Raw genomic sequence first — 71,039 nt, 5'->3', positions numbered from 1 at the left:
CATCGAGATATACCCTGGACCAAAGAAATTGAGGAAAAGGCTATTGGATTTTGCAAGAGACCACTATTTAAGAATAATTTTAATACTTCTTATTTTAATTTTTGTTATGACGATATTATTCTTTGGTGCCTTATATTACGCTTTGCACCCTAGTGTGTCAAGCAAATCCACTGAAAGCACGGTCTTGACTTCGATACAATCCAGATTCGAAGAAGGGATGATAACTTCAACCCAGAAAGTGGACGTACCAACATGTCCAACACCGTGTCCCACAAAAGCCTGCAATGTCCAAGTGGTGACCTACAGCGCTATCGTTGACTACAGCTGCTGCAAATGTGTAACATCCTCAGATTTGAAGGTCATTTATATCGAGACAACATTTGATGGAATTTACCTTTTGATGTCGAAACCAAATATCGAGGATCTATCCATTCTCGATTTGCAAGCCATGCCACAATTACCATGTTTGATGGGCAGTTGGGAGAAAATAAGATTAGATGCGACACCATTCTTGCGCTATGGCGCTCTTTCTTCTAGTTGTCGCCCTCCCGATCCTGACGACTAACACAGTTCGTCCGTGCCCTTAGTAGAGTGATTGACTATCTTTGGAATACTGCAGTCTGAGAGTATAATTGTTGGGAAGTGTACACTCGCACCAACGCTGCTAAGAAGCATTTATGCTTAGTAAATTTTCTTCTTCTTTTACTCATTTTTGATTGGATTTCCGTCTTCTTTGAGTTTTGAAGATGTTTTCATTCGGTTTTGAAGCCTGATTTGGGATACTGATAGACCCAGGCTTAGACCTTTCGGACAGACCCTTTACGATCCGCTTCTAATCTGAATGAAATTCTTTCTTTTCATGTCATTCACTCCTCTTCCGTGGCCAGTTGAGTCCCAGTTTGCATTTTCTGCAACTGGGGAGATTCCTTGGTGAGTCATTAAGGAAGAGGGCGCAACTGTGCTACGGTGCTACATCGGCTCCGTTAAAAACATTCATATAAATTACTCAAAAGTTTATAAAAATCAAGATAGAGTGATATAGTGGAGAGAATCTTGTTAGTTTTCGTGATGTAAATGAAGACACCATCAACGAGGGTCACAATCCGAAGAAAGTGAAGTGACAAATAAACACTAGTGTCTGCGATTTTTTCTGCGTCTTTTTCTTNAATACTGGAGCCTAAAAGAAATTTTTAAAAGCAATATGCCGCTAGACATTAAAACAAAAGTAATGAACTCAAGTCTCTTACCATCTCTGACGTATGGGTGCCAGACATGGAAGTTCACCTCTAAAGCCATAAACAAAATCATTACCTGTCAAAGGGGGATAGAGAGAAGTATGCTCAACATAAGGAAGATAGATAAAGTAAGACATACTAAAATAAGAAAAACCACTAAAGCGACCGACGCTCTAACATATGCACTAAAACTAAAATGGAATTGGGCTGGCCATGTCGTGAGATGTACAGACCAGAGATGGACCGCGAGAGTGACATTGTGGAATGGCCCAACGGGCAAGAGACCCCGAGGGAGACCACTAACCAGATGGGAAGACGACCTCAGGCAGACAGCCGGCCCTAACTGGACAGTAGTAGCGCGAGATAGAGAAGCATGGGCATCTTTGGAGGAGGCCTTTACCCAATCCGGGGTTCTTGCCGACTAAAACTATTTATAAAAAGAATACCATTTTTTTATTTTTTTATATTTTTTTATTTTTAACAATCAATTGAAAGTAAAACTAACAAACCTAACTTTTCAGTTACTATAAATCTAACTACCTAACTATTAAAACACACATGTTTAATTTTCCTTTCTTAAGTATAGATACAACAATGTACTCAAACTATGTTAAGCAAGAAATAAAAGGCTTATTTATTTATTTATTTATTTATATATTAAATATTAACGGTGGGGGATGATAAAGAATTCCAAAAATTTAGAAATCTATATCAACAATATACATTCAATTTAAAGGACGTTGAAGGAGAAACTTTCCAAATGGTGAAAGATGGTACCTAGGGAAGACAGGCTAATGACAAGTGATCCAAGAGAAACAGACAAAATCGTGATCCAGCAACCGCAGACGTCGACAAGTGTAAAACGAAAACTTAATCAAGTCCCTTCAGCATTTGGAAAAAAATTAACAACGAAGGAAAATGTAATAAAAAGAAAACATTGATAATCTTAGAAGATAGGATGATTAAACCAAGTTCAACGATTGTACAGCAGCCTCAATCGTCACCAAAGGAAATAGTAGAAGTGTATGATGATGACGAATTTGATTTTGACAGTCCAAAATATTCATTTCAAGAATTGTAATTTACTCATGATTGAATAATAAAAACATATTGATTACATACCTGGAAAAGTCAGGGAATTTATTTTTGAAAAGTCTGTGATCACCATTGTCATCTATATGTGGATATATATATAGACCAATAATGTACGTTGAAAACTAAATAAAGTCATTTGCGGTAATTCCATTTACGTTTATAGAACAGGGTTAGTCCGGTTTATTTTTGAACCCACTGTGTAACTCACATAAATAAGATATGCCGTCAACATCAAGAGTCTACTTAAATAAGTCAAGATTCTTTTGATGTGTCACCTGTACCGAAAATGTTCTCAACCTCAAGTAGCACTAGAAAAAGAATGTTTTAAAAATCCGAGATTTTATCTCAATTCCAATTAAACAACAGCGGCTTGAATAGTTCAACTTAAAAGCTGAAAAATAAAAACAACAAATAGTCACCAAATCCTTCATTATGGAAGCGACAATAATAAAAAAGAAAACAGTAAGCAATCATTAAATATTTGATAAATTATGAGCTACACGTAAGTAGTCATTCTGGCAAAGACTGTGACTGAGAACGCACGTCATTACCCTCCAGCGTACGCAATTGTCCTTTTGTATACAACATCGTACCGCTGTATCTTCTTTTCAGACATCAAATAAAAGGAAATGAACTACAGATAAATGTAATGGTCAGAAGCATCCGTGAGCGAAAATTGCCTCAAGCAGATACATCAAAAGGGATGACACAAAATTGAACCTTTTAATCGTAAGTCGGTAGAATAGATGCCACGACGATTGGAAGCAGTAATTAAGCAGCGAAGATTTCCCACAAAATATTAGTTTTTTGCATTTTTGTACATTATCCAAATACATTTGTCCTTATTATTGTTTTCATTTGATAGGGATCTTGAACTACCTAAAGAATCTGCAGAGGTATTCGATTTTGATTAAAAGAAAAGAACTTGTTGGCATCAAGTACAAAAGTGACGTTCTATCGCACAAGAGACATTCGGAAAATATAGTTTTATTATTGTTACAGCTAAATGAACAGTCTATTTATAGCCAGCTCCAAAACGACAATTATTACACATCTCCCTAATTAATCTATTACTTGGCTAAAATAAGTATAAATGCTTTAGCCACCGTGAACAGGGGTCGTTTAAGAAAGAGTTCGAAAATGCCAACTCAAAAAGAACTGACGGCAGATAAAAGGTCACGCGGTTATTCTGAGGGGTGAGTTGCCACTGTTGATGCAGTCTTGTGGCTAGACAACAAACGTGTTGTTCTAGCATCTTATTTTATAGGAGAACAACCCACATATAAAATTTCAGTAAAAAACGTAAACAGTACATAGAAATGGATACCCCAAACATAGTTCAATTAATTTGGAGCTAAACAATAGATTTAAGGCTTCGACAAAAGTTAGGCCTACTGATGGATTATTTTAATGAATATCCGGCTTTAAACTGTCAAAAGGACTGATAATATTTCTTTTGCTACTAACATGTATATTTGTACTTTTCAACTACCTCCAAATGCGAATCATTTTCTTTCAAGCTTTGCGAGACCTCTCCTTTATTTTTAGTATTTTGCTTGCATTTCAGTTGGTGTTTTATTTATTTCATGTGTTGTTTATCTAATAGCATGGTTATTTTGTTTTTTTTGTTAATTTCGTGCAGACTGATCAATAAATTAGAGAAAGCATTAAAGTTAATCGTCTATTATCTTTTGCTTTTTGCTAGACTTTGTTATTTCCAGTTTTTCCAACTTTTCAATTAGGACGATTTTGAAGTTATGGCGGAGTATAGGCCACAATATTTTTTATTGATATAACAGATTCATCATTACATTAACATATTATGAATGTTATTTTACTAGATGCAGCATTGCCCAGTTAATCAATGGACGAGCGAAAACATTATTTATTTTGATACCCTGAAAAAAACAAGTGTCTGCAATTTTGCAATGGTACAGATATTCTTCAATCGACTTGTTTTTATCCCCTAACAATATTGTGGCCAGCACGACCGTGTTTGTGTGCGATCGGGCACACGTGTGCGTGAACGGCTTATCGATTCGCCGACTAGCCGCGGGCGGCTTTCTACATTTGCGCCGTATTCGTAAATGTGTGTGTAGTACCTGCGTTCTGGGAAACCAGTTAAATAGTTCAAAGAAAAATTAAACGATCGGGATGTTTCTACAGGGTTCCAGAAAGGAAACAAAAGAGTATTTAAAGGAAGAGACGATTGCCGAGAGAGGAAGAAATAAATTGACAGTGACAACAGTGAAATAAATAGCGCAGTGAAGAGTGATATATCAACAGTAGTGTAAATAAATAGAATAATTCATAACCTAAGTTTAGTAATAATTTAATAGTACTTTTAAGTTCGTCAATAATTAGTGTAAAAAAATTGTTTTTGTCGTTAGCAGTATTAGAAGTTTATTTTGTTAAACCCACGAACATTACAATATTTTACTAAGATTAGGGTAGTTTTGCTTGAAGTAGATTTTGAGATAGAATGATAGTCTTTTTTATGGTATATACATTTAATAACGTATTTACACTATATACAAACTGACTTAAATTTAATTGAGATGGTGAACTATATTATTGCTGTTATCGATAATTGAAAAAATGAAACTGGAGATTGATAAAAGTTCGACTGATAAAGATAACTCGAAGATGGTTTGAACGATATTGATGCTGATTCGATACTGATATTACCAGTTATAATTTCTTATCCTAGTTAAAATTCAGAAAGTATTTCGATCGGTTTCAAAGAAAAAGAATGTGGAGGGTGTGAGCTACTAATAATACAGAAAGTCACATAGTCTAAAGGGACAAATAGACCGACGTAACAGAAACCGTAGGGGTTCCACTATTAGTACCTAGATATTATAACGTGTTTAGAAGTACATTAAAAAGGGTAATTAAGTGATAAACCTAAGTTCTTCGACAATTCAACAAAGGAAAGTGCACTACAATAGATTTTATGATGAACTACAACGACAAAGAAAATTTTGGAGATATATAATCAAACTGTAAAGCTAAACACAAAAGAAATATTGAAATGTATCAGAATGTATACACTTAAATTTCTAAATAACCATTGAATTCAATCGAAAAATGAAATACCCCTTGCTTTTGACACTTGCAAACTTTAAAACGCTATATTCTGCACTGAGAATATATTAATATTAATTAAAAATTTCTGATTATTAATCCATTAGCAACCTATCTGTTTCAGATCAACAGTGAAGAAGAAAAAGAAGACCCTGCAGTTAGAATAATAATAATAAATAATAATATATTTAACCAGATAGATACATGTTATTACATAGTAAATGTTTCTTTATTTTTTTTATTAGTTTTTATTTAGCATGTTTTGCTTACTGCTCATTCTTCCTAATTTGCTTCGCATTTCTACATGATGCAATGTTTCGTTATCATGTTCTCTTCTCTTCTTAGCCTTGTGGGAGNAATACACTTTTTGTAAATGCAATGCATCGAAATCGATTTGAACTGATAAAACGGTACATGTCAATAACGACAATTAACCAAAAGATGACAAATTTGGAAATGTATGGCCGCTTATATAAATGAAAATTAAGAGATTTTTATACTTTGCAGAAATCCAAGAACAACTTAGTATTGATGAAGGCATGGAGCCATATTTTGGTCACCATGAGGTTAAACAGTTTCTGAAGGGAATATCAATACGTTTGGTTACAAAATATGGTGCATATGTGGACCTCTTGGTTATGCAAGGAGTATTGAGTAAAACCAAAGAGGTCTGAAAAAGAAGATTAAAGTTTCTATTGGTGTAGATGGGTCAGTGGGTGTTGGATTTTGTCGCTTAATTATCTCCTACTATTCCTTTTAAAATCAAGTAATCGCTTCTTTTCATCGATAAAACTGGTACACAAACCAAAGCAGAACGGTGTTGATTATACAGGTACCATAAAGTGAATTCGAACTGAAAAGTGCCCGATTTCCAGTGTGAAATCAATTGAGAAAAAAGCTCAAGGGTACTAAGAATTTTGCAGTAACGTAAAAAACGATTTAACAGTAATAGTGTGGCATGTCAATTAAATTGTTTTGGCAGTTAATAACTGCGAGAGTTCATACCACGAAAAAAAGTAGATAGGTGGATATATTCTCCAAAGGAGAAAGTAGTAGCCGTAAGTCAGCCACTGGTAGTTTCCCTTTATAATAAATTTATGCATGGTGTAGATTGGATGGATAAAAACATTGCAACCATCGAGTTGGTATTAGATCGAAAAAATGATGATAGCCCATATTTGCTCTTGTTTATTTATAACGGATGGCTACTCCATAGAAAAGGAACTGGAAAAAAAGCTGATTAATTACTTTTGTTTTTTTAAGGTAGATTGTTCAGACCTGTTTTCGGAAATATAGCAAATTACCTACCAAAAAGAGGTGAATGGTGAATCAAACCGTGGAGGGCTTCGAGAAGCCTCGAAAAACAAGGAAAATCTCAAGCCAATAAATTTACCAGTGTAATACAGACTTTTAACCACTTTGGTATTCTACAAGCAGCTCCCACGAGCGAACCAAGTCCTCCACCAGTTGTTGTGCACTATGGAGAAGATTGAATATATATGTGTCAAGTCCTCCACCACAACAGTATAAAATTCAATAAAGCAACTGACACCATAAATGGAGTCAAGGCATATCCCGAAACTCAAGATGATTACAACAGGATGATTGAACTTTTCAACAACACCGGTACGATGTACTACACCTTTAGTAATCCAGCAAACCAACCTGCAAAGTACGTGATCAAGGGAACCCAACGGAGCTGTTAATCGAAGACGTCGCCGCTTATTTAGCCGAAACAAAGCTAAAAGTACATGCGATAAACAACATGAATTAAAGTAGAAAGCTACAGGAAGCAAACCTGACAGATCCAGTGTCAGCGACACCAACGCATCGGACAAGTACAAAAAAATTGCCGAGTAATGATTACAGGTGTGAAAACCTACAGACGTACAATCCACTTGCAGGAACTGCAGCGAGCCTTATCCCGCCAGCCATCGGGGCTGCCTTGAATTCCTCAAGATGACCACTTCAAGGCTTCAACCTACACCAACAATCAACGAACCCTCCAAACCAATAACCGGAAGTTCGATCGGACAAGGCGTATCATACGCAAAAGCTACTGCACCGAAAAGAAACAATGAAGGACTCAAATCCCACCACGACCACAAACATCTTCGACAAACTAGACCTACACGAAATCAATACTGCGATAATAGTCCTGGCGGAACAACGGAAACTAGCCGAAACACCATTCGACATCTCATAATAACATATGGCTCAAGAGGGCCTTCTACAAACGTACTCCAACCGGCGTGATAACGACAACGAACAGTTTCAAAGCGCTGCGAAGAAAGTCGACGACTGCAATCAACACACCGCCCGTCGTTACACAATACGAAGAAAACTGATTAGACACGTGCAAATTACTCACAATTTGTACATATTTCACTTTTTAAAAATGATATTCGTTGTATTTAATTTATTTGCTTTATCTACTGTTACAAGTTTTATCAATTTTTTCTGTTTTATTGTAATAAACACTAGAATAATATTTTTATTTAATCCTTCATTATAAATAGCAATGGATATGCTCCACTGCCAACCGCAGCTAAATATTTACCACCTCATTACCTTCATCTAATTGTAAATCTTTTCAAAAATCCTTTCTGGCCTATCCAAGATACGACACCATTGACACATCGTCATGATAAGCACTATTACGCACGACACCCACATGACCTTCCCTTTGATCTATTCGTGAAAGTTTGTTGATGCGAAAGCAACCAATCAAAGGTTGAGAAGCATTAAACCGAACCATATATGGGCACTCATAAAACACAAGAAGAGAAAACAGATACTACGTCTTCTACGTCGGCCATGAGAAAAACAGTCTATGGGTCACAAACAAATTTTACAATTTTTTTAATTCTGTATTGCAGAAGCAGTAAGAGCAGGCGTTGAATAATCTGATACATATACAGCAACGTTTTAGTATTTTGCTTGCATTTCAGTTGGTGTTTTATTTATTTCATGTGTTGTTTATCTAATAGCATGGTTATTTTGTTTTTTTTGTTAATTTCGTGCAGACTGATCAATAAATTAGAGAAGGAATCGAAGTTAATCGTCTATTATCTTTTGCTCTTTGCTAGACTTTGTTATTTCCGGTTAACTTATGTTAAGTTATGGTGGAGTATAGGCCATAATATTTTTTATTGATATAAATAGATAAAAGGATTCATCATTATATTAACATGTTATGAATGTTATTTTACTAATTATAAATGTAACATTGCCAAGTTAATCAACGGACGAATGAGAGCACCTAAAAATTTATTTATTTTGATCCTCACTAAGAGACGTAGTTTGTGACTAAAGTATATGCAATAGTTGATTTTTTAAATTCTTGCTTTTTGTATTCCAGGTTATCCTGATTGGATTTGTCGTTCTTGTGCAAGAGTTTAGGAAATAGCTAGTAATGGAGGCCTTTAACATCACCTTACCACCAATAAACGGCACTCTAGAGGCAGACATAGCTGTAGGGGTAGATGCAAGCTTGCCAGACACGGACAAGCTCAAGATTATCACATCCACTGCCGTAACGAGAGCGGCTGATTATGCTGGAGCATGGGCTTTCCATCGATTATCGGCCGTGAGCGAAGAAGCACGGTCTATTTATGTAACAGGTGTAATTGCCTGCGTTGCTACCGGTCTCTGCAGTAGGGTTGGGCCAACCTTGGACGGTGATTGGGAGAATATCAGAACAGCAGATCCGGCCATCACTACTACTCCAAGTGGACAATACTTCACCAGGGAAGCACAGCAGCGGGCAGTTACTCCAATTATTGCAACAAAGGCCAACTTCTGGGCAACCAACCACCATACCGGCCAAGGCGCTGCCCAAGGTTACACCCTTGAAGTAATGAATGTCCTGATTCGTCCCGGGGCATGCAGCGATCAATCCCTAGTTACTGCCGTTCACACCATCGGTCATTGGGCTAGCAGTGAACATTCTAAGAATGACCGAAATTGTTGAGATCAGGAATGTCGCTGATGCATCCCCAACACCCTCAATAACATTAGGCTTGTCACAGGACGCCAAGCTCAGATTTACGGCTTTGCCCGTTGGCACGCATCGCCTGGGTGTCGGATACGAAGCAGCCATGAGACTAGTTAGATCTGCGCTTTTGAGGGCATGGCCAGCACCCGAAGACATCCACTCACTGGTTGAGATGAGGAGGCAGGTCATTGCAAACCCGGTTGCATTCCACATAGGTGCTTCCTATTTGTCGGGCACAGCAAGAGCAGTTTATAACGACTCAGACAATGAAAGTGTTCTGGGCAGGCTTGGGACGTATATATGCAAGATGTTCCTCAAGTCCACTTTAGCGCAGTCCCCGCATCTGGCCCCCTCCAAGGTGGAGTCTTACCCTGACTACTCTCCTGAGTTCGCAGCTGCACTTGACAACTACAGAATACAATCTGCAACCATGTCGTCAAGAGTGGTCACAGAAATGTTTGCGGCAAGCGCAACTGTTTCCCAGGAGTCCATCGAGGGCGGGTTTTCACTAGGAGGGCACGGAGACGAAGACGATCGGAGAGGACCAGCTGGCGGAGGAGGTGGGGGCCCACATGGGGGAGAAGGTGGAGGAGGTAGTGGCAGCAGCGCACCACCGCTGTTGTTTTGACAAGGCAGTATTCTCACTGTGGTATCCATTAGCATTAAGAGTTTTCGTTTAACTCACATTGACAATGTTCTCATTACAGTTAATTTTGTATGCATTAGAATAAGTGTTTTGTATGTTTGTATTTTGAAATATAAAAAACCTGCTGAACACGCAGGAAATAAAAAATCTGTGTTCTGCAATAAGTGCAAGTCTGCAATGGTACAGATATTTTTCAATCGACTTACTTTTCACATTTGCAAACTTTAAAACGCTATATTCTGCACTGAGAATACATTAAAGTTAATTAAAAATTTGTGGTTATTAATCCATTACCAACCTATCTGTTTCAAATTAACAGTGAAGAAGAAAAAGAAGACACTGCAATTAGAATGTTTCTTTGTTTTTTTTTATTAGTTTTTATTTAACATGCTTCTTGCTTACATCATTGCTTTGCTTATTGCTCATTCTTTCAAATTTGCTTCGCATATCTACATGATGCAATTTTTCGTTATCATGTTCTCTTCTCAGCCTTGTGGGAAGAGGAAGGGCAGCCCTGAACAAATCCCCTTGGCCTTAGCTTTTTAGTAGTTCTTTGAAAGTGTCTTATACACTTTTCGCGAGTCTACTCTAGCATCACTTCCTTACAGGGGACAAGGTACAGTGGGTTATTTGAAATAGAAGTAATAAGCGACTGTCCAGCTTGCCTTAGCGAAATCTGTCCGACCTTCGCTACCAAATCGGTTAGTGTTTGCCGTTAGTCCTGTAACAGGACTCCTGTTAATTCCACTATTTGCTTTCAAATTCCCTAAGAAGAATGAAGACATCGTATTTTTTGTTTTTATTGTGTTTCTTGTTTTCTTGTCTTTCTCTTACAGGTATTTTGTTTTTTAGGCTGTATTTAAAGCCATTCTAAATTGATTTTTATCACAAATGTTGGCACTAGATTGAAGTTTATTCGTAATTTTAATAATATTTTCAGCAACATATCTACACAGTGCGTGTATTCGATATATTATCTGCTGTTAATAATGTTATTGATGTGTACAATAAAAAAAAGTTGATTGTTGGTAAGTTGACACAGCGTGAAAAGCCAAGCTGCAGACATAAAGAATGAAGAATACTAGATGAAAATGTGTAAATATCATCGAAAAGAGAAGCATTTCAACAACCCACAACTTTTCGGAACTTTCTAAACGACTGTACAACGCTACCTTAGCGTCGAAGGATGTGAATGCAGATGATCCACTTTCTTTCTGAAACTAAAAATACACTTTTTGTAAATGCAATGCATCGAAATCGATTTGAACTGATAAAACGGTACATGTCAATAACGACAATTAACCAAAAGATGACAAATTTGGAAATGTATGGCCGCTTATATAAATGAAAATTAAGAGATTTTTATACTTTGCAGAAATCCAAGAACAACTTAGTATTGATGAAGGCATGGAGCCATATTTTGGTCACCATGAGGTTAAACAGTTTCTGAAGGGAATATCAATACGTTTGGTTACAAAATATGGTGCATATGTGGACCTCTTGGTTATGCAAGGAGTATTGAGTAAAACCAAAGAGGTCTGAAAAAGAAGATTAAAGTTTCTATTGGTGTAGATGGGTCAGTGGGTGTTGGATTTTGTCGCTTAATTATCTCCTACTATTCCTTTTAAAATCAAGTAATCGCTTCTTTTCATCGATAAAACTGGTACACAAACCAAAGCAGAACGGTGTTGATTATACAGGTACCATAAAGTGAATTCGAACTGAAAAGTGCCCGATTTCCAGTGTGAAATCAATTGAGAAAAAAGCTCAAGGGTACTAAGAATTTTGCAGTAACGTAAAAAACGATTTAACATTAATAGTGTGGCATGTCAATTAAATTGTTTTGGCAGTTAATAACTGCGAGAGTTCATACCACGAAAAAAAGTAGATAGGTGGATATATTCTCCAAAGGAGAAAGTAGTAGCCGTAAGTCAGCCACTGGTAGTTTCCCTTTATAATAAATTTATGCATGGTGTAGATTGGATGGATAAAAACATTGCAACCATCGAGTTGGTATTAGATCGAAAAAATGATGATAGCCCATATTTGCTCTTGTTTATTTATAACGGATGGCTACTCCATAGAAAAGGAACTGGAAAAAAAGCTGATTAATTACTTTTGTTTTTTTAAGGTAGATTGTTCAGACCTGTTTTCGGAAATATAGCAAATTACCTACCAAAAAGAGGTGAATGGTGAATCAAACCGTGGAGGGCTTCGAGAAGCCTCGAAAAACAAGGAAAATCTCAAGCCAATAAATTTACCAGTGTAATACAGACTTTTAACCACTTTGGTATTCTACAAGCAGCTCCCACGAGCGAACCAAGTCCTCCACCAGTTGTTGTGCACTATGGAGAAGATTGAATATATATGTGTCAAGTCCTCCACCACAACAGTATAAAATTCAATAAAGCAACTGACACCATAAATGGAGTCAAGGCATATCCCGAAACTCAAGATGATTACAACAGGATGATTGAACTTTTCAACAACACCGGTACGATGTACTACACCTTTAGTAATCCAGCAAACCAACCTGCAAAGTACGTGATCAAGGGAACCCAACGGAGCTGTTAATCGAAGACGTCGCCGCTTATTTAGCCGAAACAAAGCTAAAAGTACATGCGATAAACAACATGAATTAAAGTAGAAAGCTACAGGAAGCAAACCTGACAGATCCAGTGTCAGCGACACCAACGCATCGGACAAGTACAAAAAAATTGCCGAGTAATGATTACAGGTGTGAAAACCTACAGACGTACAATCCACTTGCAGGAACTGCAGCGAGCCTTATCCCGCCAGCCATCGGGGCTGCCTTGAATTCCTCAAGAGGACCACTTCAAGGCTTCAACCTACACCAACAATCAACGAACCCTCCAAACCAATAACCGGAAGTTCGATCGGACAAGGCGTATCATACGCAAAAGCTACTGCACCGAAAAGAAACAATGAAGGACTCAAATCCCACCACGACCACAAACATCTTCGACAAACTAGACCTACACGAAATCAATACTGCGATAATAGTCCTGGCGGAACAACGGAAACTAGCCGAAACACCATTCGACATCTCATAATAACATATGGCTGAAGAGGGGCCTTGCGGCCCTAAAACGGCCTGAGGGGGGAAAGGTTTTAGTTGGTAGGCGCCCCTTCCGGGGTAAATCCGACACTACCCAATCGCACGGGCAGATGAGTGTCTTTTGAAGATTTTCTCTCCTCCACGAAAACAAAAAAAAACAGAAATCCAACCGAGCGGCATTGCCTAGAGATTTGGACTATCTCTTAGCAATCTTAGCAATCCGCCTGCCTTGGTCAAAATTTTTCTGTGATTCATGCCCTTCTGTCTTCGTCCGTCTCATCTTTCTCACCCTAACCACCACCCACCCATTCCCATGATTCCTGAAAGCATTAGTGGTTGGAGGAAATAAAACACCTAAAAGTTCTTTTTTAACAGAAATCCAAGTTCGAGTTTGCCTCCCCACGAGCATCGGACCTCCCTTATCGCACACTCCGCATATGACCGCCGAAGAACCAACATCTACAACAGCCAACGCAGAATAATACCATCAACACAAATATTAGTCATTAAGATTGACCAGCGTCATGGACACACTTTTCGCGAGTCTACTCTAGCATCACTTCCTTACAGGGGACAAGGTAAAGTGGGTTATTTGGAATAGACGCAATAAGCGACTGTCCAGCTTGCCTTAGCGATATCTGTCCGACCTTCGCTACCAAATCGATTAGTGTTTGCCGTTAGTCCTGTTAATTCCACTATTTGCTTTCAAATTCCGTAAGAAGAATGAAGACATCGTATTTTTTGTTTTTATTGTGTTTTTTGTTTTCTTCTCTTTTTCTTACAGGTATTTTGTTTTTTTAGGCTGTATTTAAAGCCATTTTAAATTGATTTTTATCACAAATGTTGGCACTAGATTGAAGTTTATTAGTAATTTTAATAATATTTTCAGCAACATATCTACACAGTGCGTGTATTCGATATATTATCTGCTGTTAATAATGTTATTGATGTGTACAATAAAAAAAAGTTGACTGTTGGTAAGTTGACACAGCGTGAAAAGCCAAGCTGCAGACATAAAGAATGAAGAAAACTAGATGAAAATGTGTAAATATCACCGAAAAGAGAAGCATTACAACAACCCACAACTTTCCGGAACTTTCTAAACGACTGTACAACGCTACCTTAGCGTCGAAGGATGTAGATACAGATGATCCACTTTCTTTCTGAAACTAAAAATACACTTTTTGTAAATGCAATGCATCGAAATCGATTTGAACTGATAAAACGGTACATGTCAATAACGACAATTAAACAAAAGATGACAAATTTGGAAATGTATGGCCGCTTATATATAAATGAAAATTAAGAGATTTTTATACTTTGCAGAAATCCAAGAACAACTTAGCATTGATGAAAGCATGGTGCCATATTTTGGTTACCATGAGGCTAAACAGTTTCTGAAGGGAATATCAATACGTTTGGTCACAAAATATGGTGCATGTGTGGACCTCTTGGTTATGCAAGGAGTTTTGAGTAAAACCAAGGTTTGGAAAAGAATATTAAAGTTTCTATTGGTGTGCATGGGTCAGTGGGTAACGGATTTTGTCGCTCAATTATCTCCTATTATTCCCTTTAATCGATAAAACTGGTACACAGACCAAAGCAGAACGGTATTAGTTATACAGGTACGATGTGCGAAATCAATAGAAAAGAAAGATCAAGTATACTAATAATTTTGCAGTGATGTAAAGAACGATTTAACAGTAATAGTGTGGCATGTCAATCGAATTGTTTTGACACTTAGTAGCTGTGACAATTCTGCCCTGAAAAAAACAAAGTGCAAGTCTGCAATGGTACAGATATTTTTCAGTCGACTTACTTTTCACACTTGCAAAGTTTAAAAGGCTATATTCTGCACTGAGAATATTAAAGTTAATTAAAAATTTGTGGTTATTAATCCATTACCAACCTATCTGTTTCAAATTAACAGTGAAGAAGAAAAAGAAGACACTGCAATTAGAATGTTTCTTTGTTTTTTTTTATTAGTTTTTATTTAACATGCTTCTTGCTTACATCATTGCTTTGCTTATTGCTCATTCTTTCAAATTTGCTTCGCATATCTACATGATGCAATTTTTCGTTATCATGTTCTCTTCTCAGCCTTGTGGGAAGAGGAAGGGCAGCCCTGAACAAATCCCCTTGGCCTTAGCTTTTTAGTAGTTCTTTGAAAGTGTCTTATACACTTTTCGCGAGTCTACTCTAGCATCACTTCCTTACAGGGGACAAGGTACAGTGGGTTATTTGAAATAGAAGTAATAAGCGACTGTCCAGCTTGCCTTAGCGAAATCTGTCCGACCTTCGCTACCAAATCGGTTAGTGTTTGCCGTTAGTCCTGTAACAGGACTCCTGTTAATTCCACTATTTGCTTTCAAATTCCCTAAGAAGAATGAAGACATCGTATTTTTTGTTTTTATTGTGTTTCTTGTTTTCTTGTCTTTCTCTTACAGGTATTTTGTTTTTTAGGCTGTATTTAAAGCCATTCTAAATTGATTTTTATCACAAATGTTGGCACTAGATTGAAGTTTATTAGTAATTTTAATAATATTTTCAGCAACATATCTACACAGGGCGTATATTCGATATATTATCTGCTGTTAATAATGTTATTGATGTGTACAATAAAAAAAAGTTGATTGTTGGTAAGTTGACACAGCGTGAAAAGCCAAGCTGCAGACATAAAGAATGAAGAATACTAGATGAAAATGTGTAAATATCATCGAAAAGAGAAGCATTTCAACAACCCACAACTTTTCGGAACTTTCTAAACGACTGTACAACGCTACCTTAGCGTCGAAGGATGTGAATGCAGATGATCCACTTTCTTTCTGAAACTAAAAATACACTTTTTGTAAATGCAATGCATCGAAATCGATTTGAACTGATAAAACGGTACATGTCAATAACGACAATTAAACAAAAGATGACAAATTTGGAAATGTATGGCCGCTTATATATAAATGAAAATTAAGAGATTTTTATACTTTGCAGAAATCCAAGAACAACTTAGCATTGATGAAAGCATGGTGCCATATTTTGGTTACCATGAGGCTAAACAGTTTCTGAAGGGAATATCAATACGTTTGGTCACAAAATATGGTGCATGTGTGGACCTCTTGGTTATGCAAGGAGTTTTGAGTAAAACCAAGGTTTGGAAAAGAATATTAAAGTTTCTATTGGTGTGCATGGGTCAGTGGGTAACGGATTTTGTCGCTCAATTATCTCCTATTATTCCCTTTAATCGATAAAACTGGTACACAGACCAAAGCAGAACGGTATTAGTTATACAGGTACGATGTGCGAAATCAATAGAAAAGAAAGATCAAGTATACTAATAATTTTGCAGTGATGTAAAGAACGATTTAACAGTAATAGTGTGGCATGTCAATCGAATTGTTTTGACACTTAGTAGCTGTGACAATTCTGCCCTGAAAAAAACAAAGTGCAAGTCTGCAATGGTACAGATATTTTTCAGTCGACTTACTTTTCACACTTGCAAAGTTTAAAAGGCTATATTCTGCACTGAGAATATTAAAGTTAATTAAAAATTTGTGGTTATTAATCCATTACCAACCTATCTGTTTCAGATTTACAGTAAAGAAGAAAAAGAAGAACCTGCAGTTAAAATGTTTCATTATTTTTTTTTTATTAGTTTTCATTTAACATCTTTCTTGTTTACATCTCCGCTTTGCTTACTGCTCATTCTTCCTAATTTGCTTCGCATTTCTACATGATGCAATGTTTCGTTATCATGTTCTCTTCTCTTCTTAGCCATGTGGGAGGAGGAAGGGCCGCCTCGAACAAATCCCCGTGGCCTTAGCTTTTTAGTTGAACTTAAAAGTCTCTTACACACTTTTCGCGAGTCTACTCTAGCATCACTTCCTTACAGGGGACAGGGTACAGTGGATTATTTGGAATAGAAGCAATAGGCGACTGTCCAGTTTGCCTTGGCCAAATCTGTCCAATCTTCTCTACCAAATCTATTAGTCGTTGCCGTTAGTCCTGTTAATTGCACTATTTACTTTTAGATTCCCTAAGAAGAATGAAGACATCGTATTTTTTGTTTTTATTGTGTTTTTTTCTTTAAATTCCATTTGTTTTCTTGTCTTTCTCTTACAGGTATTTTGTTTTTAAATTTTTTAAACTGTTTTATTAAATTGAAATTTATTAGTAATTTTAATAATATTTTCAGCAGCATATCTACACAGGGCGTGTATTCGATAATTTGTCTGCTGCTCGTCGTGTAATTTATAAAACAATAAAGTTCAATAGTTGAACTTCTTCTGAATTGATTGATTTTTCCCCTATAAGTGAAGCAACGTTTTCGGGAATCATATCAAGTCCTACAAGTAGTATAAATATTATATTCCTTTGGACTGGAACCCCAAAGTACAATATAACATTATGCTACGGGACATCAAAAACTCCATGGCACCTATACTAAATAGGATCCTTTTTTCGCTTTGGTAATTCCGATATCTTACATGAGCTAACGGATCTATTCAATGCGGAGTAAGTCATTTTGCTTTTATATATAGAAAATTATGATGCGGTGGTGTGTATTGTGCGAACGTTGTTCAGTCCAAATCGTTACTTTCTTCATTTTTATATTTATCAAACAACTTTCCAGTCATTCCAGTGCGCATTGTGCGTCAGAACATTTCCAAACATTAAACATTTGAAAAAGCATATTTTACACAAACATAAACATGTTGATGGTCAAATGTTCCTTGCAGAGTAATAATTGTTCAAAACCCGGTACTTCAATAATGAGCAATACTAAGTTCTTAGAAGGCATCCAGGACTGCATAACAGCAGATAACATAGTTAATTGCTAATGCTAATTCCATCTATAGAACACCGTATGTATGAAAGAAGCGTCACGCTGTTCTAACGAATGAATAACAACCCATAGAACGACTTAGATTTACAAAATCCGCTCATTCCCATTCACCCCCATTTCATTTTCATTCAGTTGACCATCCATCAGCAAAATGTTAGAAAAGGATCAAACCCTTCCTTAGCTCCAACCAAAGCCAGAAGTGCAACCCACCCCAAAGGAGGACCTGCATAATAAGTATTTCAACAGGGACGATTTAGCAACGGAATTACATACCCGTTGACATCCAGCCGAATTTCCGATTTTCATCCTATTACAACGTCTTCTATTCCAATATTGATGTACGAAATGGATTCCTAATCGGACATCGATATGTGAGCACATTCTCATTGACAAGACACAAACAAATGTTTTTACAGCATTTTTAAAATTCGACCTTGAAGATAGATATACGACGAGCACATACGCACTTGATGCTAAAAACAACATTGCCAAAGCTGCTTTCATACAGACCCTTAATAATCTACATACCCCCCAGACATTACCAGGTTATTATATCAAGTGGCAGCAATCAAAGACCCTGTTCGACCAGACAGTCAATACTGTCCATCCCTAGGAGCATTCGATTCACCACCTACCATGCTAACGTCCTGCAACCGCAGACAAGACATAAATGATTTAATTAATAGTATAATGAATCAAATCATAAAGGCTGAAGTTGATATATAAATTCCTATTTATTTCATTTAAAATATATATGTACAAATTTGTTTTAGCTGAAAAGGTTTTCGTCAATGTTTTACGAGCTGTCAAAAGAGATCACATAGAGAAACTTTGATCACGGTACGCAAAAATTATTCGAACATAATCTGAAAGAATAGCGTCAACTAATTGGAGCTCCATTTGAAGACAAAACTGTATCCAATGACGTACTTCAGAAGTTACTCTCTGATGCAGGATTTGTTCTATCGGATCAACTCCGGATATTCAGAGATATAGTCCGCATCCTGTAGAAAAGACAGTTGCTCCAGAAACTAACATCACAATTTTCCAAATCCTCAACAACTCTGCTAAAGCTTCTATAATAACGGATTACTACAATAAATTTTCTAAGTTTGAAAGGAACAAAGGAATGCTTTGGTTGCTATTATAACACGATACTTCGAAGAATAAGAGATAATGATGTCGCTTAAGACGAGTTACCGCCTCGAAAAAGAAATATTGGAGATTTTGTTAAAGTTAACTAACAAAGAAAACTTTATATGTACAATATGAATATCTATTTGTGTTAACTTTTAGACACCTTTATTGTGTTATCGCTTTCTGCTCGTGTACCGGATGTTTTGTCTAATAAGCAGGTTCGCAAAACGGGAGCGGTGGACAGCAGCGAATATAACATTGTTTTAATAGTTAGTTCTAGATCTGCCTTCTGTACAACAGTACATGTTTAATTAAATATATTTTCTTTTATTATTCTTGGCTATTATCACTGTGTATCATTACTGGTAATACTCAACAGATTTCCTACTGAGAAACTGGTAACGAGTTAGTCGTCAAAATGAACATCAAATAAATATGATAATCTTTGGAATATTATAGGACAAGTAAAAGATGAAATGCTCTGTTAAAACATATTTCGCCAAAAACCCCACAAGACACTCTGCAACGCAGTCCGAACGAAATTTCAATTTGGTAAGGATGCGAGGTTACTTGAGCTTTTATTGAATTATATCTAGTTTATCTTTATATTTATTCTAGTTCTAGAAGACGATTCAGAAACGATAATAAGAATCCATTATTGTTCAATATTCTGAAGACTTCGAAATCTAATCTAACGTAACAAAGAGAAGGAAACTATTGTTTGGGGCCTGTCAATGGTGAAAAATTAAAGAAATTCACATTTGAGGATGAACATTGTGCAGGTTTCCTCGAAGGGCTGGTCTTTATTGCTGATTTAAAAATAGTCAACGCTGGGACCTCGGACCATTTACCATTAATACTTAGCCTTTTCCTGCCTGTACTGAAGCAGGGAGAGTCCGATCAGCCAACCTCTGAAAAAATTACGGTGGAAAGAGGATGCTGCGGAATATTATCACGAGTTGCTGAGTTCTGAAGCGCTTGAGCCTGTCTCCGACACTAATGAAGATGTAACAACAAGAGCGGCAAGATTCACTGCGGCTATCCAAATGGCTGCAAAGGAGGCTGGCATGGTTAAACAAGTACATTTTAACCCTGAGCTGGTGCATAAAAAGATAAAATGGTTTACTCAAGATTGCTGGACTCGTGAAACAAACCGAGAGATTATGGAGCAAGCGGAAAGATGTAACATCAAAAGACGTATACATTAAGGCAAGAAATGACTACATAGCTATGATCCGAAGAAGTAAGAAAGAGCTACTCAAGAGGCAGCGGAAGGAACTAGTTGAAGCCAGGGGTATGAGAACATTCTGGCGTGTCGTCAACGAGTACAGGAGGCCAAAAAAAACATAAATGCCCTATCCCGGGTCACAAATGGCAAGAATTTTACTCCAACATAATGCCAAACCAAGTGCAGTCACCTATACTATTTTTGGACGCCAGACACCCAGCGCTTGATGGCGACATAACGGTAGATGAGTATTGCAAGCGATTAACCAAGCTAAGTCGAACAAGAGCCCTGGACCGGACGGCTTGAAAATCAATTTTTATAAGGCGCTTCCAAGTAGTCATATCAATGAACTCACAGCATTAATGAACTTGATATTCAGCTTGGGGACAATACCGGGAAACTTGCCAAGGGCAGAAGTAGTAATGCTCCATAAAAAAGATGACCTAAACGATCCGCTTAACTATCGAGGCATCGCTCTGGCTAACGCCAATGCCAAAATATTTACCGCTGTACTGGCAAGGAGGCTGTCTTTATGGTGCGAGGATGTAGATCTACTACCGGAGGGACAGGCTGGTTTCCGACAGCACAGATCTTGTGAAGATAATATCTTTGTTTTGAGCACAAAAATAACCACAGCACCATGCAAGGAGAGAGGAAAACTATATGCTTTATTCATTGACTTTCGTCGGGCGCTTGACTCGGCGGTCCACGCAAATATGTGGTCTAAATTATACCAGGCTGGAATTAGTACACAAATAATTAATCAAAGTGCTCCAAGATTTATATAATAAAACATCAGTGAGGATTAGGGTAGACGAAATACATCGAACCGAAGAGATCAATGTGACGGAGGGAGTCCTGCAGGGAGACCCACTGAGCCCACTTCTCTTCATTATATTTCTCCACGACTTAATGGACTTTTTTGTAAAGGACATTACAATGTGATTAAAGACACGGACATTCTACTATTTGCAGACGACTTAACGTTGATGTCAAAAGACATCGTCGAAATGCAACACAAGCTAGACACGCTCGAAAAATACTGTGAATTGAACAAAGTAACAGTCAACGTTCAAAAGACTAAGGTCATAATGTTCCGCAAGGCGGACAGAATTCCAAAGCAGAGAAGGCTCAAGTATAAAGGTCAGTCAACATAAAATTGTACTCTGCTGAACGTTATTTTAACAATACGCGCAGTTGTTTGTTAAACTCGTGATCGTCCCAATATACAGTTCTTAGGGCTCGTAAATCAATAATTAAAATGACAGGTCTACTGTAGATTTGCGTATGCATTTAAAATCAAAACATAAAATTGATAGCAAAATAAAAAATTTGGAGAATTTCCCAATGTCGTCAGGTACTGCCGTCGCTTAAACAACAACGTATATATGTGATTAAGATGCGTGAGTTTCTTGAAGAGCAGTTTCCTCAACAGTGAAATGGACATAGGGGCGTTGCACCTTGGTCGGTGCGTACTCAGGATCTAAATCTAAATCAGCTTGACTTTGTATAAGCTTATATAAAACAGCACGTATACCAAACCGCAGTGGACAACCTTAATAATGTGCCCGACCGCGTGATGATCGCTGCAATCGAAATACGTCAAATGTTTGGACGATTCGGAAATAATTTCAATAAATACCTGTCTTCTAGCATGAGTGTTAAGATTGGTACTTATTTATATTACAAAGGCGACGAGTAGCCGTGAGTCAGATTAATAAACAGGCATGTATGGGAAATCATAAATCTATTGATATGTGTTCGACAGTCGCCGAATTTCTTTGTTACACAAGCAGTTTAGTCCGTAAGAAAACAGTTTTTCTTTGTTTCGGAAATAACATGTGTGAAAACAGTTAGTAGTTAAGCAGTCTTTGTTCAGCTCTCGTTTTGTAAACTACACATGTACTTTCAGTATTATCAATAGACACCCTCATTAAAGCTACTGATTCCATTTTTTTTTATCGCAACCCTGACAATGGGGTTTTAGTTTCGAGCAATTTGTGTAATGCACGTATGTGTGGAGAAATGTTTAATGGTGTCGTTTCCGAAACCTATAACACCTCAATAAACAAAAACACAAAGCCCACTTACAGTAAAGATCACTAAATAATTCATTTTTTCTAATGGAATGACAGGGCTATTGGTGAACCATCCACAGGAAAAGGTAACGCGTCTGACAATACATCGATGGTGGCGTGGATTTTCCGAAATTAAATTGCGCTTATCCAGATGATTTTTTTTTTTTCTTTTGGGTGTTTCATTCCCACCAGCCAGTAATGCTGGTGGGCGGGCAGTCCCTCCGGACTACGCCGGAAGGTAGGACGGAAGGCCCTCTTAGCCTGCTTTCAGGAATCGTGGGAATGGGTGGGTGGTGGTTCGGGTGAGAAAGATGAGAAGGAGAAATGAAGACAGAAGACAATGAAAGATTATCTGTGGAATATTACTGCCTCAGCATTTGCCTAGGTGATCCTAGGAAACCACAGAAACCAAGGCAGACGGACCCGGAATCGAACCGGCGTCCAGATGATACTCATTTACCTACTAACGTTTCCGTAACGAACATTTTTCTTTTTTTTTTTGTTCTCTGATAGATACTGAGGTGTAATTTACTATTGGGGTGTACACATCTACGTTCGCAATTCACGCACAGGACCGGCTTTAAATTGTAAACTGAAGTGGTTTTCTTAAATTTTTTTGCCCTTAACCACGCTGCTAAACTTACCATGCAATTCCTTGTTGCATCTAATTTGCACCCTCTCAAGTTCCGCACTTATTTCTGTTACACTCTGTACATGTATTTGAAAAACCAATTATATATGATATATATATATATCATATGCATATCATTCTTATGTTGTAGATTTCATTTTCGTTGCCAGTGTCACTTTGTATCAACTGAAAAGAATGTCAATAGTCTCCTTAATGAACGAATAAAACAACTACAATTTACATAGGTAATCTTTATTAAAAAGCTAGTAAATCTGTTGCTATTTACAATTTTCAATCCAATATTTCAATAATGGTTTATCACAGTCTTGAACTCCCATAGATTGGAGCAGCGTAACATCATCAGGTGAGGTTACTTTCACTAAATTTGATGCAATATTTCGCCATCTCAGAAGCAAATAATTAAAAAATGATTCGAGCGCCGCATCTGGTAAATCAGGGTTCCTCAATGCCTTTTCAATTTCGATCTGTAGAGAAGGCAATTTGTTTGGTAGCTGCTCGCTCCATTCCACCTTCCAAATTTTCTTGTATTTTAATATGCAAGGAGGACGTAGTCGGCATGGAGGCCACTCTTCAGGTAATAATGTGCGAAATGTTTCTCTAACAGATTCGTCATCAACCAATAATTCGCAACCAGTTAGAACACAAAAGCAAACGGTTTGAAAATTATTCTTCAGCCACGATCTACAAAAAGATCTCAAATTCACTGGCGACCGTGAAGGAAGTGGCATCACGTTTCTCGGAGATTTTTCAGTAATTGTTTCAGAGTTTAATACCCAGCTAAACCACAAATGAATATGCCCAAAAATTGCAGGTTGACCTGTTAATTCCGACAGCGACCTAGAAGTTGTTTTCGGAGAACCTTGTGCTTGCCTTAAGGCCCTTTGCGATTTTTGTTCTTGCTCCAACTCGTTTATCCGAGCAGCCTGTTGCTGTAAATCTTTGATCAACTCCTTTATATGTTCACTCAAACTTGGCCATATATTAAGCAGGTGAACCTGAAAAGTATAACCTTACAATATCCAACTATAACAACTAATATACAATTAGTTTAGGATAACAAAAAAAACATCAACAATAACCATGAATATTGCTTAAAAGATGAAACATCTGTAAGTGAAAATAAAAAGAAATAGAATCCTATAGAAATAATTAAACTCGTCTTCCACCATAGGCGAAATGCGAACTGTAATATACTAGGAGAGAGTGAATGACAAATGGGGTAAGATAATGAAACATTGACTGTTAAATGAAATGATTTTTATTTAAGTGGTTTTCTACATTTACTACGAGTGTAGCTGCAACATACAGAAAGATGATGCACTCGTTTATTGCTTAATCGGGTATTTAACACATTATGATAAACGTGTCGTTCGTTGTGGTATCGTACATATAAAACATACAGTTTTGTTCGTGAAACAGTAAGAGTACATGTGAACAGTTATTAATATGGAAATAGTTGAATGATACTGTAACAGACTGTAGTGTCCTGTATTGTTCTTAATTATGATAAAAAGAATATGTAGGTTTTCCGTGGAGCAGACGGTGTAACCAAGATGACGAGTTCGTTATAATCAAACTCATTTTGGGTTTAGGCATCATAGCTGCCACGGGAAGAAGAGAAGGGGGAGCTCCCAATAAGCTAAACCCAAACCCTTATTTTCTAGATGGTGCGTAATTATAAGCGACCTAAGGTTGTCGCCAATCTTGGTCGGAAGATAGATTAAAAACTGCTATGTATGCTGCCTTAGAAGGGAACAACACAGTGAACAACTTGAGATCCTAGAGATTACACTACGCAGGTACATAAAGAAACAGAAAAGCCAAGAAGAACTGCCTGGCACATACAAGTCTACGTTCGACAAGACTGAAGATGAATTGGATCTTAATGCTCCTGCAATTGGTCTCACAGCGACAGTATGCAGAATAATCGCCTTCGAATTTGCCGTTCGGACCACTAAACACTTTCTATAGTCAAGCTTACGACAATGTGAATCTAGTGAAGAATCCAGGAAAAACAGTTTCTGACAAAGACGTAACGAAACTTTTTGGAGAGGCTTATTTAAAAGCCGCTGCAGTTTTTAATGATGCAGATTTTGCACCGGTTGCAATAAGTAAGCGTGAAGATCTAACAAGTAATGAACCTCCAAGTAACAATGAATCGTAAGTGACAATGAACCGATTATGTAATATAAGAAGACATTAGAAGCAAGTATATCATTTAAAACATAAAAATTCATTATACCTTGTCTTTCATTAACATCAGTACACTGTACTTTCGTTGAAAGCCACGTGCTAACGAGTCCTGTAATAGAAACGAATGACTAATAACGTGGCCACGTTCACTATCACCAAAGTAAATTGAACCACCATCCTTGCTGGTTTCTTCCTGAAAACAAAAAACTCTTATTCAGTCAACTTCGGTAATTTTATAAATACTGAAAAGTATAATTTTACATCACAAGCAGAGGACAGTAAGCTAATAACAGTTATTTGAGAGTTGAGAAGAAAAAAGAACTTTCAACCTTCACAATTACGGCGTCTCCTTCTTCTATACACTAAATTAAGGAAGAAGGTACATGAAAAAGAAATAGAATAAGCCATCTTCCACCACTTAGTGATATACAGTAGAATCTCACTAATCCGGCACTTTAATAGACCGACACGTCCAATAATCCGGTACACTCCGCACGTGCCTCCTTCACCCCTCCTCCACTCTATGCACCACGTAATGCGCCAGTCAGCAATCTTCGTTATCATCTATCACGTGCGCACATATTTACTTCTTGTTTTCAGGTGAAAATAGTATAGTTAAAAATGACAAGTAAACGTAAACACAAGACTCTAGCTTTGAAAGATAACATGAACATTTTAATGAAATTAGACAGTGGTGAAAACACGTGCAAATTGGCGAAAGAATATGGAGTTGGGCGTGCTACTGTACACGATCTTAAGAAAAAAAAACAAAAGATAGTGGATCACGTGAAGACAATGGAATCTAGACCAGGAAAGTATAAAAGATTAAGAGTTGGTGATTGTCCAAAGATAGAAAACGCTCTGTACATGTGGTTCATACACTAGCGTTCTAAGCACACTCCTGTATGTGGAGAAATTCTGAAAACAAAAGCTATTGAATTTTATCAAAAATGACTAAAAAAGATGATTTTCGTGCCAGTGATGGGTGGTTGGATAAATTTGAAAAGCGATTTGGTATCCGTTTGTTAACCATATAGGGCGAAAAATAGTCAAGCGACGAATCTGCAGTGCAGCTATTTATCCAGCATTTTAAAGATAAAGTAGAAGAACTGGATCTTCTTCCTGACCAGATCTATAATGCAGACGAGAGTAGTCTGTTCTGGAGACTGTTGCCTAATAAAACTTTCGTATCCTTTAAAGAAGCGGGCGCACCAGGTCGTAAAGTGAGTCACATTTATGACGTATTCAAATACTACTGGAACACACAAATTGGGTTTATTAGTGATTGGCAAAGTTAAAAATCCCAGAGCTTGCCGGTCTGTTACAAGAACCAATCTAAAAGTTAGGTCACGAGAGAGGTCTTTAATGAATGGTTTCATAGACTTCGTCCCAGAAGTGAAGAAGTTTATGAAAAGATCAAACTTGCCCATAAAAGCGTTACTCGTACTTGATAATGTTCCAGGTCACCCAAATGAACAAGAACTTAGATCAAGTGATGGAAATATCTAAACCATCTTTCTGCTACCAAAATGCACACCTTTATTGCAACCGATGGATCAAAATGTTATCCAGAAGGTAACATCTTTGTATAAAAATAATTTGCTTATCCACATTATTTCTCAGGATTACGATATTACACAGAGCCTCAAAGGGCTGAATTTGATATTCATTTGTATTCTCCCTCGCTCATGCATGGAGCTCTGTTCCACCTGTCCAATCATCATGGAAAAAGGTATGGTCTACAATGAATGCTGTATCACAAGAAACAGAAGAATAGGATCCTGAAGATAATCTACCTATTGCCGATCGGTTGCAAAATTTATCAGAAAAAGGATTCGAGACAAGTGAAGATTTAAATTCATGGTTTGAAGAAACAGAGCAAATTATGACAGATGAAGAAATATGATTGCTTCATGAAACACCTCTTCATGCTCAGAAAGTGACAGTATGGTGTGCAATGTCGGCAAAAGGAATCATCGGTCCGAATTTTTTTTTAGAATGAGGCTGAAAATGCCGTTACCGTTAATTCTGAGAGATACGTTGCAATGATTCGGAACTTCCTCACACCTCCACTTCACCGCTTTCGAGTTTATAAAAACACACTTTTTCAACAAGACGGTGCAACAAGCCACACTGCTAGAATTTCAATGAATGCGGTGAATGCATTGTTCCCAGGGCGTGTCGTTTCTCGAAACGGGGATATCGCTTGGTCCCCTCGGCCTCCCGGCTTTACTGTCTGCGACTTATTTTTATGGGGTTATCTGAAAACGAAAGTGTTTGGAACTGATCCACCCAGGACAATCTCGGCCCTCAAACAACGAATTCGTGACGAGATTGCAGCAATACCTGTTGATAGGCTGCGAAGAGTTATGCAGAACTTTCAGGCTCGACTCCATGAATGCATAGGTGTCACACTTTTTGGTGGAGGTATTGCCTCTCACTTCTGGAACTCATCTGGAAGAGCGCCAGGAGCCTGAGTTACCTACTTCCATTCTACCTGATTTCCCGGATCAACGACAGCATACCTCTAGCGGTAGAGTGAGTTGTTTATTACATCTTACGAACTGTTGGTGAGCAATTGTTATTTACATTTTCGCTTTTATTGCAACAATGACGACGGAATCAGACACGTTACGATATCAAAATCAGTATTTTTCATATGACAAGGCTTTTAAGTTAATTCAAAATTTTGACGGGACAATATCTCAACTTAATAATTTCATCGACGTAGTTGATTTTGTGTATGATAAATTTGACCCTCAAGACTACCCAAGTTTTCAGTTTATTGTAAAAGCCAAGCTCGAAGACCCTGCGTTTGGATCAAGTAGCTTCATTTGAATTGACTTCTTGGAAAGATATAAGACGAGAATTGCTAAAAAAGTTTGGGGAAACTCTTGATATACACTGTCTTGCCTTCGAAATGACACATCTCAAACAATTAAGTAATGAAAAAACTCTCGATTTTGTACGTGTTGAAAAGCGTTTATTACGTATCCAAAAAATTATTAAATACGACACCACTCATAATTTGCACGCGAAAGCATTACTTCGCGAATACCAAGAAAAGTCTGCCTTATTAAAAATCATCAATGGTCTGAAAGATCCATTAAGTTCATTCGTTCGTTTACAAAAACCTAACTCTATTGCTAAACTAATAAATTTAATCAATGATTTTGAAAACCAGCAGTTCATGTAAAACAGAGTATTTTCCGACCCCGTAACCCTAACAATTCTTATCAGCAGCAGTCGCTAGCTACCAACTCAAGTCCTCCGCAAGTCCCTCATAAACCCCCAATAAAACTTGTAATAAAAAAATGTTCATTTTGCAACAGGCTAGGGCATAGTATAGAAAACTGCTACGCTAAACACCAAGTCAAAGCGGAACCCAAAACGGTAATCAAAACATACTCTAAAAACCCCGTATGTATTGAACCCAACGATAGCGAAATTGTTGAATGTGAAATAGCGGCTGCAAATTTTTGCGAAACAGCCTCAGACGAGCAAACATTAGACTTAATGTCCTGAACGACATGAACGAATTGGAAATATATTGGATCACTTGCCAGACTTGCGGTTAGTGGGCGCATTGTGGCTGTGCAGAAGTGGAAGATAACGATGACGAAGCTGTCCATATCTGCCCGGTTTGTGAAGATAACGACAATTAAATATTTGATACCCCATCTTACCCAAGGGGGTACCCCATGTTGCCCAAAAGATGGGGGAATATGGGGAGATTTTGATTTTTTTTTTTTTTCAAGTTAATAATTCGATGAGAAGAATTTAATTTTTCTTGTTTTGACTGATTATAATTAAAGAAAGATTTATAAAATTTTCTTGGGCATAATTTTATTGAAAACTTTTTTATTTGCAACAATCTGACTGTATCCATTTGGCAGCAAACATAAAACGAACACGTGCGGCGGTAGAGTGAAATCAAACTGTCAATAAATCATTGATAACGTTAAAGATGTCTTTCAAGAAATTGACATTTGTTTGGTTTTTATTTTTAATGCCAATATTCAGGATAATCATGGTGCCAAAAAAATCATAATTCCAACGGGAACCAAACATGTGGAGAACGTTCGAATATGATCAGTATTAGGGCGTGTTGAAACGCTATAGGAAAACAACTTTTGGGTGTTTCATTCCCACCAATGCTGGTGGACAGGCAGTCCCTCCGGGCTACGCCGGAGGGTAGGGCGAAAGGCCCTCTTCAGCCGCCTTTTAGGAATCGTGGGATTGGGTGGGTGGTGGTTCGGGTGAGAAAGATAAAACGGACGAAATGAAGACAGAAGAAAATGAAAGATTATCTGTACGATATTACTGCCCCAGCATTTGCCTAAGTGATCCAAGAAAACTACAGAAAAACTTAGACTAATTGAACCGGCGTCCTCTCGAATGCTAAGCAATGGTCTAAACCTCTGGGCCATGCCACTCGGTATAGGAAATTTATTACCCCTTACGATGGTGTCCAAAACAGGTAATTTGTACCAAGGTTGGACAAAAGAAGGTCCTATTTCAACGATCTAGTCACACACCTAGTGGTTGGTTCGATGTGGATAAGAAATTTTGTTGCCTAATTATAAAATTAAAGAAACTATCCCGGCAAGAAAAACCGTTGTTGGCGACAATCTTGTTTCCCATTTTTCACCTTCCTAATTGAAGAAGCGTTAGGAAAATTAAAAGTTTTAAACGAAAGAAATAGTTCGTAAACACGTTCGATTAGTCAGTACGTCACCTTGACTTGAACCATATATTTGTAAACTTATATATCTAACAATAAGCTAAACATGGTCCATATTCTTAAGTATAAACATTGTGATTAATTCGGATATGGTTCCATGATTAGATTATTAATAAAATATCAAAAGGAATGTGATGACGTAAGTCACGTTTCTGAGTATTAGAGTATAAAGAAAAGTACGAAAAGAAAAAAGAAAGGGAGTTAGTTACGACTCACCATTGAATGTATAAAGAAGTTAAATAAAACGTTTTCAAGATCAAGACTATTTTCCAACAAAATCCTATATTCTAACAGAAGAAATTAAGGAACGTTAGAAACAATGAACATTACAATGCATACGAAGTTGACGTATCAAATCTAGAATCATTTTCAATAATTTCTGCCGATAATATACTTGGTCCAGCTTTTCACTCTAATAAGCTTCAACAAGAAGAACGATGCTGAGAGCGAAAGAATATTTTAAGATTGTCGGAATTTAGATGAATTTTCACTAACAATATTTCATGCATTATATTAATTTTATTTTAACTCCTTCGGTTGAGTGTTTTGTTTCGCAAAATTTATTTTAATTTATTTGTTTAAATTTTTCAATGCTATTCTTATGATGATAAAATGCTTTGAAATCAATTGAAGTTAAGCAGTGCAGCTTCAAGCATTACAGTTATTTATCAGTCATAAAATATACACTACATGCATACATACATGATAGGTAGACACTTATAAAGGCTGAAGTTGATATATAAATTTCTATTTATTTCATTCAAAATATATATGTACCAATTTGTTTTAGCTGCAAAGGTTTTCGTCAATGTTTTACGAGTTGTCAAAAGAGATCACATAGAGAAACTTGTAAAGAATTTTGATCTCGGTACGCAAATATTATTCGAGCATAATCTGGAAGAATAGTGTCAACTAATTGGAGCTCCATTTCAAGACAAAACTATATCCAATGACATACTTCAGAAGTTACTCTCTGATGCAGGATTTATTCGATCGGATCAACTCCGGATATTCAGAGATATAGTCCGCATCCAGTAGAAAAGACGGTTGCTCCAGGAACTAGCATCACAATTTTCCAAATCCTTAACAACTCTGCTAAAGCTTCTATAATAACGGATTTATTTTCTAAGTTTGAAAGGAACAAAGGAATACTTTGGTTGCTATTATAACACGATACTTCGAAGACGAGTTACCGCCTCGAAAAAGAAATTTTGGAGAGATTTCCTACTGAGAAACTGGTAACGAGTTAGTCGTCAAAATGAACACCAAATAAATATGTTAATTTTTGGAATATTATAGGACAAGTAAAGGAGAAAAACTGTACAAATGGCTAATTGCGAGGACATCGTTTGATCATGCTGTGTTAAAACATGTTTCCCCAAAACCCCACAAGACACCCTGCAGCGCAGTCCGAACGAAATTTCAATTTGGTAAGGATGCGAGCTTACTTGAGCTTTTATTGAATTATATATAGTTTATCTTTATTTATTCTAATGCAGAAACGATAATAAGGTCGTTAAAATTCTACAGTTTGTCAACAGAAGAATTCGACAATTGCTGGAAAGCTTGCTCCAGATACAGAATAAACGACATTGCTACGTTAGAAGCCTCATTAGTGATTTTGGAAAAATGGCTGTTTTATAAACAGCCCTCAGGATTTCGATTAGTAATTATTTAATTCATATTATCGTCCATTAGGACAAAGTTCCAAAGTTATGATGTCAAGTAAAACATTTATTTTCGTTACAGTGTCCTTTACAGCAACTAACGTGCTCAAAAATGGAAGCAATTTTGCTACGTATTTTAACAATAATGAACTCATCTAAAAGCTTGAATAAGTTACCAAACATAAATAACAATAATTTCAAAATCAAGTTTTAAATGTTTACTTTCCGTCAATTTGTCCATTTAGACAGCTTTTTTTCTAATAGATTGGAATGGACTTTGACGTAGCATTTGAGAATGATGATGGTCTTATGAATAACTGGGAAGAGGTCTCAAAAATTTTATCATTTTTAATGGAAGGAAATGTCAAAGACAAATAATCAAATCCGTATTAGCAAGAGTAGTTGGAAAGGAAGATGTACGTGAAAGTGAGTATCACTAGGTTTAACTGCTATGCTTTTACAATGTTTGTCTTCTATATTTCTTAATGTGAAATTTGCATATGCTCAAATAGCATTTATAAATCTTATATTTCCTAATTTTTAAAAATTGCTCAATAAATCAGCTCTACCTACAATTTTTCATTCTTTTGCAGACGGCAGAGATGCAGCGTTTATGTGGGCACTTCACGATTATTTTGTGCCTACCAACAAGGTAGTGAAAAAGGATGTAACTGGCAAAAACCAAACAACTACATTCACGATACGGGATTCCCAACAATCGTTTTTATACATAGGCCAAGTAATACAAGAAGTTGAGGACTGGATCCAATTTCTTGTATCGAAGAAAACAGCAATCCAACCATTCATCTTTACCATTACAAACGATATAACCGAAATTAGTAGAAACGACAGTTGATCCAGGAACTAACATAACAATTTTCCAAATCCTTAACAACTCTACTAAGGCTTCTATGATAACGGATTACTACAATAAATTTTCTCAGTTTGAAGAGGAACAAAGGACTGCTCTGATTGCTATTATAACACGATACTTCGATGAAAAAGGGATAATGTCGCTTAAAACGAATTACCACCTCAAAAAATAAATTTTGGAGAGATTTCCTACTAAGAAACTAGTAACGAGTTAGTCGTCAAAATGAACATCAAATAAATATGATAATTTTTGGAATATTATAGGACAAGTAAAAGAGGAAAGCTGTACAAATGACGAAATGCGAGGACATCGTTTGATCATGCTGTGTTAAAACATGTTTCCCCAAAACCCCACAAGACACCCTGCAACGTAGTCCTAACGAAATTTCAATTTGGTAAGGATGCGAGCTTACTTGAGCTTTTATTAAAATATATCTAGTTTATCTCTATATTTATTCTAATTCCAGAAGACGATGCAGAAACGATAATGAAATCGTTAAAATTCTACAGTTTCCCAACAGAATTAGACAACTGCTGGAAAACTTGCTCCAGATACAGAATAAACGACATTGCTACGTTAGAAGCCTCATTAGTGATTTTGGAAAAATGGCTGTTTTATAAACAGCCCTCAGGATTTCGATTAGTAATTATTTAATTCATATTATCGTACATCAGGACAAAGTTCTGGAGTTATGACGTCAAGTAAAAAACTTAAACATAAATAACAATAATTTCAAAATCAATTTTTAAATCTTTTTTATAATAGATTGAAATGGACTTTGACGTAGTATTTGAGAAAGGTGATGGTCTTATGAAAAATTGGGAAGAGGTCTCAAAAATTCATTTTTAATGGAAGGAAATGTCAAAGACAAAATAATCAAATCCATATTAGCAAGTGTAGTAGATGAATTTTCACTAACAATATTTCATGCATTATATTAATTTTATTTTAACTCCTTCGGTTGAGTGTTTTGTTTCGCAAAATTTATTTTAATTAATGTGAAATTTGCATATGCTCAAATAGCATTTATAAATCTTATATTTCCTAATTTTTAAAAATTGCTCAATAAATCAGCTCTACCTACAATTTTTCATTCTTTTGCAGACGGCAGAGATGCAGCGTTTATGTGGGCACTTCACGATTATTTTGTGCCTACCAACAAGGTAGTGAAAAAGGATGTAACTGGCAAAAACCAAACAAATAAATTCACGATACGGGATTCCCAACAATCGTTTTTATACATAGGCCAAGTAATACAAGAAGTTGAGGACTGGATCCAATTTCTTGTATCGATGAAAACAGCAATCCAACCATTCGTCTTTACCATTACAAACGATATAACCGAAATTAAGGAAGTGTATGTTTATTTTGATGGAATCAAGTATAAATTCTTCAGTGTGCTGCGTGCTGTGGATATTTGTTTTAAAATTATTTATATTTTTAATATGAACTTTCCAACTGCATGTGTTATGTTTTAGAACTTTATAGAAACGTATTTTTATAAAAATTCGTTTTCTAAGACACATGTATTATATGAATATTTAAAGAAATAAAATACACGCAAATTGAATGTTTGTCTTACTTGCGCCTTGTCGTTTGAACCATTTGCAGATAACTATTAAGGAAATACTAGCTAAAATGTTCAGTTTTATTAGGTCTTCCTGATTTTGAAATATGATTTATACTTTAATTTCAAATCATAAGCACCCAGTCTTAGGTTAACTACCCAATATTGTTGTTTTGAACCATTGCCATTACAATCAGTTTATCCACCACCATCACCTATTCACACCTAACATCAATACTACTACCAGTACTTTCCTCCATACGCCTCTGCCCTGACATACTACAGAAATAAACAAAAATTTCAAAATAGAGCGACAACGCATAGTAGAATCCCTGTTACGATTACATCTCAATGAAGAGGAATCGACTCGCATCAAATGGACCTGCAAGGAGTTCTACGACATTTTCTACATCGAAGGTAACAAATTAACATTTAGTAATTCTATAAAACACAAGATAGAAACATGTGATTCACAACCGTGTTACGTCAAAACACACCGATATCCAAAAATCCATAAACCAGAGGTAGCATCCCAAGTGAGGAAGATGCTGAACCAAGACATAATCAGACCTAATTTCTCGACATGATCATTTCCCGTCTGGGTGGTACCGAAGACGATTGATGCTTCAATTAAGCAGAGAGTTGTCATCGATTATTGGAAATTAAATGAGAAGACCATCTCCGATATTCACATAGGGAAACTTGTAAATAATTTTGATCTCGGTACGCAAATATTATTCGAACATAATCTGGAAGGACAGCGTCAACTAATTTGGAGCTCCATTTCAAGACAAAACTATATCCAATGACGTACTTCAGAAGTTACTCTCTGATGCAGGATTTGTTCTATCGGATCAACTCCGGATATTCAGAGATATAGTCCGCATCCAGTAAAAAAGACAGTTGCTCCAGGAACTACCATCACAATTTTCCAAATCCTTCACAACTCTACTAAAGCTTCTATGATAACGGATTACTACAATAAAGACGAAGACCATCTCCGATAAATACTCGCTACCGAACATTACCGAAATTCTAGATAACCTAGACCGAAGTGCGTATTTCACGACGTTGGATCTAACCTCCGGATTCCATCAAATTGAAGTCGAGAAAAAATCTATCCCTAAAACACCCTTCAATACCGAACAGAGTCATTTTGAGTTGTTCAGGATGCCATTTGGACTTTAAAAAACTCCCCATCCACGTTCCAGCGTGTAATGGATAATGTACTTACAGGACTTAATAACACTCAATGCCTCGTTTATCTGGATTCGTTATTTTTGGTTCTACACTTGCTGAACATAACAAAAGGTTGATAAATGTCTTCAAAAGACTCAGATCCCAAAACTTGAAGATACAGCCAGATAAATGCAAGTTCCTTGGGGCACTGTACACTAACAGTGAAGTGAGGGGAAGCGGGAATAGTGAGCTGTTTTGTGTTTCGATTTGTTTTGTCTACAACCGATATCTGACGTATGAACGAATTTCGCGAACTTCATATACAGTGGGTTGCCAAATTAATAGGGACAGTCACATTTTTTATCATATTTTTTCTTTAGACGCGTTTGACTGTTATTTCAAGTGGCGTAAGTGGTCCTGGAATGTATTTTTATGTTCACAGCACCTCTACAAATCAACTTGAAAGTAAATTTCAAGTGTTATGGGATTTGTTTATTTTGTAAAAATATTTTATTATCAGGAGAGACGCACAGTCCTTCACACGTGTAAAAGTGAAATACGTAAATAATTATTTTTAAAAGTTCTTTTGTGATTTAGTGACATAATTATTAACTGCAAGTAAGTATTACTTTATTGTTATTAAATTTAAAGTATTATGGGGCTGATTTTAGGATGAAAATAATTTATTTTTTATTTTTACAGCTTTCACTATGGGTCGAGGGTTAGATTTATCTCCAAGAAAAAAGTCTGAGGTTAAAACCCTTCTTTTGCACACAAGTCATTCCCAGAGGAAGATAGCAGAACTGGCTGGTGTTTCTAAGTCTGTAGTAAATAAAATAAAAATAAATCTGGATCAAGATCAGCCACTTTCGCCCAAACGAAAAGGCAAATGCGGAAGAAAACGGATTACAACACCACGGTCCGATAGGAAAATCCGGGACATCTGTTTGCAAAACAGGAAGAAAAGTGCTGGATTGTTAACACAGATGGTACAGGAGTCTGGAATACAAGTTTCTAAGAGAACTGTACAGCGAAGGTTGGCAGAGGAAGGCCTGACCGGTCATCGTCCAGCTAAAAAACCGCGACTGACAGAGGCGATGAAGAAGAAACGACTTGCTTGGGCTCGTGAACACCGTCTGATGAGTGTTGAAGACTGGAGCAAGGTCAGTTTTAATGTCAATTTATATTTTATATTAATGTTATGATATATTATTTAAAAACATTCTCATAAAAGTTATAAATACTTTTTTTTCAGGTGTGTTTCTCAGACGAATCAACATTTGAGATTCTAGCCGATAAAAGCAATTTTGTCAGACGGCGCCCAGGCGAGAAATTTCACCCTGACTGCATTGTGGAACGCGTTAAACACCCTGTTAAAATTATGGTATGGTCTGTCATAAGTGCTAAAGGGGTTGGGCGTCTCTACATTGTCCAGGGAACCATGAGACAGGACCAATACAAGCAGGTCCTAGACACTCGCTTGTTGCCGCAACTCCGGGAATGGTTCCCAGAGGGGGAGGAATTCATGTTTATGCATGACTCAGCACCATGCCATAAAGCAAGGAGTGTAACAAAATTTTTAGCAGACCACAATATACCAGTTTTACCTTGGCCTGGCAATTCTCCAGACATGAACCCCATCGAAAATTTATGGGAAATTACCAAGGCGGAAATTGCCAAGGAAATGATAACCACCAAGGTAAAACTGATCGAAAAATTAATAAATGTGTGGCACCACAACCCTAAAATAAAGGAGAGTGCCAAACAGTGCATAGAAAGCATGCCAAGGCGGATCAAAGCACTCATTCAGGCTAAAGGAAATGTGACAAAATATTAGCAATATCTCATTGCCATTTTCATAATACCTGCTAATATTTTTTAATTACCTAAAGATTATTATTTTTTTGTTTAAACTACTTGTAAGATATGTGTCTAATATTATTAAATGTAATTATAACTCAAAACAACGTTTTTAATTTGTTATGGACCAATAAAGTGTAAAAAACCAATATTTTGCGACTGTCCCTATTAATTTGGCAACCCACTGTATAAGGACAGAGTGTAAAAGCTCATTGAGCATACACGAGAAGTAATAAATAAATAAATATTAAAGTAGACTTCATAGAAATAAATGCCCTAGAAGATATCCAATTATACAAAAGTAGAAATTACGACAACCTAGAGCATTATTCCCTTAAGGAAAATTTGGTCACTAAAATGCCGGCTATCATGACATCCTATTCAACAACAGATACTGACATATTTATCCTCAATCATAATGACAATAATGAACTAGTACGAATTGCAAGCTTCATAAAAAAATTATACCAAATACCTAACGACCTTAAGGTACTTACAAAACCCTACAATCCCCTCAATAAAGATCAAATAAATCATTTAATAAAAAAATACCATAGTTCCCCAGTTTTCGGTCATAATGGCATAAACGAAACTGTAAACAAAATTCAAGAAAAATACAAATGGAAAAACATGTACGAAAACATTAAAAACTTTGTGAACGCTTGTGAAATTTGTCAGAGATCAAAGATAGTTAGGCGTAGTTTTGATAGTCCTTTAACTTTGGTCACCATACCCAACAAACCATTCAAAAGAATAGATATGGATGTTGTAGATATATCTTTAGGGAAAGAGACACGGTATGTATAAACTATACAGGACCAATTGACGAAATATGTACAGGCTTACCCACTTAAAAGTAAAGCAGCGGAAGATGTTACAAACACCTTAATTAAATATTCTAGCTCATTCGGAATCCCCGACCGAATTCATTCTGACCAGGGTACGCAATTTCTGAATAAAACATTAAAAACCGTTGAAAAATTACTAAGCATTGAAAAACATTTTCCATAACCTATCACTCGCAAAATAACGACGGCGTAGAAAGATTTCATGCCCCTTTAAAAGAGACATACCTATACAACATATATACTACAAAAGATCAACGACCACAAATTTTAAAAAACAGATTAAATTAGATTATCAACCCTGGCATATAATATTGCAAAACATACCGGCACAGGTTTTACCTCATATGATTTATTATTCCGACACAAACACAAAAACCCATACCATAACATACAGTCAAAAGACATATTAGTCAATGAGTACGTCAATAAAATAAACAATATTTTAAATATGGTTAGACGGCAAGCTATCAACAATTTAATGAGATATAAAGAAAAGATTAAACAAAAACATGACGAAAGTATCAGACCCCTCCCTATATATGGGAAGGTCCATTCGAAATTTTAAAAGTCCTTTCAAGGAAATGGGAGCGAACTAATTTTCGACCTCAACGTGAGAGGTATGAACCTTGTGTTCAAGATCTGTTCATCCCTGAAAATATTCCAGGGCCTATTGGTTTTTTCAATACATATGTTGACGATAGTTTTTTTCAATCCACGGCTATGTACAGAAACATGAATGAAGTGAAAAAATCTGGAAAGTCTCTGAATACCAGTCCAAAAGAGTTAAAAACATTTTTTGAGTGCTGTATGCTCATTGGTATTTACAGTTTACCAAGAATTCGAATGTTTTGGAGATCTGACATCAGGGTACCAATCGTTTCGGACAAGAAATCGTTTTTTACTCTAAGAACACGGCTAAAACTTGTGGACTATGATTCCATAACCAAGGAGACTAAAACCCTTGACAGATTTTGGAAAATCAGACCGATTTTTGGATTCAATCCAAAAAGCTTGCCTACAAAATGAAAGACCCCAACAAGTATCAATTAACGAACAAATGATACCGTCCCATGGAAAAAGTGCGGGGAAAACCTAACCCTGTTGGACTAAAAAATTTTGTTATGACGACTCCTAAGGGGATACACTCGATTTTCATTTGTACAAAGGGAAGGGCAAACATACCGAGTCAAGTCTAGTTCATACACCAGAAAAAGTAGATGTGGGTGGAAAAGTGGTTATGGAACTAACCGATACTTTACCAATAGGAATATCCGTTTTCGTCGACAGATACTTCACATCAGAAACATTGATTGAGATTGAGAATGAAAATGACAATACCAAAAACAAATATTCAATTATTATCTGACAAAGATTTAAAAAAATCTGAAAGGAGCAGCTATGATAAATGGTTTGATTCTAATCCAATTCATTTGGCTTCAGGAGAATTTGGAACAGAGCCGTTAGGATCATGCAAACGATGGTCAGCACAGCAAGAAAAATGCATAGAAATCAGTCGTCCGGCATTACAATGATAAAATGGGCGGTGTGGACTTGTTGGATAGAGTTATGTGAAAATACCCTATGAGCAGTAGGACAAATAAATGGACCATCCGATGTATTTACGCTTTCAGAAATTCTCAAGGCAGACATCCAAGATTATCTGTCATTCAAATTTTCCCTTGCTAAATCTCTTTTGTACAATAAAACAAGAGAACATAAATCAACTTCTGAAGAAGAGGAAAACGATCGCCAAACAAAAGGAGAAAATTTACGCCAGTTCTTGATAAACGTTTACGAAAGCATGAAGCTAAACATCTCCCGGAATACGTTAGTGAACAACAAAAATGTAGGTCAAAATGCAGATATCCGGGGCGTAAAAACATAACTTTTTGTAAGTATGTTCAATGCAACGTTTTTCTATGCTGCAGTATTAGAAGAATCTGCTTTTATAAATTTCACAAATACTAAAAAGATTTTCATTGTTTTAATAGCATAGTGTAGTGTAGTATCATCCATGATACCGTAGTTTTTAAAAAAAGTACGAGTCTTAAAAAAATTCATCTTACTGATTAGTATTTCATGACCCCCGAAAAGTAGTTATTTTGTCTGATATCAAAATTTTCCCGACAATTTCCTCTTGAGCCCGAAGAGGTTAATAAAGAATGCTAAAGAGATTTTTGAACAGGTACAAATAACAAAATCCTACTATAATAAACTAGGAAATATTAGAAGCAAAAAGTAAGAACGATATTACTTCATACCATTAGTTAACTTTAAAGAACTAGATAACGATCTTAAAAATATTTTACAAGTTCATATAAACCAACGACAAAAACGGCCATGGTTGTCCATAATCGGTAAAGCCTTCCATACGGTATTCGGGACTCTAGACGAAGACGACGCCGCCTTTTATGATAATGCTGTAGAATCCATTCAAAAATCAAGTCCGGAAACTTTAAAACTAATAAAGGAACACGTTACAATGTCAACCTTAAATACGCTAAGTAATACCAACAATACAATTAATAATAATGAAAGTGATAATGAAAAACGTTCATAATTTAGAAAAATGAGCAGCAAAACCAAACGATGCTAATACAAAACTAATTTACTCATTACTAATATTGGATACAGCCCAATTAATTTCAGAAATGGTCTCAACACTTAATAAGGAAATTAAAAATGTACTAAATCTAGCTACGTATGAGAAAATAGGAATGTTGCACCCGAGCGTAATTGAACCTCGCGTTTTGTAGTGAATGAACTTAAAAAGATTCAGTCGGAATCAAAAGAAACCAAGTTATCTTTCGATACAAATCTTGAGTTCATTCATTCATAGTTTAGTGTGATCAAACCAACAGTTTACTTAAACAAAGACAGGGTAATTGTTACTTTAAAAGTTCCACTGGTAGAACTAACCGTATTCAATTTGTATAAAATCTATCCTTGTATGTTTCGAGCACGGCGCTGTACGGGTGTGAAACATGGATAGTGGACACGGCGGAAAAGAAAAGGTTAGAAGCTTTCGAAATGTGGTGTTACAGGCAAATGAGGATACCGTGGATAGAGAAGGTTAGAAATGAAGAGCTATTAGAAAGAATAGGAGAACAGAGGACTCTATGGAAGTCAATAAAAAATAGGCGAGATAGGTTAGTAGGACACCTTCTCATGCATAAAGATCTAGTCAGAGACATATTAGAGGCTGAAACGAATGTTAGGAGGGATAGAGGTAGACCTAGATTAGATTACTGTTCGCAAATAGTTAAGGATATCGGTTGTTCTAGATTTAGGGAAATGGGAAGATTAGCTCAAGATAGGAAAGAGTGGAAGTGCGTAGTCTTAGGAATGACGACCTTATGATGATGAAAAATGCCCCGGACAGTGCATGTCTAAACATCAATTATACACTACATGCTTCATACAACTAGAACCCACATGTATGGGCTACCTTAACAATGGTATTAAAATAGCAGCACAACAGGACAAAATTTCCAACATCACCGTCAACGTCACCCTGCCGGAAATACCGATCAGCTGTTGCCAGCAAGACACGGAACCCTTACCGGATTAGAAGATGAAACCTATGCCTATGGGAAACCTCCACCACGACAGTTTAGACTTGAAACGAGAAAACCTCCAACAATTCTCAAATGACATAAACGACCAATTACACAAACCCCTGATCCAACTAAGACGGAACTGGCTATACACCATCCTCTCCATACTTGGCGCTATTGCAGGAATACTCTTCACTTTGCTTTAAAATGTTCACTCCATGGAGGCGATGTAAATCAATCGGAAACCACCTACTTTGCTTCCAAATAATAAATTGTAACGAATACATCCCGAAGTCAAGCGAAGAAAACCGTGAGCCCTTATCATTCCAGAGTAATGTACCTACAGCCCCAGGTGCAGAAACTATGGAGAATTAAATGACTTTTGTAAACTCAAACGAAAGAAACAAAATAAACGATTTTGAAATTTTCAGTTCGTAAGATAGAACTGTACTTACAGGGTTGTTTCATTTTAGACAGTAAAGAAAAATACAATAGATAATTTTTTTTATAATAATTTCATGGAAATAATTAATAACTGATAGGGGAGGTGTTATGAATACAATTAATGAAGAAGGTTACTTTCACCACCCAAAAGCTAGAATATGCTGACATAGATAGAACCTAATAGAATGTTGTATAAAAGGACCTATCCCAATGTAAAGTTAATTAGTCTGTTTCTGACAAATAAAGTACCTACAACTAAGTAAAACCATGCATTTCTTTAAGTAAATGTGGTCTACGGTAATAGTACTGACTCGTTCAACGAAGCAACCTCTCACATCCTTAAGTAAGTGTTGAACTAAAGCGTTCTCCAATAGATAAATCTGCGTGTCCATTTAATATAAGTAAATTGGATTTACAACTAAATACTGTACGTGTGTGGTAACTTCTGTGTCTAATAAATTGTACCAATATCGGTTTGAACCCTAAGTATTGTACGTGAGTGCAAAAGGTGCATCATCAGACCTACATGATTAAAATCAAAGAATTGTAAAGATTGTAAGCCTAACATCAAGCAAATGCCTTGTTTGTAAAAGTAAGACACCCTTTGTATAGATGTCCTGAATTCAAAAATGGACTGTAAATCGTAGATGGGATTTCGTAAAGACGAAAGGTATTAAATTTGTAAAAATTTCCTTCACCACATGAAGGTAAATGTAGGTACCCTTTTTGTAAAGAATATAATAAATTCCATAACAAAGTTTTGCATCATTTGCAATCAAATACCCTTGAAAGAATGATCATTTGAAACAACTAATTTATGACTACCTCGTAGACGCATAAATACTGTTACAACATTGAGTGCATTCATCCACGATTGTATTGTTGAACACATTTCGATTTAAGCAGTTACACTACAAAGTTAACATGTCTACTATTGGTATAGGAATAATATTCAAAAGTATCCTTGCCACCCAAATGGAATGGTTGGATAGAGAAAACCTTATGACTGTGGTAACGCTAAGTGTAAAATGAGTCAAGGCGATATTTCCAAATGCTTGGACCACTCGTGTATCAGTGCATTAAAGATCGTCACCTATCTGGAAGGTCATAAACAGTAAGAACACCACAAGCTGCCAAATCAATGAAAGTCACAATTCAGGGGAATCCGCTCAGGAAACAAAACATTATGACCCGAGAGATGAATATGAAATCGAAGTCAAACAAGACTTGGTGAATTACACGATCTCCACAAGAAAAACTCTTTACGGGTGAAAAAATCTTCACCTTCCAGGAAAAATTCAATAGGGAGAATGATAGGAATTGTGAAATCATCTAAAGAAAACTCTTAACTGATCCCAATAGTCGAAAACGGTTACCATCTAACATCAGTCATGGTTTGGTACGGTGTTTCCTACGATGGATTTACTGATTTGCACTTTTACGAAAACTGCGTTAAAACATCAGCCAGTCTATCAACAGACTATTCCAATTTCAAACCATTTAATGACACGTTTGTCCATAAAATACTATGGAGCTTTCTAAAAGACTCTGCGCTCACCCTTTTAAGTTTATATTCTTCTTGGCATTAACTCTAAATCAGATCGAAAAACTTCAACTACATCTGTGCAATGTTCTTTACCATCCGAATTAAGAAATGTACTATTGACAACAATATATCTGATAAATATTTTCATCCCATTGATAATTTTATTACTACATCTTTAAATATAGAAACCCCATCTATTGAGTCCATCCTAGATAAAACAAACTCTTCTACTTTTGAAACTAAATCAGAAGTTACTATTGCGCCTCTGCCAGATGGATTGAAATGTTGTACCCCTAATTTTGGTATCAAAAAATGCATACCAGTTCTATAGAGAAGAACGTCCCTAGTGCCATATCATCGGATACATGGAGAAGTTATTATACAAAGAAAGATGACGACAGGACGAGTAAAATTATAAAAAGGAGGGATGAGGAGAGGTCAAAGGAGTATTAAAGAGAAAAATCAAACAGACTCGGAAATAAAAACGTCTTGAAGAAAAAAGCAGATGAAGGTTCTGTTTCCAAAGCTCCCAAACAAATGAATCACCAAATGCAATCAATGACTAACAATAAGAAAAACATTTACTCTGTTGCCTGTGAAAAAATATTCGACAGCAGTAGTAGCAATGACGAAAATAAAAGCATTGGATACGATTACTGTCTCCAATTGGTATCATTCTGGTTGCACTGAATTTATTAGCATTCCATATGAAGGACCAGCCAATAAAGACTATAAATGGCATTCATGTTAATTCACGAATAAATGTGTACCGTTCCACACGTGATATGCTAGAGTTGTGGTAAGAATTTGAGGGATGGCTGTCCGACCGTCGATCAAGTTTAGCACCTACATGTGCAACGGAAAGAAAAGAAAGATCATCTTGAAGATTATTATTTTTGCGTAAATAAAACTGCAGGGCTCAATACTAGCAAAAAAAGAAAATAGCATTACATTGAAATAACGTCAGCTCAAAGACCTCAATTACAGCGCCATTGAACGAAGAAACTGAAGATGATACGGACAATAATGACTCTGCAGATCAGGATTTCGTTCTTCCCATTTCATCTGAACCTCATTTGATCAGTCAATTAAATAGCTTGTTAGAGACATAGATTTATCGAAAGCGCAAACTCACATCTCAAGCAATGGAATCTCTTAGCAAAAGCCGCAAAGGTTGCCGTTTTTCAAAACCCCCACAGTGGCCTCGTAAAGTTTTTCAGTATTTATGGTGATTTAGTTTATTGTAACAACATCGGTACCCTATATGAAGCTTTTGGTGTTAAACACTATCCACAAGCTTAGAAATTATTCATAGATTCCTCTATAAAAGTGGTCTAAAAACAGTATTGTTAGACAACGGCAAAAAATACCCTTACATTCCTCTCCGTCATGCAGTTTCTTTGAAAGAAACCTACGAAAATTTGAGGTTTGTACTTGAAAAGATAAAGTATGAAAAATATCCATGGAAATTTGTGCTTATTCTAAAGTTATTGCTATACTTTTGGGTATGCAACAGGGTTACACGAAATATTGTTGCCTTTTGTGCCTTTAGAATAGTCGTGATAAACAAAATCATTACATCAGAAAAGTAAAGCCACCACGGAAAAGTTTCATTCCAGGATCAGTAAACATACTTAATCCAGCATTAGTTGAAGAACAAAGCATTACTGTGCCATCTTTGTATTTAAAATTAGGAACCAGAAAAAACTTTACAAAAACTAAACCGCGAAAGTGATAAAAGTGACGACATATTAAAGGAAAGTTTCCAAAAATTACAGCTGCAAAATTAAAGGAAAGGATTTTTATAGGCTCTCAAATAAGTGAGTTGATTAAGGACAATACATTTAATACCAAATTAAATAAGAAAGAGAGTAAAGGCTTGGATATACATGGTACACGTTTTTACTAATTTTCTTGGAAATATGAGAGCCAATAGATTCAAGCCGTAAAATTTCCGTAAAAATACATATTTTGGATTCGGATTTAAATTTTACCCACAAAATATGAGAGACGTTAGCGATGAGCACGGAGTGCGTTTCTACCAGCAAATCGCGAGCATGGAACGGCGATATCAAGGATAGTGGAACCGCGTTGGACATTAAGAAGAGAAGCTGTAGATCTCAATTTTAAAAGAAAATATAGTACAATTGAACTATTATCTCACGATCTGTCGAAACCGTTCAGCAGCGACCATAAAATAACAGACCCAAATTACATTTTGGAAGATTCCTCCCAACACTAACAGTTTGTTGAGTGAATGGGACGAACAGTTGGTCAAAGACATATATGATTTTCCGGTACAGAATGTAAATGATTGTGAACAAGGTACAGCCCATAATGACTTGCAGGTATTATATCGCGAATAATGGAAGGACGAAGTAGCGGAAATTCCAAACTTCAATTTAGATGCAACATGTGTTAGTTTATGGCTTTTACAAGAAGGCATCCCAAAGCCTTTATTATATTTATAGGTAGCCATAAGAGTCGAATGTCACTCACCCTCGACGAATTTTGCGATTCAAATGGAATCATTCTTGCACTACTATCCAATGTCGCTTGACATAAAACAGATAAAAAGTGGATTCCGCAAATGTTGAATTTTTCTCTTAAATTCCAACCAAACTTTTCAAAAGGTGTGAGAAATACAATGCAACCCAATCCTTAATCTTAAAAGCCTTAGAAATTGCTAAAAACGTACTCCGTAAAATTGAAACAAGATTGTATTCTTATGGTATTAACGTTGAAGTGATCTACAACGAAATAAACAAACTGACAGCGAGACAAGAAAGAATTACAGTAGGTACTATTATTCCTTTAGGCTGTTTAGCAACCATCCTAATCTAGGATATCAAACTCAATGAGGAAGATGGATTTCGTCACGAAGTGATAGATGAGCAAGTGGAAGATCTGAATAACCTATGGGGCATTCAGTTTCTTTAGACCATCTCAAAAACAAATCTGAAAGACAACAAATAACGAAAGAAAAAAAAAAACATGATCCAAGTAAAAAATATTAGAACAGATATGTGAACCATTGCAAGATGAAGAAGACGAATGTGAAAGCAAAGAAACTATAAAGACAACTTTTTATTTTTCTTTAAGGCACGCCGAGTGCAGGCATAATTGTGGCATTAAATTATAGTTGGCTAACCAAGGGCAATTTTACACCTTTTTAAAATAAAGAAACATTAAATCGAGAGGTCAAAAATTTATGTCTGTTAATGATTTATGTTGTTAAAAGTATTTCACAACTTTTAAAGCATTTTCATACCAGCTAATAAGTATTTTTAATATGTATATAAAATTCACGCAGCCTCTAGATGGCTAAATGAAGAAAAATTAAAGGAATAAATACCACATACAATTATTAATCAGCCTGAAAGTAAAATCCACAAGAAAAGACAAAACAATAGTTAATTTACCACCTAGTGCACACTGTATACAGTACTTTCCATCAGCAAAACTAAATTGGAAATCCTTGGTAGATTAGTTTACCAGGATCTCCTTTATTAATTGTGTCTCTTAAGGTACAAGAAAATGATAATAGAGGAATCATTCAAAGTAGCAGATCATTTATACACTTCATGGTTCATTACCATGTACTTAGTGTAACCAAATTTTTGAAATATAATACTACTGTATGCACTTCTGCTATTTCATTTCAATTGAGAATTACCATCAACTTCCAAGTCTACTATCTCAGAAAATCAAAGCAGCAATGCAAATATGATTAAAACATTAAGCATTGTCTAATAATCACACTCTGGTTAATAGACTCACTCTTGGTTTACTAGTTTACCAAGAGCCTTAAAAACACAGGCTAAAAAATAGAGGATTGTATAAATGTCACAAAAACAGAGAGCACTTCAAACAAAGATGCACTTTAAAATAAATAAAATGTAGGTAATTGCTGTGAGACACCAAAACATTATATCTCTGCTGTTACGATTCTAGCACTTTGTTTCACCCATTTAAAAAAATAAAAATGTAAATGAAAATATAGATAATGCGCCATACACTTATCAAATAAATTATTTGCATGTTTTTACAACACACCTCACAACTTAAACTTCTTATAGCTGCCTGCTTTAGTAGGAATGCCAGATCTTGTTGCAAGGGCACACGTGTTGTAACATACATTTTACCATTTTCACGGCAAATTAACGCTTGATTAGCATTAATAGAAAAACATGCATCACAAGATGCTGAAAGATTCTGTGATGACTGATTTGGTTCCTGCTTAAACCTTTGGGTACACAGTATTACACAAGGGCCGTGAGTTTCGCAAAAATGGCACAAAGCTAATATGCCTTCCATTGATAACTTTTTCGCACAATTTTCTTTACACAACCTGCACGTATTGATTCCAACAAATCACGTGCACATTACATTATTGTCTATGTAAAACAATAAACGGCCATTAAACGGCTAATGGCAAATGAACTTTATCGATACAACCACGCCACACCAATCTTCTTTTTGTTGATTTCATAGATAAGGTTGATTTGTTACTGTCGTCACTCAAAGTATCTAAGTTACACGCGCGGCTACTATACCTTTTAATTAAAACGACGCTAACATTTTATTCCATGCACACATTTTTTTAACATCTTCATTTTTTCGCTTTACTGCAGCAATTTACCATTTGAAAAAATAGTAACATATACCCACAAACATTTTCTATAGATAACATATAAGAACCATAGATAAGAAGTCAAATCCTCATATGTAATAAGTCATGTGAATCTGGCACCCGATATAAATAATCCTGTAATTTAAATTTTACCAACAAATTGTGCGTCGTTTGCGAGTTCTAAATATGTAAGTATAACAATGGTGCATTTATTAATTCTGTTACAAATAAGAAAATTGTTTCGGCTTAGAAATAAAATGTCAATTGTTCAAAAACTACTTAAAATATAATAATTTGATTGGGTGCCATTTGTGCTTGAAGGCTGATCTAATATGTAAAGCAGAATTTATCTTTATATTATTTATTAATAATAATTGCATAAAATACATAGATAAATACTACTATATTTCATTGATATGACTAATAAGTGTGCGCCATGATTCACCCATAGATAATAATATGAACATAGTAATGCCATTATAATAAATAATATAGAAATAAACTGCGCTTACCATAATAGTTCAATCTTCAGACACAAATGACACTCAATCAATTGAATCAATTAAATTATCATATCATCAGCAGTTTTTGAGTAAATTGACATTCAATTTCCACCTATACTCGAAAAAGTTTTCCTTTTCTTAAGAGAACCAATAGACACCCAATTATGATACTTACATATTTAGAACCCGCAAACGACGCTCAATTTATTGGTAAAATTTGAATCAGTGCATTATTTATACCGGGTGCCGGTTTCACACGACTGCCCTTACATCTATGGCCCTTACCATGTAATTTTTTTTTGTTTTATACTTCGGCGTCTATTAGTTTATTTCCAAGTTCCAGTGTGGTCCAACAGAGGGCGAATGATAATAGCCATATGTTAGCTATCATAGATAATAGATAGCATAGCCATGTTGCCACTTCTCCCTGCATCATCTCCTGTGACAACTGCTCAATTATTATTAATTACTGTCAAATATAGTGAAATTATCTAACCTGGAAGCAGAAACGTATTTATTGTATTTCTAAACAGAAATTCCCAATTTACTTAGTTTGCTTACTACAAAATTGCAAAATGCAAGCCACACGGCTCCTGTAAATAAAATGGCCAATAATGGAAGTACTTCTTCGAAAATAGTAGAGAAGCATTTACATTATGATGAAATAGCTTCAAAACTGCTAGAAGACAGATTTTTATTAACAGCTCTTGAATTGCACACTGAACTATTAGAGTCAGGAAGAGAATTAAAGAAATTGCGTGATTTTTTTTCGAATCCTGGTAATTTTGAACATCAACAAGAAACTTCATCTTTGACATGTATGTATGTTTACTATATTGATATCGTTTTATCATGTTGATATCCTTAATTTTAGCACGTTCTGGCAGTCAGGTAACATTAGATAGTTTAGATCTGACGAGGTTTTCAGAAGATGATGAAAAGCAATATGATGATAAAGTAGCTGTTTTAGAATTTGAATTAAGAAAAGCAAAAGAAACCATTAATGCATTAAGGAATAATTTAACTGTTGCAATAGGTTTGTTTGTTTGTTACAATTGTAATTAAGTGGCATATAAACCATAAATTTTGTTTAATACATATTACTATTGAAGTCATCTAAATTATATTATGTGATTACAGAATCTGAACAAAGAAAACCAGATAAGAAAGATTCCAATTTTACAAAATCAGAAGAAATAAAGCCACATGAACAACGAGCATTAAATTTTCTAATAAATGAGTATTTGTTGCAATATGGATACAAGCTAACTTCTATTACTTTTGCTGATGAGAATGAAAACCAGGTATGTAAATTTAGCTGACGGTGTGAAAAAACCTAAATGTGTTTTTTTCTGTTATCTTATTTTTCAAAATTAGTATGTGGAGACAATCCCACAATGTAAATTGCATTTAATTCCAAAAATGTAGAAGTTTATTTTTTCATTACTACTAATTAGATATTTTGTAAACAATTGTAGGATTTTGATGATTGGGACGATGTAGGTTTAAATACAGCAAAACCAGCTGAACTGCTTGCAGTTTATAGAAAGGGTTTAAGGCAGACTACTTCTAGCATCAACTCTATTGCAACTCAAACTGATGAAGTTAATTCTAAAGAAGAATTTAACAAAATTATTAATAAATTGGTAAGTAAAGAGAAAATGAGAATGTATGTTTTTTTTACAATAAATGCAAGCTGCTGTTTTAACAATTGGAATTGAACACTAACCATTATTAGTTTTGAACTTTTCCAAGTAGCAAAATACATTACCAGGTATCATAATAAAAAGTTAAACTTTATATCAGTAGCCCTTGATAATTTTGGAGAGGGAAAATTTGTTAATTTTGATTTAAGTAACTGCTAACCATCATTTAAAGATTATTATTTATTTATTTATATATTGATAAACTATCAAATAAATTTAACTTTTGACTTTTATTGACTCTAGAACGAAATTGTTATTGTTACAAATTTTTGTGTACCTATTCTGTGTTTGCTATTTATTAATAATAGTTTTAAAATATATCATTGTTATTATAGAGAGAAGAAGTTTCTGAATCCAATAACAAAATTGAAATATTAAATTATGAAATTCAACAACTGAAAGAAGAAAACAATAATTTACAAAAGAAAAAAGATTCATTGAAGACTGGTAGTAGTTTAGATTGTTGTTTGGATTTCAAAGAACATGCAAATTCTTCTGAAAATTATGCTATAATCGAAAAAGAATTGACAAATGCTAGTAGTTCGCCCGAGCATTTTGAAATAATAGAAAACACCGACGATTCCCAATGCAGTAACAAAGGTAGATTATTTTATTATTTCATTAATCTAATAATAAAAGTATTGGTTAAACGACGCAGCTGAAAGTATAACAGAAATAATTATGTATGACAATAGTATTAAAATTGCTTACTTAATTCTTTGTAAAAATAAGAAAGTAAGAATCTGAAGGGTTTTTATTAAACAAAACTTCAAGGGTTGCTTCCCAGGGTTACTAAGAATACTTTGAGGAATTTTGGAATGCCGCTCTAATTCGAAGATACTGAACGATCAGTGTAAAGTATTCTTACAATAATCCAGTGAATAATTCCTTCAAGTTTTACCATGTGTTTAATAAATACATCTTGTATTTCAATCCCGAAAGTCCAAACATTGGTAAAAAAAATTAAAATCTTATAAGTAGTACTTTCGGCGATTACCTCCTACATTCAAACGGACAAACTTTACCTCTTTATAATATCAGTAAGATTCCATTATGAAGTTTTAAAAAGTAACGTCTACAACTATTAGTAATTGAAAATAGTCATGTCACAGTACGTATTTAAAACAATTAAGTTTCATATGCTTGAAAGATTAGATATAATAATGTCAATGCCGTCTGTAGGGAGTACCCAGACCTCGTCTTCATGAGACTAATTTTTTTTATTAAACAAATTCAAATAATACGGAAAATTAAACACTAAGCAAGTACTAAAAACTAATTGATAAAAGTAATTATAACATAATAAAATAAAAAGAAATAACACTACTTTAAAATAAATTGTAAAATTTGTTTAATATGAAAAGTCATCTGTTTTGTACCTTGTACCATGGCGAATAATCTGATGTTTTTTAAGTTTTCTATGACCACTTGAAAGAGAGATATACGCGAAATTATATACGACATACTTTTCATTTTATATTTATAAGTGAGGTGTAAAAATAATATAAAATTTAATAATGTTTTATTGAAATTCATTTAAACAAATATTTTAATGTAGATACTAAGCGGCGTAACCACTAACGGCAGGATTGGACATTAAAATAGTTTCATAAGGCCACTATATTTTAGTAATTGTTAGTATAGAAAAACCTGGTGGAATAAGTTTATTCAACAATTTCGAAAGCTCCCGTTTCCTATACTTTAAGGAAATATTAATAATCTTGGTGCCATTCATTTTTATTTTTATAATTATGAGGTAAATCGCTCAACAAACACTCGTGATTGCTTCAGCTTCGGGGTAGTTACAATATTCTTGTCACTTCTTATATTTTGAAGAAATTATTTGAGGCATTTTTTTAAGGCATAATTTCAGACCTCACTTCACTTAAAGCCAGCACTGCATAAGGCTCACACTGTAAAGTGCTTAAGAGTTTTCCCAAATTTTTGCGAGAATTGTAAATTGCAGCCGTCATTTCTTTCACAAAATTTAATAATTTATTAAAAAAACAGCTTTACGGTTTAGTTGGAAGTCCGGCAAAAATAAACGTTATACTTTAAACGATAAATTTTCGTACGAAAAAATAAAATCTAATTCTCAAAACAATTAAATTGTTAACGCAGATAACTATCCTGCATCACTGGATAAGGTGTCAAATAACGGTAGTAATGAAACTGATTGGACAAATATCAGTTTAAATAAGGAGGATTGTGCAAATATTAATTTAGATGAACACAAGAACTTCAAAATTGAAGGGAATAAACAAGAAATTGTTGACCTAGATCTAACCGACTGTGATATTTTGAACAGGTAATATGTTTTACTCTCATTTTGTCCTTGTATTTTATTGAATTAAAAGAATTTTAATATAGTAATCTGTCACCAGTGACCGTTTAATATAAAGGAATGTTCTATGACAACAATGTCCTATGTAACTAACCACTGATGGTAAAATATTCCATTTTATGAAACGGCCACTAGTGGGACTTACATTAAAATATGTATCAAAATTAACGTATATTTTTAATTTTAAATAGTTTATTATATTTTTTGTTATGACATTCCGCGGAAGCATTTTACCTTTGGTTGAAGGCTTCTTCAGGGTACTGATTAGTGTCTTTAAAAATAGTTAGTATAGAACGTTTTCAATACTATTAGGATAAAGTCTTCTAAAAGCAATTAATATTAGTGTACCTATCGTAACTGATGTCTAATGCTTATCAATCGTCTTCAGATTTTCTAAAATATCTCGGTTTTTTATGTTTATGATTTTGACTTATTAAAGGTGATGTTTAATTCAACTAAAGTTCATAGTAAGTGTATCTCCTCTTTTTGATATATTATAACGTAGTAAGTAAAATTTTGAACTGGAAAAATCATTCATTTGTATAATTTTGATTTTAACTAGGAAATTACCTCAAAAGTTTAAAGATGAACTTTTCTCGAAATGTTATAAAAATATCCCAAAAGACATTAAAGGAAGTTTGTGTGAAAATATCCCAAAAGGCGAAATTTCAAAAAAAGTATTAATAGATATAATTTGCGAATCTCTGTTACGAATAATTCCAAATGTTATTCTCAACAAAAGAGAAGAAATTATCCCATTATTGGTTGTGATAGTACTATTAAGTAACAATAGTTCTGAAAGAGATAAACTTCTTCAGCAACTGTTTAATCTCAAGAAGAAACCGTCAGAAGAAGAGAGATTATCTATTTTATCTGGTAAGAATATTTTTTTGTTATCACTTCTACATAAAATAAAAATGTGTATACAGTAGAACCTCGACAATTCAAATCTTCATAAAGTAAAAAATCCTCTATAATTAATTTTAACTTGTCGAAATTCTACTGTATACCGGAAAGAGATTAATCTTGTTTTTTCATATGAAAGGGATAACAGCGATTGCAGAACGTTCAGGGCAAAACTTGGTTCAAAATGAAATGTTGCCTCAATGTTGGGAACAGTTAACCCATAAATATCTGGAGAGGCGCCTACTTGTCGCAGAGTCCTGTAATGTGTTAATTCCATACATTTCTGTAAGTATCAAAGCAATAGTTTCTTACTCAATAAGATTGTTATGTTATGCTCAAAATTTCATCAGAGTCCAATTCGAAACTCACTTGTTCTATCAATGATACAACAAATGTTAGAGGATCGAGAAGACGGTGTAAGAGAAGTGGCATTACAAACGCTTGCTCTGGTGATTGCACATTGTAATGACCCTGATAAATATTATCAATGTGAACAACTTACTCTAGCAACCTTGAACGACGCAAATGTTATCATATTTAATAAAAGCATACAGTATCTCTTTCCTTCTTTAGCTCAGTGGGCTACAGATTTAGGTAACAACTTCTTTTTTCTTTTAGTTACTGATCTTTTTTTTAATGAGGTATTCTTATTTCGATTACCAAATATCAATGTTTCAGGTAAATTAGAAAGTAGTTTAATAAAACAAATTTTGCACAAACTTAATAAGCACATAAAGGATTCCACCTCTGAAAGTGAAGACATTACTGATTTATCAATGAGACTTATATCAGTATTAGATCATCTATTGCCTTTCATACTTGTAGAAATAGTAAATAGATCTGATTTAGCAGAAAATTCTGATAAAAACATGACGATGGAAATGAGTAAGTCGTAGTCTTCGAAATAAATTATAAAATTAAGTGAATTTATTGAAAGTTTATTATTGTAGGATCAGAACTTACCAAACTGTGTACAACATTATCTAACCCATTAAACTTTTATTCCGGTGATTTTAATATTGGAGTCATCCTAAATGATTTTGACAAATTAATAGAAAATAATACTTCGATTACTTGGAAACAATTGGAATGGTTTTTAGATAACATGTAAAACAAATTGAATTTCTAAATATTGAAATAATAATTACTTTTTTTGTAGGTTGCCTGATTTGCTCAATATGGTTTCTCACGTTCAAACATCAAACCATAAATTGTTACATAGTTTTATAAGTCTTTTTTTACATATAAGCATGACGTTCGGTAAACCCTTTACTTTGCGTAAAATTCGTCCTATTTTCGACAGTCACATTTATAACCTTGAAGCTATTCTCTCTAGTCACAACCACGGTTATGCTGGAATAGGAATTATTCCAGTGTACCTGGTTTCTGTTTTAAGTTATTGTGATGATACCGAAGAACTTAGTAATGTATTAAAAAGGTGCGTTGGTTATCTAGTTTATAACTTGCTACTTTTTTTTTTTTTTTTAATTTAAAATGTGCAAAACCGTATTCATTTTTAACTTTTTAAGCAGCTCTTAAAATAGAATGGCCCATTTTTTATTATAAAATGATATTGTATTGTAGTACTTATTGTTGTACCTTTCTTTCTTTGGATGTTAAAATGTATTAATTGAAATGCATTCCCATAGGTTTATATGCGCTCTTCCACTTTGTGGAGTGCCGTTAGATTGTTTGGAAATAGCAGTAAAAGGTTTATGTCATTTGGGAATGCAAGACCTAGTAGCAAGTTGTCTTTGGGAAGGAATTGTACATCAGCGACCACTTGTAAGGGCTGCAATGGCAGGACTATTAACTGTTGTTGCCGGAGAATGTGGCCACACTTTACTTTTGTCCAAAGTTGTACCCGCTGTAGTCACCTTAGCTAATGATTCAGAGGTGTGAGTATCTTTAAAAATGATTTCATTTAAAACAATTTGTACACTATTAAATGTAGAATACAACATTCTCTTGCCACTGAGAAGTTACGCCATGCGCATATATTACACGAAAGAAATTTCTATCTAAGTGGGCGAAGTAGCAAGAATCAGCTAGTAAATTATAAAATAAGTGTCAGTATAAAAATATACGGGGAGGATAGGACATAAAAAAGATTATAATAAATAAAGCATATCTAATTGAGGGTTGGATAATAAATAAAAATTTTTAAACAAATCATATGATACAGAACGCGGTAAATATTATAATGCCGTCTTTAAAGATTATTTAGACCTTGTTTATATTTCTAAAAAAAAGAAGTATTGAGTCATATTAGTCATACGATATTGCAAAATAATGGACGAATGGATCACATCGTTTATCTTCAATTTGGATAGGATACATAATATATTAATGTAATTCTATTTTGTCTAATTGCGCTAGTATATTTGTTATGGTTAATTTGCATTACATACGTTTTCATCGCCCGTAATAAGTTTTGGTTTTTAAGTTATTTAATAACAGTAAACCTTCATTTGCAACTTTGATTAATTATCGCGTTTCTCATAAAACTTAATATAATGAGGGATAATATCTTCAGAATAGTATATTTATCGGTATTCATATACAGATTTTCTAAAAATTTCATACACTTCATCAAATCAATTGATTTACAGGTTTGTAAAAACAGCAACAATTCCCACTTTAGGAAGTTTGATAGCAGATTGTTCTGTGGCAGAGGTTCGAGATAAAGCCTGCATGCAACTTCACACTTTCTTGTTAGACCAAAAACTAAAGGAAAATCATTCTTTCATTAGACAACTTGTTGTTACCTTAGGGTCAATTGCAGATAAATGTTCACCGTCGTTCAGAGATGACAGTAAGTATATATTCAAGATAATTGTTTAATTTTTTCTTATTGTAAATAGACCTGCAAGTTTTTTTAAAATAATTATTTTCAGTAATACTTAATCATTTAATGTCTTTATCGGCATATACGGCACAAATGCCAAACGTTAGCAGAAAAGTTGACATGGTCTTGGCGCTTTTAGATGCATTTAGTAGTGTAGCATGTATGCCTCTCAACAAGCAAATAATTTCGACAACGCTTCTCCCAGGATTAAGGTAATTTTTATTTCTACAATAGGGATCATTCATAAAATACGTTCGCAATTAAGAGGAAGAAAAGGGTATTGCTTAGCATAACGAAATATGACAGAGGGAGGTCTATGAAAATGTGACGTTTCGCAGTTCATCAATTTTTAATGTTTTTTTTTAATTTAGCACTTCTTAACCATTACGATAAAAAGTCATTCTCATTGCTATTTTTACTTATAAGTAATCGTTTAGATTTAGAGGAAAGTAGGCGGGCTTTTGTGACGTAATATACGTTAGTGGGGTTCGCTTGAAAGTGTGATTTACCGTGACGAAGGGGAATGGACCTCCCTCTAAAAAAGTGAAATTCTGAACGGCGTATTTTATGGAAGACTCCTTAGGTACAATACTTATTTATTTGTTTTTTAAATTATAATTCCATTTCGTTATCATAATTAATCATGAAAACTGAAAACAATGTACCATGGGTTTCGTACCAAAAAGAAAAGTTAAACTCTTATGTAGTAAGTCGAGTCCCTCTGTTTTTTATTTGGTTTACGGTGTACCCCTAACACTGATAAGGTCAAGGCTGATCAAGCACTACCTCTTATTTGCATATTTTTTCAACTCAGCTGTGGATTTGGAAAAAATCGTCTTGTGTAATTGCCGATATTCTAGGACTAACAATAATGGTTGTGGCTGGGCGTTGATTTAAAACTTGTCAGCTACCTTTATACATACACATTTATAGGCAGCGTAATATGTTAAAAAGTTACCTTTTAATTTTTCTGGATATGTAGTACACCATTGAAAGGACTAATTTTAAAAGGTTCAAATATATTATACAATATACACGAATATATAACAGGTTTATACAATTTTTAAATCAAATCTCCAAACATTCCGGAATGTGTGTCAAAAGCATGCTTCCCCATCTTTACAAGAAAAGCAGATTTAATAGTTTTTAATTTCCTATTATCAACAGCATTTTATTGTTGCAGCAGTAAGAAAAATTGATGGTACGGAACCCTCTGTACGAAATTCAAACTCGCACTTGACCTTTTTTGTACTATAAAATTAAGTTTTCTATACACTTAACAATAATTAAACATTTTTTATTATCCGTAATTGTGTAAATGATTGTGAATAGGATCTTAGGTACTATTTTTTAAGTATTATTGAATTTTCAGAAATTTAGAAACTGTGATATTGGAAAACCAGCCGTTGTTACCTCACAAAAATACCATTTTATCTCTAATTCAAGAAACGGAAAATCGAGGAGATCAAAATTTATTTCAATCTTACTCTGAAAAGGGTAACTTTCATTCTCAAAATGTGAGTCAAGGTGTTGAAGAAATGAAGAATAAAATGAGTAAAGTGTTTACTAAATCGCCGTCAACAAATTTTCAAAATATATTTAAGAAGAAGTGAAACAGTGGCGGTTTCTCTTAATGATAAACTTCTGGAAACTGTTAAGAATAATAGGAGCAAAGTGCCTTCAGAATTTATAAGCTTAATGCATTTATAAAAATTATTAATAGTTTTACGAGCAGGTTTTTCAGATGCAACATAATTATTTATTACGTTGAAAGTATTATTTTCTAAATAATATTTTTTATTGATTTTCTAACAATGTTCCATTTTATTGTGTTAGTGAATTAATTTTTGAATGAATTTTACCCACTACAGAGAACTTCAAATTAATGAGGAAAAAAGTAAAAGGTATCTTATTTTCATTTTGTTGTTATATTTCAAAAATATTCCTATTTATTGTGGTACATTAATAGTAATACAGTATTGTTTGTTGAATATTTAAAAAAGGTTTGCATAGTAAAACAGTAGTTTGCAGGTATTAATAGGATGTGACGAATTAAAATATTTTTGCCAAATATAAAAGCACAATAACTTATATCTACTATGATGCCCATTATATGATAAGTAATAATTATTTTTTGACTACGAATAACTTACTTTTGTGATTTTTAAGTAGGAATCGAATAACGCAGCTAACGTTTGTAGTTATACCTATGAAAGCTTAAAAATATATGAGGGATTTAGGAAAGGAGACTATCGAAATAGCCTGCAAAGAGGAAGTGAGCTATAAAATGCAGGAATAGCAATAACAATGTATTTAATGAATAAGTAAAGGTCTACAATAATGATGATGTCGATGAACAGCAGAAATGACGATCTGACTGCCCTGCAAATTCTACAAACAGAATGTATGAGATACTAGTGTAAACTGATCGAATGTCTCGTGATAGACATACATTCACCATTCATACCACAATTAAGCGTTTCCCCACATATTGCCTTAATATCAGTCAATTTAGGTAGAGCATCTCTTTGAACGTTAAATCGTATTTTAATCTATAAAGCATCAGTTTAAAATGTTGTTCAATCTATTACAGAGTGGTACATATCCTTCTGACTACTCCATCTAGTAATATTGGTAGTCTCCTTTATGAAACCGTTCGAAACAAAAATCGGAGGACACAAATGTTTAAAAAAAATAAAGAAATAATAGTAGAATCTTGCAACTCTAACAATTTTAAGCACTAATAATAAATCTGTGTCGGTATCTTAACAAAATATTTCACGTTTTTTTTTTCAATAATTGGCAAAAATGTGCTTGCAAAAGAATAATTCTGAAAGGCATAGAAAAAATTGACAAAGATAAGAAATCTAAATTTAGTTTTTAGTCTCGGTGTACCTTTTCGTATTTTGTTTCAGTTTCCGGCCTTTGGCATTTTTAATTTTTTAAAGCCGCAAGGGTTGTCAACCAACTAAAACCATATAAAGGATGTGCAAATAGCTAACGTTTATAGTATTAACAGTAAGGATTGTCTTTACTGTTTGTGTGTGAAAATGAGCTAAAAGAAAATGTTTGACCTTATTTGAACTTAAATTACTACTTTATTTATCAATTTTTAAATGGTTTTCTATAGTATTATTTTACCCTTTTGAAAAATTGCAATTGTAAACTACAGCAGAGTGAATACATTATCATCGTAATAATATAAGTAAAAATAATTTAACTTTCTATACGTTTTATAAATTAGTAATTTTTAGAGAAAAAACTGAACAAAAACGTGCTGATATTACGTTATTAGTTTTAAAAAATGCTTATTAAAGGTACAAACCTAAATAGAATGTTAATGACAATAATTATTTCTTTGTTTTTTTCAAATACATGGAATGTCTTTTTTAGAATAAGTTTTTTAATTTTAGATAGAAAAGCGATTGAAATGTTTTAATCAAATTATGGCATTATTAAAACATCTTGTTTACTTTTTAAAAATGCGTCTATAAATTCTCTAGGTATTTTTATAACGTCTTAATTAAGTGACAAAAATTTCTAATCACGAAGTAAATGTACACAAGTGATCTGTTTTTCATATTTACTAAAATTTATTATGATAGATATTTGTTATTGTATACTTACAAAACCTGAAGATTTTTTTGATAGATATTTTTCTTTTTAATGTTTTTATATATTTTTTATTATTTATGGATTTGTTTGCGTAAGAAAATATATGTATATCTGATCTGTTTGTGTTGTAGATTATAATTAATTAAATCCAAAATATACACTGGATAATCAGTATTCCAGAATATGAAAGGTAACATCTGGAGGCAGTGTAAAGTGAATCTTGTGGTACCGCCATAATGTAGGGAGTGCAAAGAGTATGGGGTTAACAAGTCGTCAGTGATTAAGAACAGTTGCCAGCTTGGCACATCAGACAAGATAATTGCAACGATTATTAGTAGTAGCCTGCACTCGGTAGTTACTATTCGATTGGCAAAGTTACTATTAGCACAAAAATTAGTTGACTATTCGCACGCATGAAGTGGGCGGCCCTGGGCATATAGCGTCTGTAGAAATTGATCATGCCCAAGAAAAGTCGGAGCTCGGAGGAGTTGTCTGACGTCAGGAAGTACCGAATGTACTGTACCTTGTGCGCTAGTGGACAGACGACAGAGGCTAAGTAACCGAGTTTGATTACTTACTCCTGACCGAGGAAGCATTTCTGTGGGTTCATTTCTCACGAAGCACTTTCACTACTTATCTCAACGAGTCGTATCCTAGCAGGGTTGCTACTTTGGGGATTGTCGCGGGTGAACCAATTCCCGGCGCCAAAGGATGACGGAGATAGCATACCAGGTCGTTGAATAAAAAGTCGGAGTTGATATAGAAAAAAAAATACAACGTTTAATTACACAAAACGCTACTGAAATGAAACTTCTTCAAACACACAAACATACAGGGTTGGGGATTAAGGAATTGGTTTAATGGTATTATTTGTACACTATGAATTTAAATTTTACACCATACATTCCGGAGTTGCCCGTAACGAACGTTGCATTGAAGCGCGCTCACGGCTCAAGCGATCCCCGCTACGAACTCGACTACGTGGCCGAGTAGAGGGGGGACATCCGTTGCATGATTTCGTTACATATCAACTCACATAAAACGAACTTGCCCTACTGTGCGTAAAGAAGTTTTACTTGAAAAACAGTAATTTATTCTATTATTATATCTAATTTTTAATTTTTTTAGGGTCCTTAGCTTATCTATGTTCTTGTCTATACTATGGTCTCTAGTCTCCTTTTATATTTGTTATTGAATCGGCATATCAATGACTAATGCGTAAACGTCTATGGTTAACGCCGTCACGCGTATAACATGCGTATAACCTCAAACTTCAATGCACGTCAACGGAATGAAGATTCATAGTCTACAGATTTATGACTTAGTTAAGTGTGAAAGTTTGTCTAATTTTTTATTAATAAATGTAAGACAAACGTAACATAAAATAATAAAAATTAAAAAAAATCCTGGGGAGGCTAACTTATCGGACCTTTCAGAGAAATTATCTCTACTGTATGATCTGTAATATAATCTGTGACTATAATCAACATAGTATTTAAATATTTAAGTGACTCCATGTGACCGCTTAACCAAAAATGACTTTCGAAATTGTCGCTGGTACATATGAGCAATTCTTATTGGGTTATAACTTCCAAAGCAAGGTACATGTATATCTAAACATGTGTGCAATATAAAAATTACACAGCTTATTTTCAGTGTGGTGAATTAAAACAAAGTTTTGCTGTAAGAAGTCACACAGGAAGTATAAAATGCGTTCATACGTTGAATCGATTTGTAGCATCTGGTGGAACAGATGACAGAATTTTTATATATGACCTTATATCAAGAAAAGAGCATTGTATGCTTACTCAACATGTTTCTTCAGTAACATGTGTGAAATTTACTCCTGACAGAAGTCACATTATTAGTGGTTCTGCTGATGGTACATTAGCTATTGTCCGTGTTGGCAACTGGCAGTTAGAGAAACTCTGGGAAAAAGCTCATAAAGGAGCTATTGTTAATATAGCAATTCATTCCAGTGGCAAATTAGCTCTAACCCTTGGTTCAGACCACACGTTACAAACATGGAACCTTATCAAAGGAAGACAAGCATATGTCATTAATCTAAGTAACAAAAGTAAAGACCCTTCAAGTTTAGAACATATTATGTGGTCTCCGTGTGGCAGTAAGTTCTTACTAGGAGGAGGTTATTATACAGAAATTTGGAGTATAGAAAAAGGTAACACTTCTCAAACAAAGCATATCTCTAATAGATAAAAAAACAGAATTTAATGACAAATCTGTGGGGAGAAGACTTCTAGTTTCTATGGTAATATTGAAAAAAATATTCAATCTTGATAGCTTTGATTCGTTCGACCCCTTATTCTAAGTAATGAAGACTAAGTGGGGGAGCAACATTTTTTAAGCATTTCTTGGAATTTATTTAAGAAATATGTCAGGCTCATACTTGGCGTTGATTATGTTTAAAGTTTAGTGACATATAAGTGGTTTTTGGAAAGTTAAAAAGATCAATGTTAAATTTTGCAGGTATATGATAAAATAAAATCAAAACCATAAAACGGAGTACACATAACATGTATTACGTTTTTTTTATAATACGTAATGTAATAAGGACACAGTGAATGTCATTCACTCATGCAAGGTCCATACTTACATATACGATCAAAACTACAGGGTGAAAACTATGAAGTCAGCTTAGTATCCTAAGCATACCCCTGATAATAGTATGATAATGTCCACTCCCCAGTAATAATTTTCGTTATTTAAATAACTTGAAGATACTACTTTTTCAAGCAACATCCTTAAAAATCAGTGAATGTAATTTTCAACTTGAGTGCCTTTAACTTTTCTAAGAAAATCCAGTAATCAATAGACATTAATGTCAGCCATCTTTTTTAGGAGGTATATTAAAAAGCATTAAGCATTCTTTCAAAGTAAGCTGTTGCATCTGGTACAAAAAAAATACATTATTAGTAGGATATGAAAATGGACAGTTGGGAATAACTAATATAGAAACGAGCAAAATAAATGTTATAGAATGTCATAGTAGTCGCTTAAAAAGTATTGCCACAAATTCTAGTTGTATAATAACTGGTAAGTGACATCTATTGCTATTTCCATTTTATTAATTTATAAAATAACATAAGCTTATAACAGTGATAATACATTAAAGCCAGTCTATTATACCAGTTTACACTCAGTCTTCTTCAGAATCTGAAGATGGTGGGTAATCTGGTAAACCTAAAAAGTATTCAAAGAATCTTATATTAAATAAGTAATATTTTCTGAAAGGGTCCAGTGATGGAGTTATTAAAGTTTGGGATAAGGAATTTCAAGAAATTGCCAAATGTAATACAGGGTGTCGAATAACATGCTTGGATATTGCAATACCTCCAACTGGGAAAGAAGATAGTCATGAGAGTGAAAAAGTAGAAATGAAAAGAAGAAAAATAAAGTGATGGAAATGATGAACTATCACATAGTTACTGCTATATCAATGTAATACTAATTATGTTGCACCAAAAAAAAATGGAAGAAAAAATGAACAATTATCCAAAAATAATTCATAATAATCAACATTGTGGTTAAGCTGATTAATTACTGAAAGATTTTTTAATACTGTAATAAATAAAAAAGAAACACTATGCGTTTCATTGATTTATAGATTTTAATCATCATATAATCTTGATAATTTAGAAATAAAGAAGTCAATTGCACCTCATAAAACAAACTATCGAAAAAGAAAAGGTGAAATGATTATATGTATTCCAAGATACTTTATATCAGTTAAATAATTAGCATAGAACATCTTATGAATGCACACATCATTAAAAAATTCATATCACGTTCTTCTAATAATCCTAAAGAAATTGTAGCAAGGATTATCACTTTGTATGACAAGAAAAAGTTTTAAGGGACACTTCCTTTTTTAAGTTATATGATTCATAATAAATGCCATTACTTATATGTTTCTTAAATTTTAATTCTAACAAAACTTACTGAGCCTATTACTCTTTTGCTCTTCTTCAACTTCCTTTAAGTATTTGGTTTGTACTTCGATTACGGATGCACCATCACTGCAAGCTGCATATCTTTTTAACAAATCACCATTTACTTCAAAGAAAGAGTGGCCCCAAGAAAATTTAGATAAATAGTATTCAGAAATGTCAGGAAAACCAGTTATATAAAGTGCAGCAGCAATTGCCTCAGCACAACTTAGTTGACAAGGTTTACCATAATTAATTGGATTTGCAGCGACAAGAAATGGTAGAAGTCTGCCATAAGTTGGACGAAGAGAATTAAGAGGCGTTTCTTTAATTTTGGCCCAAGAACAATCTACAACTGCTATTCCCTTAGTGTCTATAATGTTTTTGTCAGACGGACTTAGACAATGTGCAGCTGTAGGAGTCAAAACAATTCCAGGAAACCTTTGTTTCACTTTAAGTGGCTTTAAAAGCCCAAATCTTGCTAATTTACGTCCAGAACATTTTTTTGCATCACACTGATTAAAATCCCACATTGCAACGGAAAAATGAATTTTTGGCACCGTCTCCTCGTCACTCTCTGTAAAAAATAAATAGTTCAACTAAAACGTAATTTAAGTACAATGTATTACCTTCATCGTTATACTTTAATTCCTCCATTTAACAATATGTAACCAAATAAAAGCAACAATTCTTTATTGTACTTATACCTTTATGATTTAAACATATCACATTGAGTACGTTCCACTAGGCGCAAACTAATTAAATAAATTTATAATAAACTCTATTTAGAAAAAGTAAAACTCATTCGTTTAATGTTATTGTAAATTATTGATATTTTCAAAATATTAAACATAACCTTTTAAAATTATGTCATTTTGTCTTGTCAATCATTGGATGGCAATGACCATAGACATATATTAATGGCGCATAGACATATATAAATGAACGTGCCTTAGCCGTATGTGGTTGTAATAATTTCTTGGATCGAAAAGTGAGGGAGATGGCGTATGGTTTCGGATTAGTGCTATCTCTTTCATGACCCGCTTACGCACTGTCGTGAGAGAGATGGATATTGTCCGAAATTTCGTCCCATCTCTTTCTTTCGTTGTACCACAATTCTGACCGCTAGGGCATGTCCATTAGTAAACGTCGATGGTGGCAGGGCTCTCTACTATTATAAAATCAGGCCAATTTACACCATAGATTGTTTTCACGTTTCATATACAGATTGAATGTTTAAAAATATATTGTAACTTTTTATATTATAAATGCGCTTTTTTTCTCTAAATAAAAAAATTGCCCTCTATTTTCGCAATAACTGAAAGCAATTTGGAGTATTAAAAAAATCATTTTAATCTTATAATCACGTATAATAGCTACTACAGAAAAGAATGAAATCCAACGATGCCATACATCACCGTAAGAAAGTAAACGAAGTGTTCCGAGAATGTAAGCTAATTGTCTTGCTTTCACCTTTTTTTGTCCAACAATAAAATATTTTAAAGTAATTATTACAATTTTCAATGAGTAATGACGAATTGTAACTCATCAATTTTATTTACAGTGCAATATATACAAAACTTACTTAAATAAAAGATGCAGAAAGGTCTAGTCAGGACCTTTACTGAATGTGATATAATTAAACATAGTTTTTAAATTACCTAGAAACTAGCACCAGTATATTTAGGATACCTAACAATATATCACATTAAATAATATCGGCTTACTCTTAAACTACTCTGCTCGTGAGTAAAAATGCTATACCATTACAAAGTTGCTAATATTCGTGTAAAACCTATAGAGGCAGATAGTACAGTCTGACCTACACCCCAAAATAGGGCATATAACGGTTCCATTGGGTAACTTGATGCTCTATACACAAAAGCGATAACTGCACTACTAACAATGCCAGATGTTATAGGTGGTAAAACACCCATTACTAGGATTAGTATTGGAAAATATTTTCCATATTTATGCTTACGTAATGTTAAAAATGCTATTATTGCTGCAGCCTACAACAAAAACACATTAAATAAAATTATTAAGATAGTTGGTATATATATATATGTATATGAACTGAGGAAGAAACTACAATGCAAATACTTAAATCTAGAGTGAAAATTATTATACATGACATTTATAGCTATATTGTAGAAAAATGAGGTTGAACAGTTTTTTTACTTACTGTATGAACAAAAATTGAGGAAAATAGGGCCCATAGAAAAACATGGTACCACATTTTTGTGAAAGTATTGAGTGCATCTTGTCGTAATGAGAAAACAGTAGCAACAGAATCCATGCACATGATTTCACTACAACTAAATACTATGTCAAACTCATGTTTTTTGGTAGGTTACACTTAATTCGTTCATCTTCAATTTGTCGTTTTATTATCTAAAATAGTGTGGTCTTTTAGATAACGTTAAACTTAGTTCACAAATGTTACTTACCTGTAAATAAAGGTAATCTTTTATTAAAACTGGAATACTATCTAATAATTTACATTTTCATTAGTTAATTACTAGAAATGATGAATAAAAACTAATAAAAGTATTAACGCATGTCATAAACATTTTCGTTGTCTTTTCAGTAGCTGATAATATCCGATATGTTTATTTTTTATTGTACATACAAATAAACGTCGAATATTTTGAAACTATATTGTGCAATTCACACAATAATATTATTAGAATTATATGCAATCCTTTTAATAATTGAGACCATTAAAAATACAATTACAGACCGAATTTAAAAGATCATTTTTACTCAAATGATTATGGAGCCATATATTTTAAATCGATAACAAAATAGCATAATTTAAAAAAATAATCAAAGCATAAATATATGTTTTTTGCATTTTCGACGAAGGAGTATGTAATATATATTGTTCGATGTAAAGCTTTTTCATTTGGTATGTAGTCCATACTCCATAGAGCATCTGTTTATAAATAATAAACTATACATTTCGTTTCTGTCAGTTTCAGTCTTTGTATATCTATTAACTATGGTTTACCTAGTCAAGGGTTTCAGTTGAGTTTCAGTCATTTCAGTATTATTCATAGATAGTGGATATACGAAGTGTACTTATTGGAAATGATATTGTTTATCTATGGATATTGTTTTTAGTCGGTTTCAGTGAATTTGCTGGTGATTGCTAATTTTCCTGGTAAATTTGCAGTTAATAAATTGAAGCCCATTAAAATAAGCGATTTATATGTTACGATCAAATTAAGTCCAGCGTAATTTTAAAGGTTTTTATTTAATCGAAGATGTGTTTATTCTTTATTGTCTTTTATTGTAAGGAAGGACAACTTCTGTAAGAATGAACACCGAACATTCAGAAAGTGATACCAGTGATGAGGACTACAATCCTAATGAAGAAAAAACAGAAATAGTATCTGAAGAAGAATCAAATGATGATTCAGAAGGAGCACATAGTGATAATGAAGAAAATCTTAAGAAAGGAAGAAAGAAAGGAAAAAGTAAACCTGCTAGAAAAAGAACTAAGAGAGAGTCAGATGGTAGGGTTTTGTTGTGATTTTATGAAAACGTAGATTGCTATCTTCGCTTTTTTGAAAACTTACCTTTTGTTCTTGGAAATAGTTTAAAATGGCCAATTACCGAAAGCCTACATAAAAATAGAGGGAAGGAGGAGGACCTTTTAAATGTCGGTAAATCATACCTAGCGCCTTATTCCTGTAAATAAGAGGAACAGCTTGATCACAACAACACCTTCGTTAGTGTTGTCTTTTCTTACCATATCCTTATGGTGTGGAATAAAATTTGGGGACATGTTTTGAACAAAATTATTGCATGTGACACTTGTCAGTTGCGTTAAAATCTTACTTAAGTTAAGAATGCTTTCATCTGATTGCTTATTAGTATTAAAGGTTGTGGTAGGAAAAACAACATGAATGAAGTGAATGTTGTCGGTATCATGTTCTTTCATTTGTTTGCAGGAGTATGGACCTAAGTATAATTTTGCAAAGTAGAACAACCCTGATTTTTTCCTGTAAGTTTTTCATAACTGCGCCCTTTTAAGCCATTTCCAAGAAAAAAGTTGTTTTCAGAAAAGCCATTGTATACGATTTTGTAAATTAACAGTAGTATTTATTTTTATAACAGAATTCGATTTCAAAGTTCAATTTACTTTTAAAGATGTTTTTCTAGTTAGATTACTACATTGGGTATTTTATTTTTTCTTATTTGTTTCTTACACATTTTTTTTAGAGGACGAAAATAAGACAATTAAAACTGAAACTCGAAAACCAGAAGATGAGAAAAAGCGAGTGGATGCTCTCTGGGCAGATTTTATGAAAGATACTGGTTTTAAACCTCGCTCAGAACTGCTAAAAAATGAGTCAAAAACAAATACAAGTAGTGAACAACAACAAAAGAAACCTGAACTTAAAAAGGAAGATAAAATTAAAATTACCCAAGTATTCGACTTTGCTGGAGAAGAAATTAAAGTAGAGAAAGAAATTCCAGTAAGTTCAGATGAAGCAAAAGGCTTGGTAAATGAAAATAGCTCTACCTCTACAAATTCTGGTAAAAAAGTGCGAAAAGGTGGTTTGAATTCTGTTCTTGGTCAGATTGGAAAAAAAAGTAAAATAAATACCTTGGATAAAACAAAATTAGACTGGGATCAATATAAAAAAGAGGAAAATATTGAAGAGGAATTGAAAGCTTATAGCAAAAGTAAAGATGGGTAAGTTTTTGTAACAGTATAGTTCTAAATTTTTTTTTCAAAAATGTCATAGGTAAGCATGATTGATTGTCATTGGAGCCACAAGCCTTATTTTTTGTAGCTTGTCAGTTTCTCATTTAATTAACATATAATCAATCACTGTGTCTTCATATCTTATTGACATATTTTTTTCTGGGTCAACCTACCATTAAATTAATAATATATTCTGATTTTAGGTATCTTGAGAGGCAAGATTTTCTACAAAGAGCAGATTTACGACGATTTGAAATTGAAAAAAGTGTTAGAAATTCATTAAGAGCTAATAGATTAAACAATGGCACTTAACTTTGAATAGAATTAAATAAAATAAGAAATAAGGAAAAACGACCATTGGAAAATGAATATCTATGAACTAATTTCCACAAAGTTCACTCTAAAAATTGTGTAGTGAAAACTGTTTCTAAAATCATATTTGAGTGTTGGGTGTTTAATTTTTTCTTTTATTACAAGTAATGTATAATTTCACAAATCTTTTAAGTTGCTGAATCATATTAATCAAAGAAGTTTTTAACATGCTTTGAATACAGGTAAGAACTGAATATATAATTGCTTATATAACATTCCTGTTTTATAAAAAAAGTTAGTTGTCATTTATCAACAATTATTGTAAATTTTGAAATATCTAGTTACTAGTTAGTAATCAAAAACTTTGCATTTCTTTGGATTGTATTATTTATCGTCAAATTAAAAATTTAAACTGTATATTTTTCATTAGTGTTAATTCCCACGTCCCGAATTTTTCAGTACAAGTATTTAAAAGTGATAAGAATTTACTTACAATAAGAATAAGGCTATTAAATATATCAAATTGTTAGTTACTTAATAGTGGATTAATATGGAATATTAATTTGAAATCATTTTTTGGACTTTTTATTTACCCACTACAAACTATTTTTCCCTCATTAATTTGAGGTAGTTTGTAGTGGGTAAATAAAATATCCAAAAAATGATTTCAAATTAATATTGAAAAATAAGGCAATGAAACAGGACTGTTTGGGAACGTCACTGTAGAAAAAGGAAAGGGGAGGTGGCTTGGGTCGTTAATCACGGGAAATTAGTATGGATACTTGAACGGGTAACAACGCGCATTTGTCGTCAAGGGATATTACCAAAATGGGGAAAGTTTCGTCTGTGCGAGATAAGTGTTAACGTTTTGTGAACAAATATCAGAACTCGTCCATGAAAACGATAATCTTTAAATGAGTGATGAAGCTCATTTTCAATTTATCAATAAATAAAATTTTCGTTATTGATCGGACAGTAATCCACAGGAATTACATTCAGAGAAAGTAACCGTGTGATACGCAGTTTCTTTTACTAGCGATAATCGACCCTTATTTCTCAACTTTGTGACGAGGCTATTTTAAAAAATAAACGTTTGTGCGTTTACAGAAAATATTCAATCGTGTAATTTAAAATGTTTAAATCAATAAATTTTACTAATTATGTTTTTTTTTAATGAAAATAAAACCAAACATTTATTTCTTATTAAAAAAAAAAACAATATAAACGAATATACTTATAAAAACAAAAAAAAGTCAGTCACATCATTCAGTCTATTCTGTTTCCAATTTTCTGCCTTTTTGTCAAGAAAGCATTTAATGTAGTTTGCGTTTTCCTTTTGCGTTCTGTTAGAAGTTGTTGATATGTGGATAAAACATCTATAACACCCCATCTTGCTTTTGAACTCAAAATTTGGATCATTGTCAACCAATTGGTCCATAAAACCTATCGCTGCGCACAATTTCGGGGAATCCCCGGGTTGAAATAAAAGAGCGCTAAACCGAAACAGCGTTAAGCTGTGTCTTACTGTATAGTTTATAAATTTCGGTAATGGTGAAGCAAATCAAACACCTAACGAAGGCATACAAGTTCCAAACATTTTTTTTTGAAATTTCAACTTGTAATTGTAAATGCTTATATAACCACAGCCTAACGTAACCTAGCTCAATCTCAGCATAAGCTGCGGCTATTTCATGAAAGGACAAAAGTACCTATTACAGTATCCATTTGGTTTGTGCTATTTTTACCTACTGGAACGTTATGGCCACAAACAAACGAAAGAAAGGATTAAATTCAATTAGGTTAAGATCATAACTTATGGTGTAGGTAAAGACAGCACGAACGAAGTGAGTGTTGTCGTAGTCGTGTCCTTTTTTTGTTTAAATGAATGAACGAAACCTAACGTATCCCAATTTCATTCTAATAATCGTCACAACACTGATGAGTAAAATTAT

At 34.3% G+C, this 71,039-nt stretch overlaps 7 protein-coding genes across 12 annotated transcripts; 4 read left to right on the top strand and 3 right to left on the bottom strand.

The window, feature by feature from the left end:
* Window positions 1-23,288: 23,288 nt before the first annotated feature.
* Window positions 23,289-48,227, bottom strand: LOC108740934 (folliculin). Of its 2 annotated transcripts, XM_018475472.2 has the most exons (3): window positions 47,610-48,227; window positions 25,317-25,460; window positions 23,289-24,069 (listed from the first exon to the last, which is right to left on the bottom strand). In XM_018475472.2, exons 1-3 carry the CDS (start codon window positions 47,868-47,870, stop codon window positions 23,332-23,334), a joined length of 1,143 nt encoding a protein of 380 aa, XP_018330974.1. In that variant the 5' UTR covers window positions 47,871-48,227; the 3' UTR covers window positions 23,289-23,331. The 2 variants fall into 2 exon arrangements, with proteins under 2 accessions (XP_018330974.1, XP_018330975.1); XM_018475473.2 differs by lacking the exon at window positions 25,317-25,460.
* Window positions 33,557-41,009, top strand: LOC112904925 (transposable element Tcb2 transposase). 2 transcript variants are annotated; one of them, XM_025976196.1, is made up of 3 exons: window positions 33,557-35,916; window positions 36,001-36,461; window positions 36,554-41,009. In XM_025976196.1, exons 2-3 carry the CDS (start codon window positions 36,009-36,011, stop codon window positions 37,133-37,135), a joined length of 1,035 nt encoding a protein of 344 aa, XP_025831981.1. In that variant the 5' UTR covers window positions 33,557-35,916; window positions 36,001-36,008; the 3' UTR covers window positions 37,136-41,009. The 2 variants fall into 2 exon arrangements, with proteins under 2 accessions (XP_025831981.1, XP_025831980.1); XM_025976195.1 differs by having other exon boundaries at window positions 33,557-36,461.
* Window positions 48,228-49,093: 866 nt separating the features above from the next.
* LOC108740932 (lisH domain and HEAT repeat-containing protein KIAA1468 homolog) lies at window positions 49,094-60,196 on the top strand. 2 transcript variants are annotated; one of them, XM_025976194.1, is made up of 16 exons: window positions 49,096-49,507; window positions 49,564-49,725; window positions 49,830-49,993; window positions 50,168-50,335; window positions 50,731-50,995; window positions 52,517-52,703; window positions 53,302-53,615; window positions 53,785-53,930; window positions 53,996-54,239; window positions 54,324-54,530; window positions 54,596-54,752; window positions 54,805-55,083; window positions 55,295-55,543; window positions 56,258-56,460; window positions 56,543-56,705; window positions 57,866-60,196. In XM_025976194.1, the coding sequence occupies exons 1-16, from the start codon at window positions 49,294-49,296 to the stop codon at window positions 58,104-58,106; spliced, it is 3,363 nt and encodes a 1,120-aa protein (XP_025831979.1). In that variant the 5' UTR covers window positions 49,096-49,293; the 3' UTR covers window positions 58,107-60,196. The 2 variants fall into 2 exon arrangements, 1 of the variants encoding a protein (XP_025831979.1); XR_003231449.1 differs by lacking the exon at window positions 57,866-60,196 and having other exon boundaries at window positions 49,094-49,507; window positions 55,295-55,541; window positions 56,543-56,635.
* A 1,065-nt stretch (window positions 60,197-61,261) lies between these two features.
* Window positions 61,262-63,713, top strand: LOC108740936 (p21-activated protein kinase-interacting protein 1-like). 2 transcript variants are annotated; one of them, XM_018475475.2, is made up of 5 exons: window positions 61,262-61,560; window positions 61,617-61,709; window positions 61,765-62,287; window positions 62,968-63,162; window positions 63,361-63,713. In XM_018475475.2, exons 2-5 carry the CDS (start codon window positions 61,644-61,646, stop codon window positions 63,525-63,527), a joined length of 951 nt encoding a protein of 316 aa, XP_018330977.1. In that variant the 5' UTR covers window positions 61,262-61,560; window positions 61,617-61,643; the 3' UTR covers window positions 63,528-63,713. The 2 variants fall into 2 exon arrangements, with proteins under 2 accessions (XP_018330977.1, XP_018330976.1); XM_018475474.2 differs by having other exon boundaries at window positions 61,263-61,709.
* LOC108740938 (ribosome biogenesis protein TSR3 homolog) lies at window positions 63,172-64,902 on the bottom strand. The gene is made up of 3 exons (XM_018475478.2): window positions 64,685-64,902; window positions 64,069-64,632; window positions 63,172-63,309 (listed from the first exon to the last, which is right to left on the bottom strand). Exons 1-3 carry the CDS (start codon window positions 64,710-64,712, stop codon window positions 63,266-63,268), a joined length of 636 nt encoding a protein of 211 aa, XP_018330980.1. The 5' UTR covers window positions 64,713-64,902; the 3' UTR covers window positions 63,172-63,265.
* Window positions 64,903-65,593: 691 nt separating this feature from the next.
* LOC108740939 (transmembrane protein 170B) lies at window positions 65,594-66,661 on the bottom strand. Its single transcript, XM_018475479.2, has 3 exons — window positions 66,506-66,661; window positions 66,241-66,449; window positions 65,594-66,067 (listed from the first exon to the last, which is right to left on the bottom strand). The coding sequence occupies exons 2-3, from the start codon at window positions 66,358-66,360 to the stop codon at window positions 65,822-65,824; spliced, it is 366 nt and encodes a 121-aa protein (XP_018330981.1). The 5' UTR covers window positions 66,361-66,449; window positions 66,506-66,661; the 3' UTR covers window positions 65,594-65,821.
* A 454-nt stretch (window positions 66,662-67,115) lies between these two features.
* Window positions 67,116-69,484, top strand: LOC108740937 (craniofacial development protein 1). Of its 2 annotated transcripts, none has more exons than XM_018475477.2 (4): window positions 67,116-67,221; window positions 67,358-67,576; window positions 68,286-68,763; window positions 68,979-69,484. In XM_018475477.2, exons 2-4 carry the CDS (start codon window positions 67,378-67,380, stop codon window positions 69,085-69,087), a joined length of 786 nt encoding a protein of 261 aa, XP_018330979.1. In that variant the 5' UTR covers window positions 67,116-67,221; window positions 67,358-67,377; the 3' UTR covers window positions 69,088-69,484. The 2 variants fall into 2 exon arrangements, with proteins under 2 accessions (XP_018330979.1, XP_018330978.1); XM_018475476.2 differs by having other exon boundaries at window positions 67,160-67,306.
* Window positions 69,485-71,039: the final 1,555 nt, after the last annotated feature.

The sequence above is a fragment of the Agrilus planipennis genome, unplaced genomic scaffold, assembly GCF_000699045.2.
Source record: "Agrilus planipennis isolate EAB-ADULT unplaced genomic scaffold, Apla_2.0 scaffold274, whole genome shotgun sequence".
In the NCBI taxonomy this organism is placed as follows: Eukaryota; Metazoa; Arthropoda; class Insecta; order Coleoptera; family Buprestidae; genus Agrilus; species Agrilus planipennis.
This window is presented reverse-complemented; position numbering and strand designations above follow the sequence as displayed.

Bases quoted from the DNA above. Each gene is read 5' to 3' on its own strand.
- LOC112904925 (XM_025976196.1), top strand. From the start codon at position 36,009: ATGGGTCGAGGGTTAGATTTATCTCCAAGAAAAAAGTCTGAGGTTAAA. The intron at 36,462-36,553 runs GTCAGTTTTAAT...CTTTTTTTTCAG, and splicing joins GTGTTGAAGACTGGAGCAAG to GTGTGTTTCTCAGACGAATC.
- LOC108740934 (XM_018475472.2), bottom strand. From the start codon at position 47,870: ATGGAAGGCATATTAGCTTTGTGCCATTTTTGCGAAACTCACGGCCCT. The intron at 25,461-47,609 runs GTGTGTTGTAAA...TTTTGTTTTCAG, and splicing joins TAAGAAGTTTAAGTTGTGAG to GAAGAAACCAGCAAGGATGG. The intron at 24,070-25,316 runs GTATAATGAATT...TATACTTTTCAG, and splicing joins TGATGTTAATGAAAGACAAG to GTTCACCTGCTTAATATATG.
- LOC108740932 (XM_025976194.1), top strand. From the start codon at position 49,294: ATGGCCAATAATGGAAGTACTTCTTCGAAAATAGTAGAGAAGCATTTA. The intron at 49,726-49,829 runs GTTTGTTTGTTT...ATGTGATTACAG, and splicing joins TAATTTAACTGTTGCAATAG to AATCTGAACAAAGAAAACCA. The intron at 54,240-54,323 runs GTAACAACTTCT...TCAATGTTTCAG, and splicing joins TCAGTGGGCTACAGATTTAG to GTAAATTAGAAAGTAGTTTA.
- LOC108740936 (XM_018475475.2), top strand. From the start codon at position 61,644: ATGACTTTCGAAATTGTCGCTGGTACATATGAGCAATTCTTATTGGGT. The intron at 61,710-61,764 runs GTACATGTATAT...GCTTATTTTCAG, and splicing joins GTTATAACTTCCAAAGCAAG to TGTGGTGAATTAAAACAAAG. The intron at 63,163-63,360 runs GTAAGTGACATC...ATTTTCTGAAAG, and splicing joins TTCTAGTTGTATAATAACTG to GGTCCAGTGATGGAGTTATT.
- LOC108740938 (XM_018475478.2), bottom strand. From the start codon at position 64,712: ATGGAGGAATTAAAGTATAACGATGAAG. The intron at 64,633-64,684 runs GTAATACATTGT...TATTTTTTACAG, and splicing joins ATTAAAGTATAACGATGAAG to AGAGTGACGAGGAGACGGTG. The intron at 63,310-64,068 runs GTAAGTTTTGTT...AATACTTTTTAG, and splicing joins GCAAAAGAGTAATAGGCTCA to GTTTACCAGATTACCCACCA.
- LOC108740939 (XM_018475479.2), bottom strand. From the start codon at position 66,360: ATGTGCATGGATTCTGTTGCTACTGTTTTCTCATTACGACAAGATGCA. The intron at 66,068-66,240 runs GTAAGTAAAAAA...TTTTTGTTGTAG, and splicing joins CCTCAATTTTTGTTCATACA to GCTGCAGCAATAATAGCATT.
- LOC108740937 (XM_018475477.2), top strand. From the start codon at position 67,378: ATGAACACCGAACATTCAGAAAGTGATACCAGTGATGAGGACTACAAT. The intron at 67,577-68,285 runs GTAGGGTTTTGT...CATTTTTTTTAG, and splicing joins AACTAAGAGAGAGTCAGATG to AGGACGAAAATAAGACAATT. The intron at 68,764-68,978 runs GTAAGTTTTTGT...TTCTGATTTTAG, and splicing joins TATAGCAAAAGTAAAGATGG to GTATCTTGAGAGGCAAGATT.